General features: G+C 36.8%; 1 protein-coding gene across 5 annotated transcripts; it reads right to left on the minus strand.

Annotated features, from left to right (window-relative positions):
* Window positions 1–3,773: 3,773 nt before the first annotated feature.
* RHOT1 (ras homolog family member T1) lies at window positions 3,774–60,294 on the minus strand. Of its 5 annotated transcripts, XM_054573147.1 has the most exons (22): window positions 60,115–60,294; window positions 44,183–44,241; window positions 42,439–42,520; window positions 40,240–40,283; window positions 39,979–40,032; window positions 39,774–39,826; window positions 35,475–35,583; window positions 35,059–35,160; window positions 30,196–30,294; window positions 29,550–29,658; window positions 28,720–28,840; window positions 26,506–26,590; window positions 25,992–26,137; window positions 24,153–24,253; window positions 23,327–23,457; window positions 22,418–22,501; window positions 20,763–20,882; window positions 19,157–19,359; window positions 18,006–18,101; window positions 16,261–16,383; window positions 6,432–6,575; window positions 3,774–5,009 (listed from the first exon to the last, which is right to left on the minus strand). In XM_054573147.1, exons 1-22 carry the CDS (start codon window positions 60,188–60,190, stop codon window positions 4,892–4,894), a joined length of 2,259 nt encoding a protein of 752 aa, XP_054429122.1. In that variant the 5' UTR covers window positions 60,191–60,294; the 3' UTR covers window positions 3,774–4,891. The 5 variants fall into 5 exon arrangements, with proteins under 5 accessions (XP_054429122.1, XP_054429123.1, XP_054429125.1 ...); XM_054573148.1 differs by lacking the exon at window positions 6,432–6,575 and having other exon boundaries at window positions 60,115–60,293; XM_054573150.1 differs by lacking the exons at window positions 6,432–6,575; window positions 18,006–18,101 and having other exon boundaries at window positions 60,115–60,292.
* Between the last annotated feature and the right edge of the window lie 2,611 nt (window positions 60,295–62,905).

Consider the following 62,905-nt stretch of genomic DNA (forward strand, 5'->3'; position numbering starts at 1 on the left):
TACAAAAAACAGTTCTGTTAGTGATAAAACCTAATTCTAGGAGTTTCTCCCTCTAATTAATGCCCCTGTTCCAAGGTATTTTTCCATTTATAAATAAAAAGTGAAACAAAATTAACAATTTGAGAACAATTAAAATTCTCTTTAAAATTAACAATTTGAGAACAATTAAACAAAAATCACAGAGTGCTTTTAAGCGTAGTTACATCCCTACCTCCCTCAATTATCTGTCCCTGAAATAAACGAAACCACCAAGCCTGCCGGACTCTAAATAGACATCATCAGTTACCTGGTGACAGCTACCACCAGTGAACGCAAAAACCTCGGAGGGATTAGGCTTCCAGAAAATTTGCTTTGCCAACTTGAACCCTTCTTAGTAATAGAAATGTCAAAACTCTTTTGGTTTTTTTCTGTTATCTTATTTTTCCTTAGTCCGGCCTTTTAAACTGAACATACTGCAGATTCATAATGGTCAAAGGTCAGGTTGTGAAAGGCAGGCTCCCACAGTGGAACCTGCGCTACTGAACTGGGAGTCGGGCACGGGGCTGCCAGCCCTGGCTCAGGCACAGACTAACAGCGTAACTTTGGATAAGTCACTTCTGCTCTTTTGTGCTCAGTTATACTATAAAAGCGTGGAGTTTGACAGATGATCTTTATGACCTATTAAAGCTCTGACGTTTTAAATCTAAGGAAATAAGCAGCATTATCACAGTGTCATGTGCGTGAGTCAGGAGGAGGAGTACATTCCCAGATACCTAGAGCTCCAACTAAACATTCTTACGGGATTCTTCTTTCACCTGCCGGTATGCCGATTATACAGCTGGACACGCAGAAAACAAACCTGGATAAAGTTCTGAAAGAACAGCTGCAGATACGCGCTCAGAGAACCTGGAACTGACGCTCCCTTTACCTGCCGAGTGCCACGGCCCTCCAGGGCAGCCCCCCGCGGGCAGAGCACCAGCTCCTGGTGCGCAGTGTCAAAAGTGAAAGTGAAATGAAGCAAGCACCTTCTACAGGTCCAGTCTTAGTTTCCCTACAAATAAAACATGGCTACAGTAGTTCAAATTTTCTCCGTAGTATTATACCTATCAAATCCCAAGACAATCAGGTAAATATTTTTAACCAATAAGTAAATAAATGCTGCTATGCATTTATGACTCTACTTCCATCAGTAACTTCAAGAGTTGGTCCAATACCGCCCATGGCCTGTTTTTGTATAGCCTGTGAACTAAGAATACATTTCTACAGTTTTAAGTGGTTATAAAAATTCCAATTATTTTGTGACAAGTGAAAATTAAATGAAATTCAAATTTCAGTGCCTGTAAGTAAAGTTTTATTGGAATGCAGTCATGTCCATCTGTTTACAGATCATCCTGGCTTTCATTAGGACAGAGGTGAGTAGCCACGAAAGTTATCAAATATTTACCACCTGACCCTTTACAGAAAAAGTCTGTGACCCGTAAGTTACACAACAGCACATATAACCGTATCATTCCAGTAATAAAACGCTTCTAAAGATTATTTGATTATAAAAGACTTGTGCGTAAAGTATGGAAAGAAAAATACTGAAAGAGGAAGAAGTGTTCTTGTGGAAATTGGATTCTTCAATGTATGAATACTGGAAGTTCATCATGTGTTTGCATCAACATGCAACTTTCAAACCCAGAAGACAATCTCTCAATTTCACTGTCTGACTTCTGCAACTGTCTCTGCTAAAGGAAAAGATAAAATCTATAGACAAACCACCACCGTTGGAGAATACAGCTAGGAAACAAAATGGCACTATAAAGTCAGGAAGTGTTTCCCAAACATGTCAAAATCTCGCCTTCTAGTAAGGCGCCCATACTTTCTGAACCAAAAATAACTGGGACAAATGGTCTGACAAGTGTGAGTGTGCCATGGGAGGCAAGGGGACAGTTTCTGAACTTGGGATATGCCAAGCTCACAGCTCAGAGACTTCCACAGGGCCAAAGGCCGAACGGGTGAACAGACATTTGCTCTCATTGATGGAGACTTCTGATAAGCAGAGTTACAAGAAGACAAGAATTACTTGCAAACTTAGAGGTTTGAATAAGTGGGCTACTGGGGCTGTGAATCCGCGGCTCCCCGTTTTTGGAGTACTCACGCTACCTGTGTGGGACATTCTTATACTGTAAACATAAATAAATTTAGCACCTTGACATGTGGTATTTCTCAGAAAGTAGCCCTCAATCAGCTTCCTAGAAAGACATGGACATTAAAAATGAAATGATGATGCCAAATAAATCTTTAATGAAAACTAGGTCACATATACTTATTTTTATGATTTGCATGTATATTTAAAAGACTCCTTTATATTGACTATTACTAGTACAATTCAAACGAAAGGGGCACCAAAGCTAACACCAGTTCCATTCTGACGGCCTGTTTAGCAAAGATTTATGCTCCACCTAGCACTTGAGCGCTTACCTCTGTTTCCCCTGCTGCTCATTATTCAGTTGCCTTCCCTGAGGACAGAAAAGTTCTCATTCCGTTCAGGACTAGCTCATCAGTATCCTTCCTTTTTTGGTACCTTCCCCTGACAGGTGATGGACACAGGTACCCAGAGAAACCCAGACCCACCCCCCCACATCTTGCTTCACAGGCCATTTCAGAATGGTTGTGTGCTCCCCAAACTCCTAACATCGGAGCCTGCTCCTACTGTAGCATTTATAAGCTCTGACAACGTGGGCTACTGCTCATTTTGTTTTGTCAAACGTAAAGAGAAAGATATCTAAATGGCAAGAAGCAACAGAACTTTGATGTGCTAAGTAAGGCTAAGTTATAACATTATGCTATAGGACTACAAACCTTCAAAGCAATGTTTCTTCACTTGACTGTCTCACTATTCATTAAAACATTAGAGCAAACAGCCTCAGAATTGTCCATTTCAAAGATAATGCAGTTGGTGCAAAGTGAAAGATCTTTCAGTCTTCAGGCTTCCATTTTCCTCATTTTTCTTTACTACTCTTACAGCTTGCGTACTATGAGAAAATGTCACAGCCAGAAGTGTATTCCTGTATTTATTCACCTATCTCCCCACATTACCTAGTCTGTAAAGTGGACATGCAATGAAAAATGTCCTCAGGAGCCTGTAGGTCAGAGAGGGGACGCCAGTGAGCATTCCCTCTGCAAACCCGCCCCGCCTGGGCTGACAGTAGAGGGGGCTGCTTGCCAGGGAGACACATCAAGAGCAGGCGAGAGCTAGGCCATGCCGGCCTGCCTTCTGTGAATCGGATACTAAACTTTAAATAAAAAGATTGGAGAGAAAAATCTAAACATATAAACACTCCACTTTTCAGGTCTTGACAGATTACCCTCGTGCCTCTGTTTCTCACAAATGCAACAAAAATGAATAGAGAACATTCGTTTAAAAAGAGTATTTTAGTTTGAACAGGAAAGAACTCGGAAGGGAAGAATTAACTGTCATTGGAAGCTGTGTAACTGACAAACTTATTTGGTAAATGGAAAATAAGGAAAATGAGGAATCCTCAAATTCAGCGTAAACATGGGGGAGGGGAGACAGGGAAGTATGCAAGTAAACATGGCTCATGTTACTTAAAAGCCTGGAGCTATTAAGTTATGCTGTTAGTAGCTGTTCAAGATGTGGGACCTTATGCAAAAACATTCCTTGGAATAGCAAAGGGGGAAAAGTCTATGCTTGAGGAGAAAATAAACATGTAAATCGTAGCAGAAATCACATTAGTTAGGTATGTGCAGAGGAAAACAACTGGCCTTTTTTAAGAATAGATGTCCCCACAACTTTAAAATAGATTTCCTCTTATATACAGAGATCATGCTCATCTTCCTTCCTAACGAGTATTATCTTTTTGTGTAAAAAACACTTTTCAAGGTAAGAAAGATAGAAAGCACAGGATTTCACTCACATATGTACAGAAATATTTATGTTGTAAGACAAAAAACTCAAGATCACAGTACACAGTGATTATTTATTTAAATACTTGAAAAGGTCCATGATGGAAAAAATAGGTTTATCATGAGAGTTTATATTCATTAGATTAATTTTACCATTTAAAAAAGTGCTGCTTCTAGGTTATCCTAGCCAGATATAGAACACTTCGTGACGCATGCAGCTACTGTGAGGTACTATAACAGACGCAGCCATTCTAGAATGATTTATACTTTGGGAAGAAATTCAATAGTAGTAATGGTGACTGTTTATTTAAACTAAAAATATTGATAATATACAAATTGTTTTCTCATTTGATTGAAAGGGCTATAAAATTCAACATATCAACAAAGGAAACAACATAATCACGTAGCATCACCTCTGCTAACTGCCTTTGGCTTACCCCGTCCTAAAGGAGAGCCTTGCGCTCAGCTACACAATCGTCCAGATTGCAGGGTGGCTTCAGGGCTGGCCTACCATCAGCGACTGAGAGTTGTGCTGGTATGCTGACACTGACTTGTTTGTTTTTAAAAATGGACAGAAAATGGCAAAGATCGTTCTGAGTGAATGTGAAATAAATAAGTGATCCATGAGTAAACACAATCTCTGAGCTAACTTAAACCTAGGAGAGTGAGGCAACTGAGCACTAACAATACCATGTAGAAATGTCTAGAAATATCATTTCTAGAACTCAGTTTGGGAGACCATATCTTGCCTGAATATGTACATTATTTACAATATATTCCCTTTTGGCCTCTGGAAGTTAGCCATTTTAGTTTGGCTGTTAAGCTGTTTCTTTCCATATGCTAGCCAATACTGCAGTTATAACTATCATGAATTACAAATAATTAATAAAGTAACTCTGCATGTATAAATATGTCAATATTTCTAGCAGAATTTAAAGCATTCAGAATGTACATAAAAGTATTTGTTTTTGGTAGGGGCCGGTATTTTTTTTTTTTTTAATCACCGCTGTTTCAATAATGCTTTGTACATAGCAAAGCCCAAAACGGCAAAAACAGTAGCACCAAAACTTGCTCGAAGCCAAAACGTGGAGCTCTTGAGGTCAGCTTGTGTCACGTGCCTGTAGTCAGAAAATATAATTAATGTTTAAAACATGGTTAGTAAGAAAATACCAGTATTAACAGTCTACTTTTAGGAAGTATTAGCACACTTGTCAGGCTAATTGCATACAGTAATGCTTACCAAAAATATTGATCAATATAGCCACATGTACACTGCTTAATCAATCATTATCTTATAATGTAGCCATTAATAAAAATAAATGTCTTTATAATTAGCTACTATTTGGGAGTAAATATCTAAATTTTTATACATTTTCTTTACATGGGAAATGGAGAACTTAGACAAATCAATGTACCACTTTTTAATATCACCATGATTGTTCAAAATGAAAGGTAAGACAGGGATCTCACAATTTTGAGTCAATTTCATGGAACATAATGTGCATTCTCGACTACCTAGGAACTGAAAGCTATCTTGTAAGCAGTTAAGTGACAAGTGACAATACTTTTCTAAGAGCAATGCTTAAAGTCAACTTTGGAAATACTGAGCCCCATAAAAATTTACCAAAATAATACCAAAGGGGTTGGGGAGGATTTACCAGTTTGCATTAATGTGGTTAATGCTGATTAAAGAAAGGAAAACAAACAAACCCTGGTATTAGACAGGCAGTGACAATGGTAGCAACTAAAGAACATAATGTAACATGATGGACTGAAAAGTAAGTGACGTAAAAAAAAAAAAAAAGCCATATTATGCATGACAAGAACAGGGACAGCCTGTACCACAAACCGAGTTTGTGAGCATGCTCAGTTAATAACACTGCTAAGCACCCTCAAGAGTCTCAAGTATGACAGCTTACCATGAAGAGGATAAAGCTTTAAAGCAAAGGTTGGAACACTTCATTCAAGTATCACTGAAGTTTTAGTTAAGTGAACACAACTGAGGTGATGTAGGAAACTTACAAAATTAAGAGCTTAGAGAGACTATCTAGTTTAGGTTATTTGACAACTGAGTTAAACAGATTTGAAGAAAAAGTCAGACATCATTAAAAGAACAAGACACTGACATATGCAAAAGAGTTAAGAGCCAAGAATATAGATTGTACAAAACTACTTTGCCTCAGTAACAGTCAAAGAGTGATCAGATTAGTTATCACAAAATGCAATCTGTGCATCTCCTAGAAAAGACTCTACAACAATCCAGAGCGCCCCATGCTTATCACCCTGGCAAAACAACACACAGCACTCCAATTTCTTACCCTCCCCAGTTTCTATTAAAAAGAAATCACTCCTTACTTATTATTTTACAAAGCAAATTGGTAACACAAATTCATTCCATATTGAGAATTAGTTCTTTCAACAGGCAAAGCTTGCTTTATTTATTTATTTATTTATTTATTTATTTATTTATTCTGAGATTTTCGTTTTTCCAATTGGAAAAACTGCAACAAGGGCAACCCACTGCTTGTGGGAATTGTTACCTGGCTTCAAGAAAAAGTGGACCATGAGATGACTCCATGAAGATGGAATCTTCAACAGAGCTGACGGCGTGCACCTGGTGAGTAATACTGCCTTCGTCGTCGGCTAACAGCACGGCACCCCACTCAGCTACCCGGGCTCTTAACCTTTTATACACATGCACACAGTTTGCGGTTCACAGCAGAGCTCACACGAGAAGGGGACTGAAAATAACGTCTCTCAATTAAACAGCCCACACAGAAACTGAGTTGCCACCCTAAATGATGCATCTCACGCTTTCTATATTTAAAATAAATGTATTCTATTGCAAACCGCAGAACTTAAAAATCTATCTATACATACTCTTTAAAACACTTGAATACTAGGCAAGGCAACCTAAGGCTGTAACACGTTCTCTATATATCCCTCAAAGCTGTCTTAGTATATCTAAAACACTAAGTAAGAGAAGCTGTTGAAACAAAAAAAAAAAAAAAAAAAAAAAGAAAAAAAGAAACCAATATCCTAAGTTGTACCTGCCAATATGCGGTGACTGTAAGTATTTGCTCAAAATGAGGCTGACAATTATTGGTCATGAAGTTTATAGATGCTTCTAATTTCAGACTACCAAAAACTACAAAATACATCTATGAAAAATTTAGTCCAACATCCCGAACTCATAGACTGTTATGAACCTAGAATAAGAGTTTCAAAGTTTACAACTCCAAGTCAATACAGATGTATAGAATTTACAGTGAGAATGCAGGTTAAAAGGCATTAGAGCTCTTCCTTTCAAGTTTTGGTTTCTATGTGATTTTCGTGCATTTTCAATGATGGCGGATTTTTCTAAAACTTTTTTACATTTATTTTTTAATTTAGGGCAAGAAAGGGATTAGGATTAAAGCTAGCTGTAGTCACATTAAAATCAGTCAAAATAATTTCTCATAAATACTCAAGTATGAAATCTGTTGCACACAGCTCTCTTTGTTGTATTTTAAGAAAGTATTACCATTCAAAAAAAAATAATAATGTATTCTGACTGACTTTATTGCTTAGCTTTCTTTTGTGTTTCAAGGTAGTAATTATCTTCCCCAAGCTGTAGTATAGCCTTCAATAGGTAAAACAGCAGTTTATATTTATATATGACAAACAATATAGATACATGCTCAAGATATAGCTGGTTAAACACTTAAGGCAACTACTAACTCGTAACATATATTGTAATGATCCCATCAATGTTAGAGTAGTTGCTTCAGGCACATTTAGACATGGAAAACCACACTTTTAGACATGGAAAGCTACTTAGAGAATTACTTTATGCCTTTACCACATGCATTTAAAAGCAGCATTAACTAGGTCCTATTTATAGAAGAGAGAGCATTTACAAGGGACGGCACAGTTGTCATCACTTAGTAACTGACAACACCTTAAGAGAAATAGTGCCACCTGAGCTGTATTCCATACCTGTTAAGAACTGAGTCATTTTTGTTATTTTGGGTCTCAAGTAGAAGCAGAGTAACAGTTTCATAAATATGCTTCCCAATTTATTTCTAAATTCAAGCAAAAATAATTCTTCCATAATCCAAAAGTATAATCCTTTCAAAATGACACATAAAATATCATCTTAGAAAAAATTGTATCTTACTGCATAGTTTTTATTTCTTAAAGTTTTTTTTTTTTTTTTAGTATTAAAGGAAATACTCATATATGCTCATTGTCAGATATGTGCGAAATAAAAGTAGGAAGAAAAAAACTCACCCACAGTCCTAACCTAAAGCAACCAATTAAAATTTGGGGTATTTCTTTTTAGATGTTTTCTACATACTTCTTATACAGCTGCAAAATAATTTACGTAATTTTATATTCTTTTAAAAACTATTATATAGCCCTGACTGGTGCAGCTCAGTGCGTTGGGCACTGTCCCGCGGACGGAGAGGCGCCAGTTGGATTCCCAGTCAGGGCACACGCCTGGGTTGCAGGCCGGTTCCTGGTTGGGGGTGTGCAGGGGGGCAGCCAATCGATATTTATCTCACACATTGGTGTTTCCCTCCCCTTCTTTCTCCTTCCCTTCCCCTCTGTCTAAAAATAAATAAAAATCTTAAAAAAAAAACAAACAAAACTATTATGTAATGACTTTTCCATACACAGGTGTGGGAGCAGATCAACATACCCCTTAATAAAACCCAAGTCCAAACCTGGAAATATTTCAAAATTCAGGCAATAAAGAGTTAAAGTAAGAACTGTGTTTGTGCCCTGGCCAGACGGCTCAGTTGGCTGGAGTGTCATCCATCCTGTGCACCAAAAGGTTGCGGGATCAATCCCCAGCCAGAGTGCATACAGTAGGCAACGGATGCTTCTGTCTCTCTTTCTCTCTCAAATCAATGAACATATCCGTGGGTGAGGATTAAGAAAAGAAGAGCTGCGCCTGTGAAGTCACATCAGACATATTCCAGAGTGACGAGAATTGGCACGCACTGTTGCACAGGATGTCTTAAAGAAGGCACACGAGATGCTTTTGATTAACTCTGCAATTTATGGTGAATATAAGAACATGACCCAAAATCTTTATTGGTTCAATGTATTTAACCAATAATAAGCGAAGGGAATGTTATCAATTGCAGTATGTAGAAACACAAAATAATTAAACCCCAAAGCGTTCAACAGCCTTAAACCCATTCTAGCTATTCCCAAATAGAGTATTTTAAATGGTTTTTTAAAAATTTTGCATCCCAGAACATTATATATCTGGGATATGGAAACTGTATTAAAGAGATCTAAAAGTCTGCAAAAATTAGAATGTGAGGAAGGGGGAGAATTCAGTGAGATCCAGATGCCATTAACCTTGTCTTAGGCTGTAGGCTATTATGCAGGCGAAAAGTATAGTAGGACATACTCAAAAGCAACAGAGCCAAGACCGTAGAAACAGTACTTCTACCCATTTTTATCAGTCCTCCCATACAGCTTGTCAGAAATAAATTTGAATTTCCTATTTTTCATTTTTCTCACTCATTTTATCCTTTCCAAACAGACCTAAGAGGTGTACAAATGCACTAATATGAATAATCTTCTAATTTTACAATTCTACTCATATATGTATCTCAGTAATGGAGTTTTAAGTTAATACTCTGAAAGAGCTTATATAAAGGTAATATATGTGCCCTAAAGTTGCTAGGGCTCATAAATATCTTATATAGCTTTTTGCTATTTCAGTTACGTATCTCAAGTTGATAACTGTACTGAGGTCACCAAAACTATAGTTTTCTATTTTTAATAACTCACTTTAAAAAAAAGAAATCCTTACCCAAGGATATGTTTTTATTGATTTTAGAGAGGGGAATGGGGAGAGGGAGCGTGTAAGGGCAATGGAGAGGGACAGAGTTGGGGGCAGAGAGAAAGAGAGAGAGAGACATCGTTATGAGAGAGAAACATTGACTGGTTGCATCCTGTACAAGCCCTGACAAGGGATGGAACCTACAAACTAGGTATGTTCCTTGACTGGGCATTGAGCCCACAGCCTTGGGATGTATGGGACCATGCTCCAACCAACCGGGCCATCTCAGGGCAATATCTCACTTTTTTAAAAAAGAACTTTAAACCTCCTTTATTTTATTCCTTTCAATGCTTCTGTCTGGTGAAGTAATTTTTAAAAATTTTTAATAAAAATGTCTTTACTGCAAATAATTTTAATAATGATAATTTTCCTAACTAAACTAGTACGCATGAATATTCTATTAAGATATTTCTCAAAATAGGTTAAGAAATCAAAATATAATATCCAAGAAAGATGAATCACAACACAAAAATCATTAGAAAGCTGTTAACTGAGCATGCCTAAATAGTTACATACTTTGGAAAAGGACATAGGTATGCATCAATGTCAAAAAATGCTTTATCAAGCATTAGAAGAATCAAAATTTAGATGATTATAGATACATGGGAAATATGCCATGGGAAACACAATATCTATATGATAACTACTGATACTTAAAGATCAGAGTAGGCAAGGTCCACCTTGTGTGTCCTTTAATATACTAACCAAATGGCAAAAAATATTTTAAATTATAAGCAGCCAGAAGCTTACTTAATGAGAATCTATAATACAATCTTATATAATTTTAAACTTATGACTATGTATCCAAATTCAAAGAAGGAATACAGAAGTTCCACATGAAAGGAAAGAGAAGACAGACTTCATTACATACAGTATTTTACTAAAATATAATATCCTAAGAATTCTTACTTTCCAACAGAATTTCTGTAACATTAAGATCTATAGGAACCTATTCTCTTCATAAAGCAATCCTATGAAAAGGTAGTTCATTTTAGTATGACATCAGTAAAATCCTTTCTCAAAAAAAAAAAAAAAGGAAAAAAAAAGGTGAGGGCTCTTAGGTAACATGATTTTAAATTGTGCAAAAGAATTTAGGTGACTATTAAAGCAATATGGTCAAATTGATTAAGTTATTAACAAATGGTTTAAATGTCACACACATCCAACTTCAAAAATACATTAAAAAAATAGGGTGAAAAATGCAATGGGTACGATGACTGCCCATCACACCTTTGGGTTTCTCTAAATAGTCAGTGTGAACTATGCTGTCATTGCTAAAGTAAAATGCAGCTACCAAACGTAAGAAGTAACACGAACAAATAATTTATCTGGCTAATGCAAATAATAAAATGGGATAAAAGAAATCCTAAAACCAAAATAAACATAAAAGAAAATCATACCAAAATAACAAACTCTAAAATAAACAATTTTGATTGATTTATAAGTTAGGAGGAGTGGATTATACACAGAAAACTAGCTGATAAAGGGCTTGAGAGGAGCTTAAAAAAATGACTTAAGTGGTAGAGACAAACAAATGAAAACGAACACCTAAAGGAAGGGACAAAATGTTCACGGCACACTACATCATAGGAACATCTTCATGCAGAGTAGGAGTGTTTTCTAAAGTCAGAATAACAAATACTTAATAAACTGAAATCCTGTGTAGTTCAAACCAACAATCAAGCTCACTCCTAATCATTTTAACACTTTCACATCAAAAAGATATCTAAGAATATATTAAGGATAAAAATATAACCAAAAGGTATCTCCCCAGTACCATGATTTACCCTATTTGAAATGAAAGCACTGCCAAATATTAAAATCATCTGACGATGTTAATCATCCTCCAAATGTATTTAAATTCAAATAATTCCAGTTATTCATAAATTATTCTAAAGAAATATATAAACCTATCCAGATCTGAAGGGGGAGGCGATAATTACCAAAGTTACATGTCAGATACATAGTTTAATACTTCTTTCATATTTTGAATATATATTCAATTAAATTAGAAAAAGATTATTACTACTTTCTACTTAAAATCTGCATTGCCAGTAAGTAAACTAACAAAAAAACAAAAAACCAACCACCCCAAAACCACATAATCTTTTCTGGTAAAAGACATATAAGTTAGGGAAAAATGGACAATTTCAGAAATGAATCTATTAAAACTGCCTAAGTATAAATTAATAAGCTTAAATCTTCTCGTGGTCAGGTTATAGCACCTTTTTTAGCATGGGACCAAGATCATGGAAAATATAACCAAAGTGTAAAGAAAAATATTTTTTAACAAAATAATATCTAGAAAGTTACTTAAAGTCCATTATCTTCTTCATCCTCATATTTTTCCCAGCTCAGAGCAGACCATATCCAAAGCAGGTACTTAAGTATTTACATAAATAAATCAAGGGGTGGTGCAATAAAGGGAAAATGTGGCCTCAAATATGTATTACTTCTGGAAGTAATTTCTAGTTCAGCTATCAAAAATTTCACATGTGCACTAAAACAATGTGCTAATTTGAGACCAATATGTATGTATCAATATTTGTCTATCGATCTCTTTGCAGACATTTGATGAAACTTTCAGCTTAAATAAAAATTTTAAATCTGCTCTTTTACAGTTCTAAATCAAATACTAAGCATGGTATATTTCTAAAAACCAAAGACTTAAGGCATAGTATTGAGTGAGAATCCTCCTTACTGAATTACAGTGAAACACTCTTAAAAGAGCCCTGGCTGGTCAGGCTCTGTGGATTAAGAAGTGACCTGTGAAACAACAGGTCTCTGGTTCAATTCCCAGTCAGGACACATGCCTGGCTTTCAGGCCAAGACCTGAGTTAGGGGCGTGCAAGAGGCAACCAATCGCTGTAACTCGAGGACATCAGTGTTCCTCTCCCTCTCTTTCTCTCTCCTTTCCCCTCTCTCTAAAAATAAATAAAATCTTTTAAAACATTCTTAAATGACTTGTACTCAATCCTTTCTGCTTATGTAACATTAAGATACATTTAGCACGGTAAACCAATGGTGACCAACCACCAAAGGTTGCCAAAACCTGAGAAATACTAGGATAATATAATTGCACTCTCACCTTGTCACCCTGTAACTTTTTAAAATTTTTCACGAGAAAGGAGTAAAATGGAGAAGAGGGAGGGAGGCTAAGAGATATTTTAATTCCTTAGGTGTACTTTTGTGTGTGTGAATGCATTTTTACAACTCTAAGCTATATCTTAGGACTGAGGTTGCAAATTGGTGGCCTGTAAATACGTTTTGTTTGTTCTTATTAGTACTTTTAAAATTTAACTGCTATTATTTAAATACCAGGAAATTTCACATAAGAATCCTGATTTCTGTCTCACAGAATCAGAAGGCCTGACGACCCCAGGCCTGTCCAACAGATGGTCAGAGCTGAGTTGTGGGGCCCCTCTTGGGCAGGGCCGTCACAGTCCCCACCCTTCTTATTTTGTATACTTGGCCACCATCATTTATTTACATTATCCATCCGGATCCTATAGGTGCTTAATCTGGGCCTCTACCCTCCTCAACCCTATCTACATCCTTTGGTATACTAGAAGAAACTTCAGCATACAACTTTAAATTTCTACTGTGCTTTTATATAAATTACTGCAATGCTCCAGGGATCAGGAAGGAGTTCTTTGAAACAGGTACACTGGTTTCCTTCCTCGTCCTTATCATTCCTTCCATGCCTGATTACCGGATGCCAGGGATGTATTTTGACATGACCATTAAATTACTTCTAGTTTATAAATAGATATGACAAAATGTACTGACTTCTCTTCAAGGACCACTGTATAGAGTAACGTACTATGAGCAAGCTCATCCAATAATACACATCCAAGCAATTTCATTTGGAGGCTGGTTGAACCAATCTAAGAATAAAATTGTCATTAAGATGCAGACAACGAATCAACCTACAATTGTGGACAATCGAGAATTCTAGAAAAAAAAAAAATAGATCGTTTGTGATCAGCAATTATTAGGTGCCAAAGTGAGTTCATTAAGACTAAGACTCCAAATAGTCACTTCCTATTTACATAAAATTTCTTTGCTGGTAGATAGAAGGAATGTGGTGAAAATTATACAATTATTTAAAAAAAAAAAAAAAAGCCCTCCAAGAAGTCTCTCAGAAGATATGGACTGGATAATAAAATATTTTTAAGTTATACAGAATAATCTTTCCCCAAGAACTGTGAACCTGTATCACTGGGGAGAGTTCTCTAGTGGAGTGCAATAGGGCTTGCTTGCTTCAGCTTTCTCTCTTTCTCTCTCTCCAATCTCTGGGAATTCAACAATATTTTTTAATCAACACTGGAAACATAAAGAAGACATTCTACCAAATTTGCAGTAACACAATGCTGAGAGAGATATATAATGGGACAAATGACAAAAATAATGTTTGAAATGACTGAGCTAGAACAAATGGATCAAAAAGAATGTGACATTTAATAGAGATACATTTGTATCTGCAATTAGATTCAAAGAGTCAACTAAAAATGGCAAATATACACTTAGAGAGGAGGGGGCACTGCCTTATTAGCACTTCAACTGAAAAAAATCTGATTTCAGTTAACCCCAAAATTAATGTGCATCAACAGTGGGCTGGGGCTGCTAGAAAGTTAAGTCATGCAGTAGACAGGCGCTGCCCTAACTGTGGAACATGAGTCAGATCACACCTGGAGCACTGATCTCCATTCACAGCGGCACCTTTTAAGAGGTACTCTAAAAACCTAAGGGGCTTCTCCCTGGCTGGTATGGCTCTGTGGATTGAGCACCGGCCTGCAAACTGAAAGGCCACTGGTTTGATTCCCAGTCAGGGCACATGCCTGGGTTGCGGGCCAGGTCCCTGGCTTGGGGGGACTGCAAAAGGCAGCGGATCAGTTTTTCTCTCACACACCAATGTTTCTTTCCTTCTCTTTCTCCCTCCCTGCCCCTCTCTCTAAAAATAAATAAATAAAAATCTTAAAAAAAAAAATAAACCCTAAGGGGCTTTGAGATGAGGACAACCAGGAATGATGAAGTCACTAAACCATCTTATTTAAGAAAAGGCTGAAAGAAATGGGGATGTTCTACCTGGAGAAGAGAAAATTAGGGGAGACATGATGGCCGTCTTCAAATGTCTGAAGGATTGCTATGTTGAAGAGGGAGTAGAATAGTCGTATGTTGTTCTAAAGGGCAGAACTAAAACTAAAGGAAAGAAAGTTATAGGGAAATCATTTTAGTTTAAAAAAAAAAAAAAAGAGCAAAAACCCTCTCTAATGAGGAAAGCCATCAGCAGGTAAACAGCACTCTCTCAGGGAGGCATTCTAACAGGAAGTTAGACCAGAAGAATTCTAGAATCTCTTCCCACTCTACCATTTCCCAATCGGAGCTCCTGAATGTTGTTTGGTTTGAACTAGCATGCAGTTTTTCACAGTCATTGTGGGAGAATCTGTATTACTACTTTATGCGATGCCATTCAAAGGACAGAGGCAGAATTTTACCACCAAGTGTGGTAATGCCTTCAAAGCAGTCACTTGAGATGGCTGCATTTTTAATCCAGAGCTGCTAGTGCTCCAAACCTCACCAAAACTCTTCTAGAAAGCTTTCAAAGTCAGCTTCTGGCTCAAATGAGATACAGCCTCACTGTTTCATAGCCACACCTACTATATTAATCAAGCCCAGATGCCAATGACACTTGAATGATTTAAAAATCCTAATTCATCCTAGACACATAAAAAATTTGACGTTAGATAAAAATTACTATTACACAGGCTCTTAAATGTTCACAAAATGTAAAATCAATTTGAACAAAGGTAACATTACCAAAATTAGAATATAACCTCCCAAGTTCATTGCTTTGAGGGAATGTATATATCCTATTTTTTTCTTTCTTTTATCAAAGCATATTACTTTCTCAGCATATGTCATATTTTTTGGACTCAATTATAAGGACCTCAAAAACTAGTACTACAGATCTTTTTTTCTTTTCCACGTCTCTTTGAATTCTTAAAGTTCATTATTATCCTCATTTCCAGAAACCATGCTCTTTCAAGTAAATATTCCAGGTCCTTATAATAGATAACTTTTTCAAACCCAAGATACTGTTCACATTAGTATCATTTTAATAAACTGTATCGAGTGTAAGCTAAATAGAGTATAACATTTGGGATTAATGTGTCTTTTCCTTACTACAAATGTCCTAATCTATTTCTATAACTCTCAGCCAAAAGATTTTAATCTTCTTACACATATTATCCTCTAATATGAAAGATACTTTAACTCCCTTAATGAAAAAAAGAAAATCTAAAATCTTATAGTTCCCTAAATATATCTATTAATTCAAAAACATTATTAAGAATGATTCCAATTCTAAACATTGCCACCACAGTGAGAATTCTAATGGAAGTTAGCTGGGCATCAGTCAGCTTGTTGTCTTTGTAGTGAGTATCTATATAATAAATAGTTATCCACTGTTTTCTTTTGTATTTTAACAGAATGCCTGGTACCCAGTAAATAAAGTTAAGAACCTGTTAAGAACTGCAGTGAAGATTTTGTTCTTTATAGATTGCAGCAAGTCTGAGTTGAGGAAGTTCTGACAGATGCAAAATGTACACCTGTTGCAGGTGCACATACAGCGTAACCGGGCATGGCTGCGAAAACACACAGAAGGACAGGAGTTGAGTTCTTACTTACAAATATGGCACAAATCAGGGTGTGCCAACTTAAAAAAAAAAGATTTAGGCATAAGCAACACTAAGGAAAAGGATAGTGTGGGGCATGCTAAAGTTGTGCAGAATTCCACATATACCAAAAACATAGTCAACAGCCATAGCTCTCTCCTCCCTCCCTATAGAAAATCTAAGGACAAGGGGGGATGGAATTATTATTCCAAGAGTTATAGTGGAATAAATATGCACAGCAATAGATGGCACCCTCATCTAAAGTAATTAAAAAAAAAACAACAACAAACAACTGAGTAAGCCATACCACCCACCAAATGGGCAAAGTTTGCTAACATGTAAATAACCATCCCCTCCTCCTCCTCCTCCTCCCTCAGCATACACACATGCCTGAAAACCAGGAAGGAGAAGAGTGACAAATACACAAAAAAATCCAAAGATGGGTATATTCAACCTTGATGAGATAGGAACAACAGTGTCTTTAAATTATCAAGCACCCTGGTTTCCCAAAGGAAATCAAAGGTCTTCATCTTGAACAAAGTATAGGGTTAATTTACCTGCTACTAAAACACAGTAGCTGAGTATGATAGTATGAAACTCCGGGTAAGAATGTAAAAATCATCAATGGATCCAATTGGCGTTAGATAGGAAATTTAGGGAAGCTTTCTGACTCCTTTCTGGTTGCGTGGAGTTGCACTAGTTGGTACAGGCACATGGGCAACCCATTTCACCTCTGCCCTAACAATCAAAGTAGGGGGTCTCCAATGACTGCTCGGTGGTCAGAGCCACTCAGACGTACAAAGCCATCACACCACCCCTGAAGAGGTACTGGCACAGAACCCCCTCAGAAGAGTGCCACTTGATGTATCAATGCCATCACTTCCTGTAACACCTGAATATTTTTTAGAGGCTTCTCAGTCAAAGGACTGGCCCATTCTGACTGGCTTAGCTTGTAAGGTCTGATGAGACCACAGCGCATGGTGGCATGGTTGTGGAGATTAGCAGCATCCCAATAATGCCTAACTCCCAACATAAAAAGAAAACAAGAATTAATTTATTTAAAAAACTCATAGGCTCAAGAAATTCCTTTTTAAAACTTGACTTGTGAGGATGAACATATCACTGCTACTAAGTCACTGCCAGCTGTCATACTGGAATCCATCTGTTATTTTATAAATTGAATCTGACTCTTCAACATACACAGGCTCCACCCACCAAAAGGAGGGATGCAAAGTATGCTTAGCAACAGGGAGATGCTTCATGAGAAGGAGTTTGGGATTAACCATATAGACAAGTATCCAAGTATGTACATTTATCATATACACACACACATACATACACACACACAAATTGCAGTAAAATGTTTTAAAGATGCAGGTCTAAAAACACAGTTGCAGTTATTTACAAGATTTTGATAGTGCATTTACACAGTAAAAAAAGACACCATAATATGCAGTTAGGCAGTAAGCCTGACCAAGCAGTGCGTTTCTGGCTAATTACTAAATATTAATTATGGCAAGAAAGTAGATTTGCTCATCTATAAGAAATTGTCAACAAAATCCCACCGAAGCCATAAGGAAAAAGTAACTTACAAAGCAGTTTTTAGAAAGACCCAGATTTTTCTCAAATTCTCTATTCTATCAGTGTTGCCCATGTCTCGGGAGAGTCTGTCTCTGTAATGATCCTCTCTGTAGATAACATACATGAGAGTTTTAAAGCAAAGGTAAAACACATAATAAATAAGGCTGTTCTTATCTTATAGTAATAGAAATGACTTGTCTTCCAACATAAATAGAATTTCAAGGGATTACTGCATTTTAAAAGAAGTACTAATTAGTTAATGAAATAGCAGTAAGGTTAACTTTGACTTGAAAAATCTGTAACAAATTAACATCTTTCTGGAAAAAAACTCAGTTTATAGCAATGTATGATTACTCTATTTCATACTGCAGTTTTCATAAGAAAAATAATTTAGAGAATAACATAATCATAAATAGAATAAACTATAAAATCCTGAGAAACGCACTGCCTGAAAAACTATCTTGTAACAAAACAGAATTTATACATAGTACTTGAGGAGAATGCTATTAACAACCATGCAATTTTAAGGCAGTTAGTTAACTATGAAGATGACCACAGTTACGTGCTTGTGCATATGCATGTATAGATATACAATAAATGTACATAAAACTTGTGGCACAACACAATGTAACATTTATATAGAGGAATTCCAATTCCAACTACCTTTTATAGCACTTACAAAAGACATTATATCCTGAACTCAAACATACCCATAATTTAAATTCATAAAAGATTTTAGAATCTTTCACACACTTAAGGTCAATTAATCAACATAAAAACATAAAAATGAACTTTTAGTTCACACAAAAATGCCTTAAGAACTTAAAGCAGAATGTGCCAACCCCATTTTATTGCAGTAAGACTACTGTATTTTTTAATGCTGGGTAGGGGGGCTGAATTTTCCTGTACTATCCTATTAAAATAGTTACAGCCTGCTCAAAAATATACAAATGCTGTTGGAAGTACTGTTTGTTTAATTTTATTACAGCATCCAAACCAAACTTGCATTTACTCAAATTTGCACCTTCTCATTACAAAGTCTCTTTCTGTTGCTGAACAACTTCTATGTGACAAAGAAAGATCCCACCCTCATGGCAAATAACGGCATGCAATGTTGTTATGGACCATGCAGTGTGAGCACGATGACAGAGCGAGTACTTACGGGTACATGGCCATTGTTGTCAACTTAACGAAGATATCTTTACTGGGTGCGTCAGCAGTATTGCAGGTGAAGGCTTGAGGTGGAGGCATTTTGTGTTTCCTGCAGAAATCAGCAGGTGAAATACTGTATTCTTGTTTAACTTCATGCAGGTCTGATTTTGCAGCTATGATTAAGCAAGGTATTCTGCTGTCCATAAAGTGTTGCTAAGGAATAAAAAAGGAAATCAAAACCTGACAGTAAGTTCAAAAACTACTGAGTTTAATTAAATGTGTACTAAAAATTTTCTCTGGATAGGCAGTAAAGCATCAATAATTTCAAAGAGTAAGTGAGCTAAGAGGCAAAGGCAGGCAGTAGTTCAGGTCCGTCTCATAAATAAGACCAGGGCCACTTTTCTAATGCTGCTAACAATATAAAACTATAATGCTCTTCAGATTCAATGAAATTTGAAAAAAAAATCTTTATTAAAAAGACACAATATCTTGAAATAAAAAGAAATCCACCTAAATTTCTCTATCCTAAAGCACACTATTTTCTTTCTTTTTTTAAAAAAAAATATTTACTTATATCTAGAGAGAGGAGAAAGGAGGGAGAAAGAGAGGGAAAGAAATATCAACGTGTGGTTGCCTCTCGTGTGCCCCCAACTGGGGACCTGGCCTGCAACCCAGGCATGTGCTCTGACTGGGAATTGAACCTACAATCCTTTGGTTCACAGGCCAGCACTCAATCCACTGAGCCACACCAGCTACTATGTTCACGTTACCTTTAGCCGTTAAGTACACACATTTATATATTACATGTTTATATAGTTTCAGTCATGCTGGATATAAATATCTAAAAATATATAATACTGAATCTATCATGTTTTCAGAATTCAATACCATTATTTTTAATGGCTGCTTAATAGTTCATTGGATTATTTTTTTAAATTTATTTTTGATCTTAGAAAGAGGGAGCAAGAAAGAGAAGGAGACAGAAAAACAATGATCTGTTCACTTAGTTATGCATTCATTGGTTGCTTCTTATATGTGCCCTGACTGGAGACGGAGCCCACAACCTTGGTGTATCAGGACGATGCTATAACCAACTGAGCTACCTAGCCAGGGTGGATTATTTTATCGTAATTTGGTAAAGCATCCTTCTATTCTTAGACATTTGAATTAGTTCCCATTTTCTGCTATTAAAGACAATGCTACAATAAATTCCTTTGAACATATAGTTTTTTACTCTGATTCTTATTGATAATCTCAAAATGACTAATACTTTTTCAAGCCTCTGGTTCTTCCCCATGATCTATAATTATTCTTGATGTAAATGGCAATATATAATCCACATGCATTCCTAATAGCCAAGAAGACCTTGCTTTAGTATAGAGCTTCTTAACCAGGAATACATATTGGAGTCACATGTGGAGAAAATGTTTTTAAAAACACAAATGTCTAGGACCTTACTGCCTCAGGATAAAACTAGAACTTTTAGAAACAGGACACAGATGTATGTCTTTTTTTAAAAGCTCCATAAGTGATTTTCTTGGTTAGAAAACACCACATTACAATTCCATTAAACTCCATATAAAGTTAAACTCAGTTATAAACCAAGAGAAACAAACCTTAAAAATCCTGGCACAGTATTCAAAAGATCTGGGGTTACTGACATCATATACCAAGCATACAACATCACAGATGATCTCAGCCTCAGTTAAAAATTCTGATTCTGAAATATCGTGCATCTTATAAAAAGAAAAAGATAATGAGAAACAAGTATCATAATATCAATGTATAATTGAAGTCATGATGTTTAATTACTTGTTTAACTTGTTCCTAATTTAAAAAATACTAGTTAAGCATAAATTTTCAGACCATTTTTAGAAGTGGGAAGTGCAGATAAACATGGAGCCTCTGATCTGTGAATTAAAAAGGTGATTAAGGTCTACAAAACTTGACTAGTGAGTGACTGGAGTGTGCTAGGCAGGCCCTTTACCTGCATTCTCTACATTCTATAGATAGGAAGACAGGATAAACCAGACTAAGTCAACCGCCTAAGATAACATATCTAACAAATCACTAGACCAAAATCTGAACACACATATGATTCCAAACCCATTTTCTTTCCACATTACCTTTTCTCCCCACCTATAAAAAACAGAAAGCTAAGACCTCTTTACACTATGGTCTTCTTGTTCTACTTTACTACCTACACTTTTTCAATGTTAACTATAAAACTTCTAAAGAAGTAACTCATCTTTGATATGATAATGATCCAACAAGATGAAATTCAGCACTGAGTTATGTAAGGTAGTATATCTTTGTAGAGGAGAAGAAAGGGGAAGTGGAGCATCAGAAGTGACTCAATATATTTCAAATAAAATACAGCGTGCATATTCAGACATTAAAGATACTAGTTTACAAAGAGTAATATAAGAATAAAAAAAGGAAAGCTAACAGTCAGCAATATTTACTGAATACACACTAGTTAGAACTAGTAGGAAAAGAATAGGGAAAACTAGGTTTAATAAGAAACTGACAAAACTTTTATCATAAAGAGTAAAATATGTATAAAATTCAATCAATCATTTGTCTGGCAGAATAAATTATTTCCAAAAAAGAAAAAGAGAGGGAATGAACTTTTTCTAGTACCTGTCACTTGTTAGGAGCTTCTCTTGTTTGTTAACTCAACAAGAAACTCAGGCTCGGAGAAAGCAAGCCCCTTGCTTGAGGTAACAGAGCTAATCCACTGTGGACTAGGGCTCAAAATGAAATCTGACTGGTTAATATATGCTCTCTTCCTACTGCATTTCATAGTATCTTTTCAGTTTTATCATTCTTTCATTTTTTTTTAGGCTCACACATTTGCTACCTATATTCCTTTCCCGCTAAATAGATAAAACTCAATTCAGATCACAGATATATTATCAAGCACCTGCACTAAGGTTTTCATACTAATTTCTAATTAAGAGTAGAGGATAATTTTTTTTAAAAAGTACAAAAAAAGTAGAAAGTTGGTTTTTTTTTTTTACTTTCTTATTGTAGTATAACATACAATTAAGTACACAAATAGATACATTTTTTTACTTACAGCTATACCCATGTAATCACCAAATATATTAAGGAATTAAAATTAATTTCAATGAATAAACCAGGTGAAAAAAAAAATCACACAAAAGTTCCATGAACAGCCATTAAATTAAACCTAATTAGTTTTCAAAGAGTCTTTTAAAAATATACCAAATAATTAATAGTCTTTATATTCCAGAGAATTTCTTACCAACAAGTATTTCTCTTGCCCATATACATAGACAGTGTTAATCGCATAGTAGGATTTATGATCATCACGAATTTTCTTCTGCCTCTGAAAACAACCAAAAATTTCAGTATTTACGGTAAGATATTACAGCAACTAATTGTCATCAATACATAGACATGTGGGTCTGTCATAAACAAAAGAACATTCTTCCATATACTATTATTTATGAGTACAAAGGGGATATTGACTTTATGTTTCTTAGTTCTTAAGGTCTAAGACAAAAGATGCATTTGTTCAGCAGAGTGAAAGCAGTAGCTGAAAAGGAAGTAAACTCTATTAATGAAATTATATTCCAGAGCCACCTGCTGGCAATTCTCATTATGCTGTGATTTCATCTGATATGAGACTCATCTGGAAATACGTCAGTCTCCTTACTCAAAGCAGTAGTTAGAATAAGATTTCAGTATTCAGTCTGAAGTATTTACTGTACATTTACTTCATGCCAAGCACTGTTAGGGCTTTCACATGTGTATTCATTTAATCCTCATCTAAACACTGGCTTTAAAAAAAGGCAAATGATAGCTAACATCATCAAAAAAACAAAGATAGGATAGTGAACACATAATATATAGATGACGTGTTATAGAATTGTGCACCTGAAACCTATACAATTTTATTAACCAATGTCACCCCAATAAATTGAATTAAAAAGTATATTGAAAATAAATAAAAATAGTTAAAAAAAACAACCACCCCAAAACAAAGATAAAGCCAGTTCAATAGGATTATTGTTACACTTTAGATTTTACTAATATACACAGGTCACTGAAATCCAGTAATCATCTAAAAAGCTTAATGGCTATAAAAAATATGTAAACTTGCAAGTATAAGAATCTGTTGGATAAAACTGTATTTTCTGAGAATCCTCACCATTAAGTTTCTTCCAAGAAGAGCCTGAAGAACTCCACTTTTCCCACAGTTTTTCATCCCAATTACATTACATCTGAACACATTTCTTTGAGTCTGTTTTTTCTGAAGGTCTATCTTTTTATCTCTTGTTACTAAAAAGAAAAAAAAACAAACAAACTAATTAGGTACCACTCAAGCTCACTGAGCCTCCATTTTACCGAATTAAATACTGTCTCATTGTTTAAGTGTTAAAGGGTACTTGCTCTGTAAATTTAAAATTGGGTGTCTTCCTGTACTGAAGCTTCCTGTAAGATACAGCATTTCCCTCCCCACCCCCCACCAATTAGGATGTAAGAAACTCTGGAAATATCAGTCCCCCTAGTGTGTTATTTCCATACCCATGGATTTTCTTTAAGTGGAGGACAATGCTTCGCAAGAATTATAAGATTTGTGAAAAACTGATTCATGTGGAAAATGGTTACAAAGCTGAGATATGTACAATTAGTTCAATATGAGGATCATGTGTTACTGTCATTGTTTTTAATGTTCAAAGAAAATTAAAACACAGGACAAACCATACTTTTAATGCCCGTGCCCTCCTTGATTGTCATCAGTGGAGTAACCTCAGAGGTGAACCCAAAGTAAAACCTCTATTCTTTCTTTTTTGATAAACAATAAAACCAAGCATCTCAACTCAAAAGAAATGACCAAATCACAAGGAAAACAAGTAAAAGTGTAGATATGGATGACTAGCAAATATATGTTTATTTTCACTCTTTTTACATATAGAAGTAAAATCTTAAATTTTTTTTCTAATTTTTTTACTACTTAGTATTTGGATACTCACTTGTAATGGCTGAAGCTTGAGACTCTTGCTCAGTCAATATTGAATAGCCTAAGTAGCCCAAATACTCCAGGCACCGCTGTACATCTAAATAGGTTGTGAGCCTAGGAAACAGAAGAGTTTAAAATGTGAAAAGTTCCTCAAGGAACATTTATAGAAAAAAAATTCCAATATCTTAAATAATTTTACCACCAGACCCAGATACGTTTTGTCAGACTGCTTTAATTTCCCATTCACCCAACATGCTTTTTCCTACAATGCCATTCTTAGGACAGGGAAGGGAGCAGAATCCAGGATGCGGCGGGATTCCTGTACCTACTTCACCTGCCTAGAGAGAGCAAGGCCACATACACAAGCAGTGAGTTGCTGATGCAATCTAGAGCTGGACATTTTTTTAAAAAAGATTTTATTTATTTACTTTTAGAGAGGGGAAGGGAGGGAGAAAAAGAGGGAGAGAAACGTCAATGGGTGGTTGCCTCTTGCATGCCCCCCAACAGGGATCTGGCCGGCAGCCCAGGCATGTGCCTCGGCTGGGAATCAAATCAGCAACCCCTTGGTTAACAGGCCAGCACTCAATCCAGACCGGGCTAGAGGTGGAATTTTTTTATATAATCTGTTCCCCAAGTTAGGGCTAGCCAAAAAGTTCTTTTGGTTTTTTTCTGTAAGATGGCCCTAGTAGCACTTAGTTGTCTTTAACTCCATTCAAAACAATTTTGTTAGACTGTATTTTAACAGCTGTCATATCAGTGTCTGTTTAAAAAAAACTTATCAAATTGGTGACTTTCTGTGTAGCCATTTTAATATTAAAGATAAAGGCAATTTTCAGTATATTATGCTTTATTATTTCAAAAAGCATAAAAATGCAAACAAAAAGATTTATGCAGTATATGGAGAAAGTGCTGTAACTGATCTAAAATGTCAAAAGTGGTTTGCAAAGTTTCATGTTGGAGATTTCTCACTGGATGATGCTCCACAGTCATGTAGACCAGTTGAAATTGATAGTGATCAAATCAAAACACTAACTGAGAACAATCAACGTTATACCACACGGAAGACAGGTTGGTATGTTCAGTATACCAACATACTCAAAATATCCAAATCAATAAAGTTATTGGTGAAAAGGAAAAATGTATCTTTTATTTTACAGAAAAAGCCATACAGCCTTTCTGGCCCAACCCAATACACAGTATACTGCAACTAATGGCTAGCTGAGAACTTAATGATAGTTAAATCTAAAAAGGTTTGTGAAAGAAGCAAAAATAACTGAAAGGTACTTGAAATCAGTTAGCCTTTCTTATGATTTGAAAAAAGAATAGGTTCTGGTGTTAAAAAGTTAGTCTTACCAAGACTCACGTAATTATGTCATCATATATGACCAGAGGATTTTCTTAGTATCCTACATACAATGGCAGCTACGCTGTACCCAGGCTGTAGACAAACCCTCACTAAGAATACATTAAAAAAAACAACAACAAAAAGCTCTTAAATTAAATCTTCAGTGTCAAGTAAAATATGCTCTTCCCATATTCTGAAGATACAAGAATTGTGCAGTAGCAATGGTGTTTCCGGTTCCCTTAATCAAGAAAGTATTAAAATTTAGCTCATTTTTGATGTAAGACTTATTAGTGTTTCCCTATACATCATCCAAAAGCAAACAGATCCCTTCCTGATAAATTTCTAGAACATCTAAAGTTCATCTTAGAGATAGCAGCACTATAAATCCTGCTTATTATGATTGAAGCACATTGTAAGATCTGAGAAACTGGCAAAATGATTAATGTAATGCACCTTAATTTTAAACTGGTGGTAACGTTAAAGGAAACAGATGAGCTCTATACTCACGTCCACTGGGACAGGAATCCCTGGTAGGTTATCCAGCCTTTTTCATTGGTACAAACTGTGTTATTCACATCTGGCCCCCAAGGTATGTAAGGGAAAACTTTGAACAAATCCTTAAGCTCATCAGGTGACAAAGCACAGTCTCTATCCTGAAGAAACCCAAGGAGGAATACATAATGTTTAGACATCTAAGAAAATAATCCCCAAACTCAAGAGCCCCCTAGTCTAGTAAAGCTGTGCTTTTAAAAACTAACACACGAAAAGAAATTTTACATTTTATCAAGAAAATTTCTCACATATATATAAGAAAACTTATGCAAGAGTCTATAGAAACCAGACTTTTTCATCTTGAGAAAATAAAAGTAAATAAATAAAAGAAAGTATTTCTGCTAGTTTAACTTGAGAGTATAAGCAATTTTTGGCTCTGTGACACGAGTACCCCATGGCTAAGGGAACAGAGTTATCAAATACTTGGTGAAAAATATTTTATCATGGAAAACTGCAGCTAAAAGCTTACCAAATCATGCTTGTCAAAGGTACTTTGGAGAAACAAATATGCATGATGATTTAATTCAGTTGTGCAATCAGGGGGTATTTTTAGCCTGTTGATGAAAAAATTTAAAACAAATCATTAATCAAATATTGAAATTTAATTTAAGAAATGAATATAAAACTGCAACAAGTTTTTTGTGGGGTAACACCATTTACAAAGTATGTTTGCTGAGCCATTTAGGTTTTCCCAGGAAAAGTCACGGGAGAGGCATGGCAGCCCTCAGGGGTCGTCATGACGCTCATCCCAAGCTGACATGTAAAGTTTTCTTAAATATATGAAGGGCAGGTTGAAATAAAAATTTTACAAATAATTCTGTTTAAACCGTAATGGGTTTCTTCCTTCTATACAAATTATTAAGTCATAATAATTATGTCAACACTGTAATGAATTGAAAATGATGTAAAAAGATGTTATTTCTGCCTGATTTGACCTTTTTGACCCACCCTAATTTTAGTTCAATAAACATTTATCAAAATGCACTCAGCTAAGTACTAGGGACATAAAAACAAGACAGGCTTCCTACCTCTAAGAAACCACACTCAAGTAGGAGATGAACCACAAACAAATAACCTCACTACCTCAGCAGAATTAGAGCAGAGCGTTGAGTATGGGTCAGCTAAGATGCTTGGGGAGCCCACAGGACACGAACAGCCTGGGGGTGGAAAGGTGTCAGCACTGCTGAGAGACACTGTCACCTGAATTGAGACTTGAAAGATAAGAGGCATTAAATTGAGGGGCGGGAGGGAGAGTGAAAATACCTTGGGCAAAAGACTTGAGTGGAAAACATGATTGGTGGACTATAAATAGTTTAGTATTTACTTCTAAAATGAAGGCAGGGAGTGAGCATGAGCAGATCAGGAATGACCTTGTAGACCTTATTAAGAAGCTTGGGCTTTATACTGTCTTGAGGGGAAGTGCCACGGCCAAATCTGTATTTACGTATCCTTTAATCTAGCAACACTGAAGGACAGAAGTAGAGAGTGTAACAAGAAAGCTAGAAAGCTTCAAGTGGTGGTTCTAAGAGGCTATTCTGAAGAAAACTCAAGGCAGAGAACAGAAAGAAACTGAAAGAGATAAGAGCGTAAACCACAAAACCGTAAGAGATGGCGTTTCCTCACTGCCATACTTAACAAAGCAATAAGCAACCCCTTATAGAATTTATCTATCCATGTAAATGGCACAGAAAAGAAAACTTGACAAAAAGGTCCTGGAACACATTCATTCTTTCAATATAGATTTACTGAAAAGTCTGGAAAATTATTTAAGCCAAGATTTAATAACTTTCACAAGAGAGGTTTCAACTTAGAACTGATTAATAGACCAGATATCCAACCAGGAAGAAGAACTCTTCTTCCTCAATAATAGGGAAAGAGAAAAACAACAAAGCCTTTCTGAGGGTTTACATAGGTAGCTAGAGGTGCTATGCTAACATTAAAAAAGGACATCATGAAGATTACATGCTGCTGAAAAAGTGAAGAAGAAAGGCTGACGCCTCAAAGGCCAGATCTTGGGCAGTCACTTCCCTGTTACAGGAGTGCCATCGCCATCCCACAGCAAGGTCGTCTCCTGTTTCAGGGTGACTCTGGGTCTACTTTTAAACAAACATAACTTAAAAGTAGCATTATCTAAAGGAAAATAACCACAGACTGGTTATTTAGGAAAAATAGTTATATTATCCTGAGCTAAGAACAGGTTATAAACCTTAGGGAGGAGAAGGACTAATGAAAAAGAAAAAGAAAAGCTAATCAATATATCAATATTTCTCCTCTCGATTTCAAAAACAGTTTATAAGATGAATTTCCAAAAATACTTTTACTTTCCATAAGAAAAAGAAAAGGTTGAGCCATGCTATAAATCAGTGGTTCTCCACTGGGCACAGTTTCACTCCTGAGGGAACATTTGGCAATTTCTAGAGATGCTAGACATTTTTGGTTGTCACAACTGGGGGAGGAGGTATTACTGGCATCTAAGAATGTGCTAAACATCCTATAATGCATGGAACCAACTCTACAGGAAAGAATTACCCAGACCAAAATGTCAATAAAGCAGAGGTTGAGAAACTCTGTTATAAACCCCTCTATAAATCTAAATTATTCCTGAGTACCCTAAAGCCTTCCTATGTGCTAAATAAAACTTTGAAATATGTGGCAAGTGAAAATGCAAGCCAAAGGTACATACAAGGGGAATAAATACTCAGGTGTCAAATCCAGATCATCATCATAACCAAATCGTCGAAGCACAGTCCAAGTAGTTTCATGTCGCCCTCTCTGGATAAAAAGTGTGTGTAAAAAAAGAAAACCTGAAATAAAATGAGTTAGTAAATACAGCTGATGTGAGAAAAGCATATAACACATAATGGCAAGAGCTACATTCATAAACATATGCATATAAGTTTTGCATATTGAAGGTCACGTCAAAACAAAATCGTAAGTATCTCAATAAAAACAGAGCTGATTTCAAAATCATTTCATGTTTACACCCAGGTGAGCAAGAGATGACATCAGAAGAAAGGGCCAAAAATATATCCCAAGGAATATACTGACACTTACAAAGTTATATGATAAAAGCAAAGGAAATTGTTTTATAGATCTCTGTGTTTTATAGTAAAAAATTCTGGTTTTCATTGATTATGATTCTATCTTTTGTACTTGGCAAATATGACTAATAGACAAAATGTCTTCCCTAAAAATAATTTCTGCTTAAAGGATGCTTATGAGTTGAAAAAACTTTCAGATAAATTTGTTCCAGAAATCTCTTTTCCTCTGATGAACCTCTGCATTCCTGAGATCTAACTAATTTCCCTCCCTCTGATTTATGCTAACGGTAAGGATAATGATGCCTACTAAATAGTCTGTCTCTTCCAACTCCTACATATCCATGTTAGAGTTTAGCCATAAGAGTAAATACTAACATTTTATTAAAATATAAATAATGCTATGAAGACCTTCACCTACCAAATTTTGAAACTATGAAGTTCAAAGGGGGGGTGGGGGACACCATTCACTCACCTTTTAGAGTCAATCCACTATCAGCCACACCATCACTTATATGTTTTCTAACTACATTCTTGACATCTTCCAGAGCCTGAGGAGCTAGTGGAGTGTTGAAACAAATTCTCTAGCAAAAGTAAATAGTTTTTTTTAACATCAGCATTAAAACCACAAATAATATATAAAAATATTAATCTATAAAGTAAATCAAATCAATGAGTTGAAACCAACAGAAACAAATTCTAAATTATGATGGTCTCTGACTTGTCTTATTTATGTAAAATATGTCATACTTAGAAGGACAGAAACTGTCCCTATGCTCCCCATCACATTTCTGAAACACAGGGCTCTCTGTGAAGCTATGTTATACAAAACCAAGAAAGAAAAATAATTCGGAGTTCAGACTTCAAGTCAACCTAATATACTCATTGTGCACCATGAAATGATGCTACCAAAGAGTCTCCTCAATTCTTATGCATAAGAGAGTTTTGTACCCTAGGCAGAGTTAAAATAGCTTGATGAGAAAGATAGTTTTACATAAAAGAATCTCAAGTTTATCAACATATCATTGTTTAAGCTAATGAATGCTTACAACTTTTCTCAGCCAAAAAAAAGAAGAAAAAACCACCAAGATATGCAAACGTTAGAAAAAGAGGAGGTCTACCTGAAAGAAGTTGAGTTCCGCATCATTGAGCGTGCCATCATTATCTTGATCAGATATTTTAAATATACGAGTAAGGGCTTTTATACAGGCTGGTTTCATCTATAAATCATTGAGAAAAGAAACAATTGTTTTAATTAAAATATGATTTTAAGTAAGGCTAAGAATAATTCTGACTTTTCTCACTGTCAAATATGTAACACTAAATACAACCAACATGAAAAATGAACTAAAGAAAAGCCATTTACTTGTATACCCAAACCTTTTTGAATAAATAAGTACCAATCTTTGGAATGGTCAAACTCTCCCTTCATGACCACAGATCTTCCAAGGAGAGGCAAGAGAGGAGTTCCTCTTTAGAAAAGACTCATTCTCCCAGTCATATAAAGAAATATTTATTAATTTATGTCCTGCCTCATTTCATAAAGAATCTCAGTGGATTTATAAAAACTACTGAGGGCTTTCCTTCCCAACTTTTGATTTTTAAAAAAAATTCAGCTTTATTGAGGTACAATGAACTGCTGATTTTTGACTATCAACCTTCTGGTAGCAGAATGAAACTAAATGTTTTAATCTGTCACTTCTGCATGAGTGTTTGTTAAAGTTGGGATATAAAATGTGCTTATCTGCAAACAGGTGGCAAAACAGCACTGGTTGGTAAATGTAAAAGCTTTTCACTAACTTCCTATTATCAGATAAGAATTACTTACATTTAAAAAGAATCCCACCTTTTGTGACTCTACAAAACTTTTTAAGTAATGCTGCTGGAAGTATATTTTGACAACTTTATTAACATTTGTTTTAGGGTTTATAACGGACAGAACAAATATTTGACTATTTAAAATAAGGCCCACAAGCTTCTAATTTGTATAATTGCTATAGGATAATCACCATAAACAATTTTGAGAAAATATAACTTTCAGGAAGATCAGTGAACACTGTGTAAACCTGGAAATAGATCTCTGATGGATATATCTGAATCACAGAAATTACATGTAAGGTGAGTTAATACTTACTAACTTCAGTCATATGGCTATCTAGAAAAAAGAGTAATGATGAGTTCTGACCATGCTATCAAACTCAAATGTAGAGAAGAAATTCCTTTAAAAATAGGAAAGGAAACAGTTATTTTCCCAAACATACACAATCCCTCCTTTCTTTTAAATGGGGTCTCTAAGAGAGCAATTTGATATAATGAGAAAAAGATAAAACCTGAAATGTAAAGAGATTAGAAAGAACTGAGGGAAAAAAAGTTAAACATTTAGAGAGTACTGGATAGGGCTTCCTTTATAAAAGATTACTAAGTGGGTGAATTTTTAAAAATAAATAATGGTAAGGTATTGCTTCTATTAATGTGATTCTAATACTAGATATTCAAGATTAATGAAGATTACATTGCTATATTTTATTTACTCTCCTTTTAAAAGTTTCTTACATAATAACCTAAATGTTACAAAAAGTAGCACTAGCTAAAAAAAATACAAAACAGAATCTAAAAATAGCTTTATTTTGTGCAAGTGGTTATTCCTCATATCATAGAAACCTACATTAAAAAGGTAATTTGAAGAAAAATAAAGTGATATATTTTTCATGAAAGTTTGAAATGCATCAGAAGCTAAAGTGCTCTAAGCAATGTATTGGCTCAATGTGACAGTTAAATATTAACCACCTTAAAATATAACACCAAAATATGACTTCTTTTAAAAGTATTAAAAATTATACTTCATTAAAAGCTGCAAAGTTTTGTATAGTAATAAACTCATTTTTCACATGTATTAGTTAAACCCTCACACAGTAAACATTATTACACAAAAGTCACATATTTTTATTATTAGGTAAGCAGAGGGCTCCACGGGCCATGCAGAGTTCATCAATACTGAAAACATATTTATTTACAGTCTAGGCTTTAGTTTTTCATATGATCCTCTTAATGATTCCAAACTGCGTTACAAGGTTATTACTGTTGTCTGAATAAAAGTTTCCAATATAAGCTTAGACTCAAAGCTTGTTCTTGTGTAAAACAAGGGATAGTCTCTAAAGATGAAGATTTTACTTCAGGTTCACCTAAGAAATGAGTAACAGATGGTGGTATTTTATTCAGGGAACTGGGGAAGGGGGGGTGATTAGTAAAACTAATAATTGATCTAAGAAAAAAGTAGCAATTAAAGAATTCAGGACACAATAATAGAGGGGATTTAATGTACCACTATTTTGCCTCAGAGGTAAATCTCTATGAGACTGTTTCCCAAATTTCCTTGATTTAAGATATAGCACCTGGCTGAATCAGCCTGCATCCTGTGTTTTTAACAAGTATGCCTAGTGATTATTAAGAGGCTAATTTGGGAAATTCTGGATTAAGAGTAAATTAGAAAGAAGCATTCCAATTAAGGGACAGTAAACCAGGATTAAGGAAAAGTAAATCAGGGTTAGATTAAGGGATAACTCAGATTAATCATTTATACCAGAGGTCAGCACTTTTTTTTGTAAAGGGCTACAAAGCAAATAATCAACAGGCAAAATCAAGAATGCCATGAAGAGAGAATCAAATTTCCAGTTTTATGATAAAATTAAAAAATATAGTAACTGAGTAAAAATTTGCTATATAGGTCTACTAACTAGAAAAATAAAAATCTTTTTGGGGAGTCAACATTTTGCTAAATTGGGGTTCAAAATTAGTGTTCCCTATCATAAAAATTGATTTCAAATGTTTATCTGTTAATGCTGATCTGTAATGAGATTTTACATATATTACCTCTGAAAAAGTTATATACTGCCAATACTGATACATAGCCATAAACATATAATTTTAATTGGGCACATTCATTGCTTGGAAAGTGTTTACAAAATTACATTAGATTCTTTTCTTGACTTTAGCCTTTTAGCATGGCATTACACAAAGACTAATGAGTTCCAATTGAAGGCTGGGTGAAAGCTCCTCAGCTGCATAGCCATATGGAGTACAAAATATGGAAATTTCCTTTGCTGGAACTGTAATTTGAGCTTAGAACATACATCTGCTTTGCCAACTAAAAATCGACTCTTTTCTTGTTTTGGCATGATAGAGGTAAAGCACCGATAATAAAATAAAACATCACAGTACAGTAATACACTTGGTACTTGAAATACTGTCAAGTTATAACCACGTCAGTGCAATTAGCAGTGCACTAAGCAGCACTCAGCAGTTCAGCTGTGCACGTCAGCACTGCGGAGGGATGACAGCACCACGCACAAGCTCTGTTGCAAATACTCAACACCATCTTTGTAGCAGGAAGGCAGCCACAGACAAACACAAAGGAAACATAAAGGAGCATGGCTCTGTTGCAGTAAAATTTTATTAATGAATGATGGATTCTAAATGTCATATAATTTTCCCATATCACAAAATATTACTCCTTTTGATATTTTTCAACTATTTAAAAATGTATTCTTAGCTCATAGGCTATACAAAAAACAAATGGCAGGCCAAATTTGGCCCACAAGTCAAAGTGAGCCAACCACTCACTTATACTATAAACTTTTCCTGAAAAAAAAAAAAATCCGCATGTTTTTCCCCCCTCAAAACCTCAACAGCAAAAAGAGAACTCAAGAAATAGACAAAAGACTTAGACATTTCTCCAAAGAAGATATACAAATGGCCAATATCCACATGAGAAGCTGAACATCTTTATTAATCATCAGGGAAATGCAAATCAAAACAATAGCGAGATACCACTCAACACCTACTAGGATGACTATAATAAATAAAAAAGGGGGTGGAAGGGAAGGAATAAAAAGTGTTGGCAAAGATGTGGCGAAACTGGAACCATTATACAATTTAGTGAAGTTAAACACAGAATTACCATATGATCTAGCAATTTCACTCCTAAGTATACACTCAAAGGAATTGAAAACAGATGTTCAAACTTGTGTGTTAATGTTCATAGCAATTCTATTCACAATAGCCAAAAGTGGAAACAATCCAAAGGTCCATCAATAGATGAGTGGATAAACATAGTGTGGAACATATCCATACAATAAAGTATTATTTAGCCATCAAAAGAAATGAAATGCTGATACATGCTACAACATGTATGTACCCTGAAAACATTATTATGCCACATCAAAGAAGCCAAATACAAAGACCACATGCTGTATAATTCTGCTTGCATGAAATGTCTACAAAAGGCAAATCCATACAGACAGAAAGTAGATCACTAGTTGCCAAAGGCTGGGGGAACAGGTGTGACTACTAATGGGTAACAGGGTTTCTTTTTGGGTGATGAAATGTTCCAGAATTAGATAGTGGTGAGATCCCACAACTGTGTGAATATACTAAAAACCACTGAACTATACACTTTAAAAGGGTGAACTTTATGACATGTGAGTTATATCTTAATTTAAAAATTCATTAATTTTAAAAGTCTATGGCAAGACATTGTTAAATTTTAGATATTTCATTAAGGAATTACTGTGTTTCTTAGTTATAAAACAAAAGGGAGTATTCAAGCTGTACATGTTGGACCCATGTCAAATAACTACACAGGTTTTTCCTTTGTGTGTGTTTTTAGGTTTTGTGGACTTTATAGTAGCAAAGTAAGTAGCTCTTCAGCTAAGTCCTTGGACTTTTAGTTGTCATTATTGTTAATTCTTCTGTTTGTTTTAAGGCCATTTCAGGAAAGAATATTTGATCTGGAATACTTTTCTGAATATTTAATGTGAATATCTTTTAAGAAGAGTATCTAGAAAATATAAGCATAACAATGAATAAATTTTAGAAGCTTACGGCAATACTCAAGAGTTATTGAAAAAATCACTATCATGCTGGAGTTACTACCTACATGTCCCAGCCCCTACTAACACAAACTGGAGGTCCGGGGAGGGTGTTACCTCTTTCTCCTCTGGGCAGTATAAGGGCCCTGTAGGATGAAGAACGGCTTTCTGTGCATAATAAAAGAGCTCTGATATGTTCTTCAGGTTTTTTGCTGAACACTAAAAAAAAAAAGAAGAAGTTTAAAATTTTATACTCTGAAAGTAAATATGAGAGCTTAAAACAATTTTAAAACTATCAATATAAGGTAATAAGATTCCTTGAGGAAACTGAAAAACACATTTTTCTTACTGGATATTGCAAGATGACCATCTACAAAGAGCCCAGAGGCCAACTTCAAGTTCTCTGATTTGGTTTACATGACTTCACTAACAGCAGGAAATTTATTCCATCCCACATCTCTCATTCTCCTATTCCAGACTTCAGTTTAGTGAGACTTCACCAACAGTATATTTCAAAATCAAATAAGTCATACCTCCACACAGGTTTCGATTTCTGTGTACTGGTTCATAATAGGAAGGATGGTCTCCATACTACTATATTCCACTAGATCAGATTTGTTCCCAACCAGGATCAAAGGCAGCCTGAAATAAACAGGGCACATTGTAATAGTAAGGAAGGCAAAACCCATTAGATTTAAATTGTAATGTACCTCGTAACCCATTCTAACTAATAAGCTTTACTGAATTTCCTCAATATGAACCCTCTATTGTAGTCAGCTCAAGCCCACTAGACAGCATATTCAACAAATATTTATTGAGTACCTATTAGAAGCCAGGTACTGTTCTAGGCATTAAGGACACAGGCAAAGTCCCATCCCTGATTTTCTAGTAGTAAAAATCAGGAAATGGACAATAAGCGAATAAACAAACAAGACAATTTCCTATTCTGTAAGTGCTATGAAGAAAACAAATAGGGGGATACGGGGAAGAATAATGAAAGGGAACTACCTGCATTTTGCCATGTATAATGCACTCCCATGTTTTTGGCCCAAACTTTCAGGAAAAACATCTTTCATTTTAGTTTTTTAATTCAATTTTTTAAATTTATATTTAGAAACAAAACCAATTATCACATTCCAGGGTACTATTTTGCATACGGATACCATTACTGCTTTCTAGAATTATACTTTTAACGCATAAGCATAAATAAAAGAATTAAGAACATTTATATAGATATGGAATTAGTACTATCCATGTATAATGCGCATCCTTATTTTTCCCTCAAAAATTTGGGCGAAAAGTGTGCATTACACATGGAAAAATACAGTAATTATATGTGATAATCAGGGGAACATCTCTCTGACAAGGCAGCATTTGGGTCAAGGAGTGAAAAATGAAATGGCATTTGCCATACGAAAAGCCAGAGAAGAGCTGGCTGGGGAGAAGGGACAGCATGTACTAAGGCCCCAAACTGAAAAACATCCTTAGTCCAAAGAACAACAACAACAAAAAAGCCAGAGTGGCTGGAGGACCCTGAGCAAAATGAAAGTAGAGGAAATGGGGCTGAAGAGATGAGCAAAAACCAAACACGTCAGCACTTACAGACGTAGTGAGGAGTGTAGGTTTTATCATACGTATAAAAGGGGAAACTACTCAGGGAATGACATGATCTACTGGACCATTTAAAACGCCGTCATTTGTTATTAAAAGATAACAAATATTTATGGGATGATATGGTATATTACAGCTGGAAGATGAGATACGGAGGTTGAGGAAAAGGCAAACATAAAAAATATATATACAGGTTTTTAGCTAGACAAAATGAGTAGATTTCCTGAGACAGAAAAGATTGAGAGTTGTTTTTTTGGGGGGAGGCAGGCAGAGAATTAAAGATTTTGTTTCAGATGAGTTAAATCTGACAGGCCTATCAGAAATCTAAATGGGGAGATCAAAGAGAACTAGCCTAGCAGAGAACTGTTATTTCTGCCCCTGCAAGAGATTTTTGGAGGGAAAGAAAATCATCTTGATACAACTCTGGATTGCAATAGGAATACTTGCAAGTATTTATTTTCCCTCTTTGTGTAGTTATGCATAAAAATACTCTGATCTACTATATAACCCAAATATAGATTCCAAACAGAGCCAGAAGAGTTTCTAAAAATGCAGTGGTTTGCAACTAAAGGTGTGCTCAAAATAATTTAGTGAACTTAAAAAAAATACACATGTCCAAGCTCTACTCCAAAACTACTAATTCTAATACTCTAGGGGTGGGGCAAGGGCATCTACATTTTTATAAAGTACCTCAGATGACAGTGATGAGCACCCTCAATTAATAATCGCTAAAATAGGGGAGTAAGGGGCGGGTGAAAAAGGTGAAAGGGAATAAGAGGTACAATCTTCCAGTTCTAAAATAAACAAACCACTGAGATGTAGTGTACAGCACAGGGAATATAGTCAATAATGGTGTTAATAACTTTGCATGGTGACAGATGGTTACTAGACTTAGTGTGGTGATCACATCATGAGGTATATACATTTTTACTTTATTATTATTATTATTATTTTAATCTTCACCCAAGGCTATGTTTATTGACTTTAGAGAGAGAGGAAGGGAGAAACATCAATGTGAGAGAAAAACATTGATTGGTTGCCTCCCATATCACGTCCTGACCTGGGATTGAACCTGCAAGCTGGGCTGGTGCCCTGACCAGAGATCAAACCCACAACTTTTCAGTGTATGGGACGATGCTCCGACCAACCTGGCCAGGGCCAGTACATAAATTTTTAATCACCATGTTGTACACCTAAAAACAACTATAATATTGTAGTCCAACTATATGTTAATGAAAAAAATATTTTTTAAACAGTGTAACAATGGCCCAAGGAAGTTCTACGAAGAATACATGTATAACAAATATAAACTTAAGGGCCCTGGCTGGGTAGTTCAATTGGTCAGAGCATTGTGCCAATATGCCTAGGCTGCAGGTTTGATCCCCAGTCAAGGCACACACAAGAATCAACGAATGAATGCGTAAATAAGTGGAACAACAAACCAATATTTCTCTCTTTTCCTTCCTCTAAAATCAATAAATAAAACAATTGTTTTAATATAAACTTAAGGGAGGAAGATATTCAAAAGTATAAGGGCCATATAATACAGAGACAGACCACCTTGGGACAAACCAACCACGAGAAAAATGAGTATGCTCCTATGATTCAGGGAGGGAAAAAGCACGGCCGCACCTGGGGAAGCTCAATTAGATCCCCAAATGTTAAAAGCCACTTTCAGATGATACTAAAAGGACCACAAAACTAACCACAGTATTTTAGGAAGCTGTCACAGGAAAGCCAAATTTTAAAAATTCCATGGTCCAAGCTGATACTTGACAGATTCTGGCAAAACTGCCTTCTCTGAAGAGTCCCCCTTTGGAAACAGCTTCAGTAATTAGCAAGACAAGCAGGTGCCAGGAGCCTGCAGGTGGACGCTCTGACACAGCCTTCTACGATGCTGGAAATGTTCTTCACGTGCACCGTACATTACTGCAATCACTTAAAATGCAACTAGGTGTATTCAAGAAACTGAATTTTTAGTTTTATTTCATTTCACTTAATTTTAAATTGCTGCAAATGACTAGAGGCTATTGCTCTGGACAGTGCAGCTTCATCATACTGCTCTCCTCTCCTTGACAGTAAGTCACTATGAAATTTAAAACCAAAGAGGAGCCATCAGAGCTGCAGGCACAGCATATACAATACCATCTCAGTCGCAAGTCTCCTTCTGTAGACTTGAGAAACAAGGGTCAGTGACCAGATCTTTAGGTTTCAAGGCAGAAAAATGCCCAATTAAAAATTAAATCTAAAAAGGCAAGTAAAGGGGGGGCGTTATTAGGGGACTAAATGGTAATGGGAAAAAAATACAATAAAGATTAAATTTTAAAAAAACAAAATAAAAATAAAAAAGCAAGTAAAGGACCAGATGTGTACAATACATAGATAGATATCAGTTGTTTTCCTAACATTTAAAAAGACTCAAAGCCTTCATAAATAACATGTTCAATTATACAATGCTTCAAGAAAAATGTTTTGTGTCCATTTTGACTTAAAACTCAAAGCGTATATACTGACAACTACCATCTTGCTCAGAAAAATCCAGAATGTGTTCTCTTACTTTTTCCCTCGTGCATTTTCCAAAAAATTTCAAAGAATTCTCCCTGTATAAATTCCTAAATGAAGACGCCTAGTTTTTTCAAGAACGTATAAAGCACTCACACATGCATTATTTCACTGGATTCTTAAAATAACCACAGCAGATATTATCCTCATCTGTGCTGATGGCTGAGGAAATGGGCTCAGTGAAGTCAAAGTCTTAAAGCTCATAAGCAGCCAAAGCAGATTTCAAAGGTCATTCCAGTGCCTCAAATTCCTGTGTTCTTACGTCTACCACACTATGAGCAATAAATGACAGGGAGAAAGCCATTCCTCATCAAAAGGGAATCTCAAGACAGAGGACACATACTTTTCAAGCAGCAGTTTGAGAAAGAAAAATGTAAGATTATCAAAATATTTAATATCAAAGGTGTGAATCATTACAGTATCACAACTCTATTCTGTTCTTTGCTCTTCAAATATCTGTGCTGCCTCAAATAATTTCTCCCCCAAAAAGGAATGTGTATGCAAGCAGGGAGACAGACCTATAGATAAAGCAAATGCAGCAAAATGGTAACAACTGGTGGATTTAGTGATGGGTTTACAGGTGTTCATTATACTACTTCTTGCAACTCTTTTGTAAGCTTGACATTTTTAAATTTACAAAATTTGAGAGGAAAAAATACCTGCTGTCTTTGTCTGTTCTTTCATTTATGAGAGGAATCCATCGACTTGTTACCTAAAATGAAAATTAACATGAGCTAAGCCATATGAGGATCTCTGAGAAGTACCTGGCCTCTATACCCCTAAAATTCTAAGTTGACAATCAATTTTGAAAGTGCCCCCACTGAAATTTAACTAAATATAGTGAAAAAAGTCATATATTCATACCTTATCAATTGAATGCTTGTTGTTAACAGCATAAACTATGCAGATGACATTAGCCTACAATAAAAATTAACAAATTAATAGTATTTTTGTAATAATAAACACTTAGTATGTCTCTAAAAGGAAAGAGTTCCTAAGAACTTACAGCAAAAATACATACTCAAAATCAGCAATAACAACAAAATAAGTGAGAGAACAAAAAAAAGCAGACTTAGACTCATCACTGTTTTCCCACAAAAAATCTACAACTATTTTTTAACTCACCTGTGATATTTCTTGATGAAGTTGTTCATCACTCTGTTCTGCTTCTACAAATGACAAAGACAAAAGAGTTTAATATTTTACACATGTCCATAAAAAACTAATGGCCAAGCTAAAATCCATGCAACACTCATCTAACATCCCTCCAAACATCCCTCATTCCTCATGTCACGGTATGGTGCCAGACTCGGTGGCAAAGACAAGGGCAGGCCAGGGGAAGGACAGATTGATAAGGAAGCTGGCTGGCACTGATAGACAAGTTTACAAGAGGATAACTCAGACACAGAAGAGCAGGAGGCATTGTGTCATAAATCTAGGCCAGTATCTGACCCAGAGTTGAGAAGGGTCAGGTAGAAGAGATCAGAAACCCAAGCTAGAAGACTGGGTGCTGAAAAGTCAGAAGCCCAGACAAAGAGCCTATCCACACACAAGGTTAAAAGGCCACATGAGAATCTGGGTAATATAAGCTTAAGATCTAAACAGCAGATATGAGTAATATTAACCAGGTCCCAGAAGCAAAACTAGGGCATGAGAATGAGGAGTCAGGAATTCCCTCCCTAGAGCCTATCTCTGGCCAGAACTGGTCTCAATGAGCAGATGTACCTATCACCCCAAGTTGCATGAGGGATGCATGACATAGGTAGGATGAAGAAGCACACAAATGCAGAGCAAAACCATTATTGAGATATGAATGTAGATCATCTTACATTAAATGTTTTCCCCCAATATGCCTGTTATTTGAGATACACAAATATCATAAATGACTTCAACTGTATATTATGCTAAATAGTCATTTAAAGTATCTTTTCATATGTTGAATAATCAGTGGGTGAAGGCTCCAATTCTAATACTGAAGTGAACCTAATTATATGGCTACATATATTAAAGAATAATAATTCTATAAATAAAGCTAGATATGAGACTGTAACAGAAAGTATCCAATCCCCTCAGATTCTAACACAGTACTCTCCAACAGAAATGTAATGCAAGCATATATATGGAATTTTGAATTTTCTAGTAGTCACCTTAAGAAAAATAAAAAGGAACAGGTAAAATCACTCTTTAACCCAAAATATCAAAAATATTAAAATTCCAATATATTCTCAGAAAAATTATTAATGAGCTATTTTACACTTATGTTTCATGCTAAGTCTTCCCAATTCCCTTGCATTTTACACTTACAGCACACTTCAATTTAAGCCTAGTCACACTTTAAGTGTTGAAAGAGTACATGTTTCGGACTGCATAGCACTATTTCTGTTTTAGGCTATACAGAATACCAGTTTAGCAAAACAAAGTATTACCAATGTAGTTATATCCATTTTAAAAAATAGATTTAGGTTCATAGCAAAACTGAGTGAAGAGTACAAAAATTTCCCACATACCTCTTCCCTCCACGTAGCTTCCCCCATTATCAAAATCACCCACCCACCAGAGGGTACATGTTACAGATGACCCTTTGCAAGGAAAAAGTCCCAGGCAGCAAGCAGCAAAGGGTAAAGGGGCACAAATATACGGTAACAGAGGATGATTTGACTTTGGGTGGCGGGCACACATGCAATATATAGATTGTGTACCACAGAAATGTACACTTGAAATCTATATGATCTTATTAACCAGTGTCACCCCAATAAGTTTAATTTAAAACTAAAATAAAAAGCCCCAGAACAATTTAATGATTAAAAAGCAAGTAGTGTATTAAAAAAATTTAAATTATTAAAAGCAATATAGATGTGCTTCTATTATTGTACAATGTAAGAAAGGCTGCAACTGTTTTAACTATTATTTCATTTGGGACACAGGCTGAAAAATTAAAGAACAAATTTAGAATTCAGTGTCTTAAATTCAGAACTCTTTCCAAATCATCATAGAATGCCTGATAATAAAACATGCCAATTCAAGGGACCTAATGATTTGTCTACTTCTTGTCACTTACCATACCTCCTTCCTTTTCATTATTATGGAAAATAAAGCTTAGTAAATTAGGGTACAGAGAACTGAAAGACGGAGGCTTTAGGAGGGTCTGCGTGGGGATTAGCAAGAAGATACAAATGAGACAAGAATAGTAAATGATCATCTACTGCTGGAGAAGAAAGATCACCCCTCTTCAACATTTTTTAAAGCTCAGTAAATACCTTTTCTGAGGATGATTAAATTACCCCCCCAGCCTCCCCCCCAACAGGTCACTAGGTCGTTCATTACCTGAGTAATCTACAATGTGCGTTGGGACCCTCTCAGGGGTGACATCAGCTGGAATGGTGATTTCTTCTGCCCGGGGAGGAACCTTCATTTGAAAACAAACATAGAAAAGAAAAACCTTTGAGCATTATCAATCAAATGTGTTAACAGATTATGTAAATTTATCTATATATAAGCGCCTTTCATCCATACTTATTATTACAGGTATTTGTTGTACTTTTAAATGCTTCTTTTTGTTAAAAAAAATGCTTATTTTTGTGCTTTACCAGAAATGCAAATACATATTAATGCTATATGATAAATCACTTAAAAAAATACAGATTTCTACCTGTGTGGACATAGCACATACAAGGATACTTCAGATCTGATGCAGCCTAAAACAGTGTCTAAATTAATTTGACATTTAAATCATTAGGTTTTTAAAATATGTTGTTTTCCTTCTGTTTTGTTGAACGCTTAAGATACTCTACAAATGAGAAACTATGTTAATCTAAAATGATCCTCAAAACAAATGATCAAAATTCATTTCTTCCAGAAGATAACTGATTTGACTATATAATAAGTCTCGTGCTTAATGATTAGATTTCTTAGAAAGACGGGATGATTTTAATCAATTAAAAGTCCATTATTCACACCCAAGAGGACAATAAAATTATAAGTTAAACTACCATAGATAACTTTTAGGTATTACATCCTGAGCGATCATAATTAATGTTGCTAATTCCATAAACGACACATGAAAATACACTTCATTTCACAAATTAAGTAGTTATTTAATCATCTTATTAAAGAGGGGAAAAAAAGCAAAAGAAATAATGAATGGTCATACAGCCACTGTTGAAAATACTACCACATCATATTTCTGTCTGAATACTGAAATTATTCAGATATTCCTACCTAAACAAGTTTTAAAAAAGGACAAATATAAACTGTGGAACCAATAACACCTGCTATGTGAAGAAAGAAAATTAAAAAAACTAATTTTCATCTCATTTGCCTTGGTCCCATTCTCCACAATAATATCCTGACTTTACATAAGGCCATAAGAAGTGATCCCTCATAATGGAACTTCCAAATTGTAAATAAATATATTGCCAGTGATAATAAAATCACCTTACTTTCAGTGGCACTTCCATTATTAATCTAATCTCATTTGAGACCCACCATAATCCTCTGAGGTAGGCAAAGACAGAATGAATTAGTTTCTCCATTTGTAAAATGATGGAGGTGGATAATAATAAAGGTTTTCAAATATGTGTGTCAGAATCCTTGTGGCTCTTTCAAAGATTTAGGGGTGTCAGGTGAAAGGCAGATAGGGATCCACACCTTTCACCCTAACTTCAACTAAAGGAATACTCACCTGTTTTATTTTGGGCTTATGAATAACATTCTATTTTTAAGAAACAATTTACACTGGAAAAAAGAAAGATTACACAGACTAGAGAATCTCTAATATTCTTCTCAGCTCCCATTTTACAGATGAGACAAATATGGCACAGAGCTGACAAATATCCTAGCCAAGGTCAACAGCAGGAAATTAAAAGGATGGAGAGGAACTCAGATCTACTGTGATTCTTCCTCCTACTCTGTATATCAGAGATGTCTTATATAAAATTGTATGAGCCTTTTCAAAGTCACAACCGTCAGAAAGGAAACACATGCAAAAAAGGTAGAATTTGTTTCATTTTAACTCTTTTCTGATACATTTAAAACATTTTAAAAATAGGAAAGGAATCAAGATGTTTACCTCCTCTGGGAATTCTTCACTGACCAGAGACATAATCAGTGATGTCTTCCCAACTCTAGCTGTGAAAAGAAAAATCATTACTTTAATAAAGTGTTTAGGTACATAAACTCAAAATCAGCAACCACACAGAAAGTCTGTTGTTAGCTAAAATCAGAGGCATCAAAATCACAAAGTTTTAGTACAATACTTAAAGTACATCTTTTTTTCTTAGAAAAATTACACATACTTATTTTTAACAAAAAAAAAATTACCAAAATATATGATCCAAAGTAAAGTTCTTCCATAATGTCCCCCATTAACAGTTTAATATAGACAGTCTCCCAGATTTTTCCTACATGTAATTAACATATTATAATAATTTACCACAGTCAAATCACACTATTCATACTATTTGTCAATCTTCCTCTATCACCTAATTATGTATTTGGGCAATGTTCCATATCACCATATAAAAATCTCTGAGTGGTGGGGGGAGTTATTACTTAATGGATAAAGAGTTTTTGTTGAAGATGATTAAAAAAGTTTGTATCTAGAAAGTGGTGATGGTTACATAAAATTACAAATGTATTTAATGTCCCTGAATTATATACTTACAAATGGTTAAAATGTTAAATATTATGGTTTATATATTTCATCATGATTTTAAAAATAGCAATAATAAATCCATTTTATATTAACATTTAAAAAGCTTCCTACATTTTTTGATAGTTGTATAAGAATCCATTGTATGCTGTGTCATAATTAATATAATCTAACAACGAACATTGTTCAGGTTTTCAGTTTTACAAACAATGCTACAATGAGCATTTCTAGAGGATAAATTTCTAGAAATGGAACACAAGCTGGCATGCATAATCTTCTGTTTTTAATAGTTATTATTAAATTACCTCCAAAAAAGAATAAACCAATTTACATCCTTACCAATAGAAGGCCAGAGTGCCTATTTCTGTACATCCTTACATTCTTTGTTTTTTTAGAGTATCATATTAAAAGAGTTAGTAAGAGCAAAGAAACTTTCCTGTTACATTTCCTAATCTATCGTTTTTTTACACACAAGCTTAAAAATCTTAATTTTTATCCTGAAATGTGATTCCCATTTCCATCACTTTCTGGTCATAATAATTACTACCATCAGACATCCAACTGATTATCAACTAAATCCTTTTGTTATTCTGGAGGAAAACAGTCCACCTGCCTATTAATCTCTGCCATAATAGTAAATTACAGTTTCTAAAAGTAAAATCTAAATATAAAAGAACTGGAAACTTTTAAAGTAAAGAAAAGTCACACTTTTTAAATGACTAAAAGGGTGAACTAAAAAACACAAGTCTCAAGAAAAACAACAAAGAGCTAGAAAGGAGAGTGCTGGTCAAAACTTAGAGGGTGTGCTGAGAACAAGTGAGTACTGCTGGCGGAGGGACAGATGAGATGGTTTAGCAGATGTCTTCTAGGTCTGATTTCCACAATTCTTTTCAACTGACTTGTGTGAGAACGCTTGGGCATTCTCCATGTGTCTGAAAATAAACACTGTCACAGAGTTCCAACCATGCCAGTGAATCCAGAGGCCATCATCACAGAACTGCTAGAACCTAGTCATCGATGTCAGCTTATCCGGCTGCCGCTAAATATTTTGAGATGAAGAGCCTGGGACTCAGAGACAGTGATCTTCTCAAGATCTCACTAAAAGGTTAGTTGCACACCTAAGAGAATAACCCATCTCCTGATGGCTAAGCCATTATTTCTTTTTTCTTTCTTATATGCCAGGCTTTAAAAAATATTAATACAAGTTGAAAACTACAAAAAAGGAATGGTGACCTCTAACGTCAGCAAACACTACACACACAAATACTATTATACATAAGTTAATTAAAATAGTCACTGATTCACTGGTGACTAATTCAGCAGCTCTGGCTCAATTTTTTTAAAACAATGTATTTTGAGAAAATTTCAGACTTACAGAAAAACTGCAAAAATAATACAAAAGAGTTAGTTAGGTTTATCCCCTAACCAAATTCCACATATGTTAACATTTAATCACATTTGTATTATCACTCTCTCTGAAACAGATATGCTTTAAAAAATTTAAACCACTTGAGAGTAAGCTGCAGATATGATGACCCTATACCCCTAAGAACCTTACTATATATATCCTAAAATCAAGATCATTCTCTTACCTAACCACAGTGCATTGTCAAGACCAGGAAATTAACACCAGTAAACACTATTATCTAATCTACAGCCTTTATCACATCTCACATTTGTCCCACTATTATCTTTTATAGAAAAGTAAATGGGGGGGGGGATTTGTTTTGTTTTGTTTTTTCTGTCCAGGATCAAATACTGCATTCTGTTGTCACGTCTCTTTAGTCTCCTTTAATCTGGAAGAGTTCCTCAATCTTTTTTTTACCTTTCATGACCTTAACATTTTTGAAAAAATACAAGCCATTTAACCTGTAGAAAATTCCACAGATGGAATTTGTATGATGTCATCTCATGATTAATGGCAGATTTTGCATTTTTGGCAAGAACACCACACGAGTGATAGAGCATCCTTCTCAGCATGTCATAGCAGAAGAGAGCTACTACCAGTTTTGTCCCATTACTGGTGACGTTGGCTGTCATCACCTGGAGGAGGTGATGCCTGCCTGGTTCCTCCACTTTAAAGTTACTATTTTTCCTTTTGTAATTAATAAGTATCTTATGAGAAGATACTTTGGGACTATGTAAATATCCTGTTTCTCATCAAACTTTTGCCTACTGGCTTTAGCAGCCGTTCATGACTCTTGCCTAAAATTTTCTATCAAACCTTCAACATTACTTTGCATTCTACTGTAGGAAAAAACTTCCCTTCTGATTCATACTAACATTGTCTCATGGATTATTCTACAGTTTATAATCTGTTAGTGTCATTATTTGGAGGCTCAAATGGTTCTAATTAACTTTTTTAAAGATTATATTTATTTGTTTTTAGAGAGAGGGGAAGGGAGGGAGAAAAAGAGGAAAAGAAACATTTATGTGCAATTTATGTGCGATATATTGATCAGTTGCCTCTCGCATGCCCCCAAATGGGGACCTGGCCCGCAACCCCAACTTGTGCCCCAACTGGGAATTGAACTGGCGACCTTTCAGTTCACAGGCCAGAGCTCAATCCACTGAGCCACACCAGCCAGGGCCTAATTTATTTTCAAAATGATATTTATGCAGGTATTAATCAGCAGGTACAATACAATCCCACTTTATAAAGACACGTATTTGCAAAGGAAAAAAACCTGGGAGGATATACACACCAACAGAGATTATCTGTGAAGTAAATGGGATTGTAACTTTTTTCTTTGTGCTTTTCCATATTTTCCCAATTTTCTAAAATAAACATAACTTTGCTACTGGAAAAAGGTACTATTTTTAGTCAATTTGGTAGTAAAATCTGGCATATTCTAAATTTACAGATGATAAATGAAGTTTACCTAAAGGCTGACATGTAAAACGCACGCTGTCATCCCTTCAACAAATATTCCCTGAGTACTGGCACTTCTCTCTGCCAGGCCTATTTCGGGTGCTGGCGATACCATTCATCAAGGTCTTCCCTACTTTTTAAACTTTCATGGAGATTATATTCCAATAGACTTACAAACTTTTCACCAATAAAGAACACTCTTTCTACACATCAGGATAAAAAGCAAAAATTCAAAAACTGTAGCTATCTTAATTCATCCTTCCTCTCTACTTAGCTTTCAAATTCTGTCAAATTTTCCTTTAAATTTTTTAATACTCATTCCTTCTTCTCAGTTCTTACCTTCCTTATGGTATTTTTATTGAAACACCTCCCAGGTCCCAATTTTCTACCCCTTCTTCAATCTCTCTTCTCATTAATCTATCAACAATACAAACGCCAATCCATGTTTCTTACACATTCATTTTCTAACTCACCTGATCAAAAGCCTTCCTTGACTCTCAATTGCCTACCACATCAAGATGAAACTATTCTTCTACTGGCCTTTGAAAATCATACATAATTTAATATAGCTCATCTATTTAATCTCATTTCCAACTATTCCTTACATGCGCGATTTGCTCAAATAAGGCCCTAATGCTCTACGTAAGTACAAACAAGCCATGATAAATCCTGTCTCTTCACATGTATTTTTTTCTTCACCTGAAATGCCATTCCGTCTCTCCCCTCTACTTCTCCAAATATTAACCATCTCTCAAGGGCAGCACAAACTCTACCTCATCCCTAAAGACACCGCAGGGCTACTACCTCCCTCCCCTTCCTCCTTTGAATTGCTCCTGTGCCACATTAACTTATACCAAACTGTTAATGAACATAAGGTACACACTTACCATGTATGAATCTACATTAACACAATAACCATATATTTGAAAACACTTGGATAATAAATCGAATTTTCTTAATTTTATGACTAGGAAAAGGACCTCCAGCACATCAACCAAGACTGAATGAACTATTTCGCCTTGCCCAACACAATAAATACTATTGCTATAGCCTCAGCACTGCCATTTTGGAAATGAGTTCCACCTCCTGGAGATTCTGGAACTATCCCTTTCAATGCCTTTCTTAAGAGCAGTTGAAGAGCTGTGAATAGTAGGTACCTGCTAAGGCAATTTTTTAAAAAATTCTAAAATTACTTTGTTCAGTTTGTTTTCAATAAAAATTAATATTGCAATTTCAAATAATATTAAAGGAGGGTGCAATATAATAAAGAATACACCTGGTCTCTTCCCCAGTTCCTGGCATGTTGGGAAGTGACCTGTCTGGTTTCAGGGACTGTAGCCCCGCCAACAGGCAAGAGGGCCCCAAGGAAATAATCAAGGAGGCCTTGGGAAAACAGGCCACTGAGGAGACAAAACCTGTCCTCCTGGCAGGGCACAGCCCCTGCCTCCCTCACATCACCCTGCTTGGCCCTGTGATGGTCGGTTGTTGATGACGGGTAAGTTCTCTCGCAAGGAGAGACAGCCTAAGACAGACATCGGCCAGCATGGGCAGCAGACAAGGACTTGGAGGACACGAAAGGGCAAAAAGACCTGCACCCCTCGGCTCAGCTAGGACTGGGCCAGAGTCCTCATTCTATCTGAAAGAAGTCTCCTTATCTCTTGGCGGCTCTGCCCCACCTGCCTGGCTCAGGCTTGAAATAACACTAAAGGCAGGTACAGCCCTAAACTGGATGGGGTGGTTACAGGGACTATCAGGCCTCGAGGTAAGTTCCTCTAAGCAGGCTTTGTTCTTCCCTCAAAAGCTATGATAACTGGCTCAAACTGGGAAGGAGGTTTACATTATTCATAGACCCTGACCTGAGCCAGATCTCCTGTGTTCCTCCAATTGTTATCTATGATCTCTATTTGTTTTCTGTAAACACAGCCTTTTGACATCGATTGATGAGCTTTGCCGTATAACCCTGCGCAGTGGTTCTCAATAAAAGCTTTTGGACACAGGGCTCGAGGCCTTCTCCACTAAAGGGAAGTTGCCATGTCCCCTCTCCTGGCAAACAGAAGTTTTTGCGCTAACTCGTGTCTATTCCCCCCATTCGTGACAACCCCAGGACGGGCTCTGCGGGATTCAGAGCCCCGCTCCCTCCTCAGCTGGCTCCAGACAGTGACCCTCAGATCCAGGAGTGCCCGTGCCCCACGCTCCCTGCAACGCGTCGCCCCCCATAACGCTGGCACAGAGCTTCAAAATCCCTTGGAGCCCTGGCTGGTGTGGCTCAGTGGATTGAGCAACTGCCTGCAAACCAAAGGGTCACCAGTTGGATTCCCAGTGCAGGACACAAGCCTGGGTTGCAGGCCTGGTCCCTGGCAGGGGGTGAGCAAGATGCAACCACACACTGACATTTCTCTCCCTCTCTCCCTTCCTTCCCCTCTCTAAAAATAAATAAATAAAATCTTAAAAAAAAAAATCCCTTGGAATTTCCTAAGTTATAGTATCTTTTGTTAGTCTCTTTCAGGTATACTTGAGTTTATCCTCCTGCAGTGACTCACTGTGGGTAAGGGAGGGCCTAGATTGCTTCAGGATGGAGGCTGGTTGCCAGAAAAGCCAGCCCTGTGATTACAGGGTTGGAACTTCCAGCCCTACCCCAAAACCTCCAGGGACGGGGGGAGGTGCTGGAGATTGATTTCGATCGTGTGGTCTATGATTTAATCAATCATGCCTACATAATGAAGTCCCATATAAACAATCTGCATGTTAACACTCAGGGGAGCTTCCTACTTGGTGAATCGTGACGTGCCAGGAAGGTGGTACGCTGGGACTCCACAGGAACAAAATCTTCTGTGCTCAGGACCCTCTCAGACCTTGCCCTGTGGTGCCCTGCATACCTCATCTGGCTGCCCATTTGTGTAATCGTAAGTCTAGACCTTTCCTGAGTTCTGTGAGTCATTCCAGTGAATTATCAAACCTGAGCAGCTGATGGGAAGCCCCAAACTTGCAGTCAGCCAGGAATAAGCGTGGGCAGTCTGGAGACCCCACGTTGCAGGCTGACGTCTAAAGTTAAGGGTAATCTTGCTGACAACCTTAATGTTTAACTTGTGAGATCTGATGATAGCACAGGACAGTTAATGTCAAAACTGAATTGAATTGTAGGACACCCAGTTAGTATCTGAAAATTGTCAGAATGCATAGGGAATGAGAGTTTTGTATTTATAAAAGGAAGTGATGGCTCAAAAAACTGAGAAGCACTGTAACAGAAATTCTATCCAAGAGTGTGAGTTCCACTCAGACACATTTGCCATCTACCTGGACCACGCCTTAAGTGGGGATAATATGGAAAATGTATTTAAACAAGACAGAAAAAACTGTCACACAGACGTATGGAACAAGTGCTATGTTCAATCACTCTATTTAAAGAAAGGAAGTGGAGGCAGGAAAGCACAGGAGGAGAAGGAAGTATCTACTTCTCCTAGAAGTCTGGAAACACAGCAGGAAATAAGCTCATAAAAGAGAAAAGGCACGCGTGTTAAGACAGCACTGTGCCTGCGCAATACCTAGGCAACCTTCCAGCACGGCACCAATGGTTTCCTAAAGGACTCCCTAGCTGTCCTTGGTGAAAACCTGGTATTTTCTACCAGGTACTGGGAATCTCCAGAAAGACTACGGAACAAGTATTTCCCTATCATCCACGGGAAACTCCACAAGAGCAGGGAACATGTCTTCCTTGTTCACTGCTGAATCCCTAGCGCCTCAGCAATGCACTTAGTAAGTGGAGCTGTATGGCTCAGTGGTAAAGGGCACAGATTTGAAATTCTGTGGTTGGCTACTTTTGAGGGAAAGAGAAGAAAATGCAATGGGGAGGGGCTTCACATTATTTATGTTTTATTTCTTAAGCCAGGTGATGGGCATTTGTTATACTATTCTTTATACTCTTTAAATATTTCACACACACACACACACAAAAAAAAAGAAGAATACATCCTTTGAAATCAGTCAGAATTGGACTGAAATCTTAGCACCAGAGCCTACTAGCTGTGTTTCTTCAGGCAAGCCATCAAGCCTCAATTTGTTCATCTAAAATATGATGCTGAAAAGCTTCACTGAATTGGTTAAGAGAATTAATTAAGATGACAGGTATATAATGCTTAGGACAATATGTGACACACAATTAAATATATACATGTTATTGTAATGATGATAAGTTTGAATTAAAGGAATTAAGTGCGTACTGGAATGGGCCAGAAAATGTGGATTTGGGAATCAGCTTTGCAATTAACAGTGTGACCCAGAGTTGTCATTGACATTCTCTGGGCTTCAATTTTCTCATCAGTTTTTTTAAAAAAATGGACTAAATGATATAAATACTTATAATCTACGATTAACATAAACTATCCTATAGTACACCTACAAAACAGGCCTGTAACAGATGAAAAAATACACGTTTCATTAGATGACATACCTGAAAGTAGCCTAGAAATAGCAGACTGATCTCCAAGTTGCATGTTATCTGATGAACTGTTCATGGGAAAGTGAGCTGGCAGGAACGTTCATCACTCTACAAGAATAAGTGGGACTCGCCAAGCCAATATAGGGTCCAGGAATTTCTAAAACTTGTTGACTTATATTCAGCATTTCATAACTTTTTTCCTTAAATAACTCCTTTCACCATGGCTTTGTATGGGGACTTAGCAACCCCAAACCTTCAGCTACCTCAAGGTAGTATTCATCTGAACACCCACAGCAGTCCGTCCTAACTTCACATCATGATGCAGAATGAAGGCAAAAGTTTATGTTATGGAAAATGAGCCATGCCACTGCCCTCTTTATCCAGCACCTGGAAACCTAGAACTTGGACCTCTTGTCTATTTTTTCTTCTTGGTAAGTAATGCTGCAGAGCAAGAAGAATACATCTGGGAGAGAGCCCTAATAAGGTTCCTTGCAAAGAGCTGTGATGTCTGATTGAAGACAAATAACACACAGCAGGAGAATGATTCTGTCGATCACCAGGCAGGAGAATGCTTCTGCTCTGAATTACAAACAAGTCCACAGGGCCTGTAGTTTATACAATTCATTTGAGTATGGAGTATTAACTCCCAGGTAGTTAAAATAAACCTTTTAGAAGATCCAATGGTTGTACAATTCCTGTGACCTTTAAACTTCTGGGCCTTTCTGGGTCCCAGTAGAGATGTCTGTTTTTTCCCTAGTGTCTCCAAAATCCCAAAACTTCCAACAGCACAGATGTTCCCAGAAACTTTTCCATTTCTGAAGAAATCTTTTCAATACCTTATACATCTCTACATTCTTAACCTTATCTACTATGTTAGGAATGGGAAAAATGAATTAGATACTCAGCAACTCAGATGTTCCTTGGTAATCAAAAGGAAAACAAATCTTACTGTAGCTTGGCCCTTAAGAATTTTGTCTACCTCAATACCTTTAAGACCTTGATCGCTCTCATAACCCCCTTTTCACGTGACATTTTTAAAATTTCACATATATCCCAGCACTCCAAGGCCCTCACCAGTTTCAAAAGAAATCTACTTAACTTTTAACAGTTCACAATGTTAAACAAAATGATCAAAATTAAGTCAATCACCAATATCAAAAGGACTAGTGGTTTCCAAGAAAGTTAAGGATTTGTTCTCTTTCATCAGATTCACTGCGAATCCCTTAGCAAAATTCAGGCCTCCAGTGGGTGATCTGTGCTACCTTCAAGTCCCCTCCTTCACCATAAGCCTTACAATTCTTCCTCGTCTCTCTTGTTAAAACTCATTAAAACAACCCTTTCCTGGCCATAGTTGCTTTCTGCTTTTTCCATGGACCCCCTTCATCCCCACTGGTATTTTCAGAAGAGAAGAACAGCATTCTAGGGAAATTCAGATTTCTTCACAGCTCAGCTCGTCAAGGCAGTTCCGGCTTCCCACACACAGCAGGCGCCTGCCAAAGTACAAACCTGCCACCAGGTCCATTCCAACAGGGCCGGCCTCGGAGACGGGAAGGAAGCACCCTGGCAGGACAGGGGTGCTGTAAAGACTGCAACAATTAAAGAGCTTTACTTATGCTTGATCATAGACATACGAGACAGTGAGTGGTACCAAGAGTGGGAATATTTTTATTCAAGTTATTCATATGAATACTACCCTTTGAAGCATGAATTTATTTATCCATTCATATCTTGCCTCGTTAGAGATTATGAGGCAGCTTAACAGTCACTACAATAAAACAAGTCCATCTAGTTTCTGAGGTAATTGCATAATAAAAGGCCTTTTAAAAATCAAAGAACATAAATCTTTTCCACATGAATATCCAAGGGCAATTTCCTTTTTTAAAACAAGTTCAAAATTAGAGCAAGAGAGGCAGAGTACATGAACTTGGGAGAAAATGAGCATGTTTTCATTAGTATCATTTAGGGTTTCCTTTTGGAAGAGCAGTGAGATGACATACTTCAACAAATAAAGGGTCACACAGATGTGATTTAGTTAAGAAATGTCTAAGTGAAACTGATCCTTATGCCTACCTAACCTAACCTTAAGTGAGACCACCAAGTAATAATAATAATAAAAAATAATAATAATAATAATAAAACAGGTTTAAAATTGAAATAGGCCAGCCACTTTTAAACTAATTTTAACTGAGCACTGAATGAGTGCCTTAAAGATAAGGAAAACATTTTAGAATCTTAAAATGTTTTAAATTTTAAACAATATTTATATAATGCCCTAGCTGGTGTAGCTCAGTGGATTGAGCACCAGCCTGTGAACCAAGGGGTCCCTGGTTCAATTCCCAGTCAGGGCACACGCCTGGGTTGTGGGCCAGATCCCCAGTTGGGGGCATGTGAGAGGCAACCACACCTGATGTTTCTCTCTCTCCCTCCCTACCCCTCTGTCTAAAAATAAGTAAAATATTAAAAAATATATATATTTATAATAAGCCTATAATCAAAATGTTCCCTTAAGAGTGGCAGATGAGCATAAACACTACATACTTTTAACTGGTAAGAAAATTAAAATTATTTTCATAAAGGAATAAAACCCCAAGCTCTCCTCTAATTACGGTACCAATTAATTTTATATTTACTCTAAAATATAGTATATTTGATCTAATACTGTTTTATAATAAAAATTAATTTAACTTAAAATTGTATACAAAAAGTATACAGTATTTAATATAAATATTAATATGAAAAACAAACATATTCTTTGTTAGCCATCAATGATCTCTACTTCCTCTATTTTGCCTGAGAAATACCAAAGTAATCTATAAAAGCAAAAAGGATGGCTACAATTATTCCCAAGGACAGAAGGCCTTCTGATTCAGTTCAGCACAACATGCCACAGTTCTGTCTGAGACTCCATGCTTCTAAGTAGGTCATCCATGGGAAACATAATTCATCACTATAGAACAAATTATCTAGATTTAGCCAGGCTAAAAATTTCTTTGTCTTTCATCACATCTTTTGAACATCTAGTTCTAAATGACAGCAAATTCCTAATATTCATAAAGTAGAAATAACATTTTCTGGCTCCAATAACCACCCTACCAGCCATATTGGCTACTTTTCTTGATAACAAACTCTGGGTGCTTCAAAGGGACATACTCCTCATTTTTATTTGCTTCTTATTAAGAAGCCTTGTTGGCTCTTCCTAAGTTACTGAATCAGAATACACAGGGAGGAGAAGGGTGACTATGGAATTATATCTTAAAAGGAAAACTTTAGCATTTGGAGAAATAGCTGAGCATTGTTCCAAAGGAAAGTTTTATTGACCATGTGCAGATGAAGTGGGTCTGCAGAAGGACAAACACTGTGGTCTATCCCTCTTTCACAACAGACCCAGACCACTGCCCAACTGGTGCCAGAAAAGTAAAAAGGACAGCGGAGGAAGGATGCTTAAACATCCTTGGTCCAAAAACACACCCAGGTACTGAACACAGTAGAATTGAAACTGAACAGTTTAATCTTCAAATATCATTCTTACAAAGACCAGAATGGAAAGCTATATGGTTTTAAAAGGACCACAGAAAGTTTTTCTCTAAAATAACTACGAGTGACCTTGGTTGGGTAGCTCGGTTGGTAAGAGGATCATCCTGATACACCAAGGTTGTGGGTTCAATCCCCAGTCAGGGCACATGCAAATATCAACTAATGAATGCATAAATAAGTGGAACAACAAATAGATGTTTCTCTCTCTCCTTTCCTGTATCTCTAAAATCTATAAAAATAAATGTTTACAAAGAAAAGAAAATAACTACTTGCTTCTTCCTAAAGTCTCTCTGACTCTTATCCCTAGTCTATTCCTGAAGAATTGTTCCCCAGCCCCTTCAAATCTAAGATGACCTCCCATGTTTCAAAGAGAAGTTGACCTCTTATGGCAAGGACTATAATTCCTGGCAGCCAAGACATGGAATAGACATGACATGGTCACTCTAAGTCATAGGTCTACTTTATTGCCGGAATACAGGAATCTCCCAGACAAAATAAAGCTTAGGACATAGGACAAGGGACCAGATGACTGGTGCACCCTTCAAATTCTAACAATAACCACATCGGACTGGATTTAAGAAAGGAGAATGATCCAATTTTTATGACTGAGGAGTGGTTTGAAAAACCAAGGAAAGTCTTAAAAAAACTGAACTAGCCTGAACTCATTCATTCTTTCGGGAACTATTTGCCTTCTTTGTGCCAAATCTATTCCAGGCACTGGAGATACTGCATTAAACAAGACAAATCCTCTGCCCTCATGAAGCTCACTTTCTAGCCCAAGGAACAACAACAACAACAACAACAACAAAAGCCAAGTGATAAAATATGCAGAAGATTGGCAGTAACGCCTGGGTAAGGGCCTTCTTGCAAAGAAAGCAGTGAAGGAGAGAGTAGTATGAGTAAAGCAAAGGCCAGATTTTGAAAAACTTTCTAAGCCTCCATGAAGAAGCCAAAGAACTTATATATGCATGACCCATGGACATGAACTAAGTGGAGGAATGGATGAAGGGAATGGGGGTACCGGGAAGAGGAGGGCAAAAGGGGAAAAACTGCGACAACTGTAATAGCATAATCAATAAATATTTTTTTAAAAGTTTGGACTTTATTCTAAATGAAAGCACACATCACCAATGAATTTTAAAAATGGGCAACAGCCCTGGCTGGTGTGGCTCAGTGGACTGAGTGCCGGCCTGTTCAATTCAGTCAGGGCACATGCCTGGGTTGTGGGGGCAGGTTCCCAACTGGAGGTGAGCAAGGCAACTAACTGATGTTTCTCTCACACATCCATGTTTCTCTCTATCTCTTTTTCCCTCCCTTCCCCTCTCTCTAAAAATAAATAAATAAAATCTTAAAAAAAAAAAAAAAGGTAACAAGATCTGAGATACTTTTTACAGATGACATGCCTACTACATGGAGAATGAACAAAATTAGAAGCAGGGAGACCAGTTAAGGAGATATTACAAAAGCCTAGGTCACCTTGACTAGTTTGGCAAAGGTTCCAGTTGATAAGCCAATTGGGTAAGAGCTACCAGAAAGATTTAAAAAGAAGGTAACAGTTCCACTTTCTTAATGAATCTGACCAGTAGAAAACAACTATATCTCAATTTAATTTAAAAATAACACCTCATTAAACTAAAACTACATTATGTGCTTTTAACGTAGGTAATAAGGCTCGTGTTAATTTCACCGTAACAAGGACATTTGTTAAGCATACTAATGCAAATCTGGTTAAATACAAATTTTGGCCAACAAATTTAACCATGAAAACCTATAACCTAAAGAACTAAGTGTTGTGTGGTAGCGTTTTTAAGGATTTTTAAAATTTTATTTTGTCCAAGGATAGTAATTTCTTCTGGCCTGCATGGTATTCAATATATTCAATAATTAAGATGAGGTGCAGATGATATATAAAACACCCTGGCTTTGTCTGCAAATAAACACCTTAAAATTTATAGACAGCCCAACTTCTCTGATCTGATCACTAAATAAATATTAAGCAATTAGTTAGCAGTAAAGCCTGGATGGGCAAAAAAAAGGCCCATTTCACCTTCATAGGACAGTTAAGTTTAGCAACAGAATGTTGAAACCATTCACGACTATTTTGGGCTTTGATGAATGAAGCTGCTGTTCTGTGGTTCAGGGATAGGCACTAACAGCAATAAAATGTGCTGAAGTGATAGAGAAGAAATAGGCTTTACAACAATACCAGAAATGATGTCCCTTTTCCTTTGTTTTTTCCCATTCCCCTTAATTAACATCTTAAAACAACTGAATTACTACATTTTCCTAAAGATGTGGTTTTCCCAATAATTGCGTTATCGAGCCAGTATTATTTAAAATAGCCTTGGTCACACTTGTATTTACCTAGCATTTAAAAATGCTACAGTTATGCAAACAGCTATCAAATACAACACATCTCAAAAAGTAATGCTTCCAACATTTCCCCCCAAAATACCATCCATTAACATAACTAATTACAATGACATATTTCAAGTAAATGTAACTCTTTCTAGTAGTTTTAAATGTAAAAAAGAAATTACCTATATGGTAGCAGGCCAAAAGTTTTTGGTACCACCCTTTTTAAGAAAACTAGCCTTGGCTGGTGTGGCACAGTGGATTGAATGCCGGCCTGCGAACCAAAAGAAAACTGTCCTCCTCAAAAACTAAGGCTTTCTCTAATGTCAAGTTTCTCCCGTTGATCAAAAACTCTTGCATGTATACTTTTATCAACTTTCTTATTTGTTTTAATTTCTATAGAACATAGTGTGTAATTTTTCTAACAAATGTTTAATTCTTTTATATATTTCTAAATAAATAATACTATTAACATTTTAATTTAAATGACTTAAGGCGGACAATATATCTTATACATGTACAGCATTTTTATTAGATGTTTTACAGACAAAATGATTATACATAATTGTCTCCTATATTTAAAACTCATAAAACACTGCATTTTAGCTTTTCCGAAATCAGCATTAAAAATTACTAAACTAGGGGGAGAGGGGTATAAGGGGACTAACTGGTAATGAAAAAATATATAATAAAGATTATATATATAAAAGTTACTAAACTATAAAATCATTTTATGATAGTTAAAGACCTGTTTTTTAATCAGATCATCTACTCACTTTTCCTACTCTGCTTTTCCAAACGCATCTGTATGAATCACATGTTAAATAACACCTTCCTGAACTTTGTCAAGGAAGTCCATGCAAAATACAGATTAAGATACAGTTATAAGGAAAGACTAAAATTCACAATTGCAAACGAAAAAGCAAACTGGCTAAGTTTACTTCTAACTCCTGATTCTACAGGAAGATTTCTTCAAAGAGTAGGCAAACAGAGATTTCAATAACTATCAAAAAACACTACAGGAAAGGGCTAAATATGAGTTAGCTTTCTTCCTTGGGAGTGGATCACAGTAACCTGGAGGGTTTGCTCGAGAATGGAATGGGGTTTAAAATAGAATGCTTCAAAACAGCAATGTCACAGCATTAATTAATGTACTTGAAAACAAAAAATCCTGTCCTGCCAGCCCACTTTATTATTTTAGTCCTACCAATTGAGTCATGTAACTTGCACAGTGATACCCAGAAATCTGTTCCGTCCCCAAGGCAGTGAACAGAAGACATTCCTCCTTTATTATATTTTCAAAAGGTGAAATCTGAGACTCTCTAAGGGGTCTTGTGTGTCTGTGTGTATGCTGGGTCTCATGTGTGCCTGTTGTTATTTATAAATTAATCATCAAGGAGCTGTGAAATAAATAATGCTTAAAAAGAGGGGGGAAGAGTAGGTTTTAGGATAACAATTCTCTCAACTGAAGGACCCTCGCCATATAATTATTCATTCATTGAGTACTTTTATAACCTGAAGTTGAGAGTAAATTATTGAGGAATTATCGAGTGTACCAGGAGTTATTTCAATGCAAAGTACAAGTTACCACTAAAAACGCTGCATATCTTCATGTCAATACTAAGGGAGCGCTCAAAAAAAAGAGCGAAAAAAAAAAAGGCAGAAACCTGACCTTGCCCACAAGTCGACAGTCCTGCACCCCTCCCCCTAGCTCTCCCGGGAGCCGGTTCACGCCATCCCATTGGTCAGTGTGCCCGTTCCGGCACCTGCCTTTGCAGTGACAAGGGAATCTCCAAGGAAGGCGAGAGGGTCCGAAAGAAGGTGGCCTCGGAGACGCTGAGGCCCAGAAGGATTCGAAGAGGAAAAGGAGAGGACCTCAGAAGGGATGAGAAGGCCGGGCGAGCAGAGACTAAGGGGGACACGGCTTGGGAGGCCGACAGGGGGAGAGGAGAGGGAGATCTTAGGAGGGGCCCAGGTGAGGTAGGAGGCTGAGGGCCGCCTGCAGACGTCCGAAAGGGAAGAGTTAAGGGGCTTGGCGCATTGAGGGCGTGGATGGAGGAGAGTGGGGCGACAGGGAACGACGAGGCCCAGGGCAGCAAGAGCAGGACGGCAAGGGCTGCGGTGGCCGCCGTCAGCCCCGGTGGGCGGACTCACGTTCTCCCACCAGCAGGATCCGCACGTCTTTCTTCATGTCGGCGGCTCGTCTGGGCCGGGCTCGGCCCGCATGCATGGAGCGGACTCCTATCGCTGGGAGCGCCCTCGCCAAGGCACCGCTCTCCCCGCGCTGCCGGCACTGCCTGACAGCCTCCCCCGCCGCCCCGCCCGAGCCACGGCCAACCCGGGCAGCAGCGCTGCCTTCTCGGTTGCAAACCCACTCGGAGCCGGGACTGAGCCAGCTCCGCCTCCTCCGGCTCCTCGAGCGGCGGCGGCGGCGTCGACGGGGCGCCGCGAGGGACAAGGGCTTTCAGAACGAGAACGCCCTTCCGACTTCAGCAGCGCCCCTGCAGTCAGGCTCGCGCAGCGCAGAGTCCAGGAGCCTCACTTCCCCTCCTCTGGGCACAATTGCTAGCGTGACATTTTGAGATGAGAATTTGAGACAATGAAGTCATATTCCAGGATGGATGCAAATAACTTAGATGAATATGAAATTCAAGAGGCTTGATGACATGGTTTTTCAGGGAAAAGTATTCCTCCAAATTTTAGTATTATAAAATGTTTGAGCTGGAACGACCCTTACAGAGCACCTATTCCAAACCCACTACGATGTAAATAAGAAAAGCAAAGCCCAGAATGGTACTAAAGCCCAAAGGCAGTACAACTTAGATGGAGCCCCGGCTCCGTCATTCCCAGTGCGTGACTCTGGGCAGGTCACACCACCTCTGCGTGCCTCAGTTTCCTCTCTACCAAATGAAATCTTTAATCTCTTCCTAGCCTCCTACCTCAATGAAGTTCATTGGAGGATCCTGCGAAATAATGTATGTGAAAAGCTTTTACTTAAAAAAAAATCACACAAAAATCAGCTCACAAAAGACAAAGGTGTTTTACAGTGGGGCAAACTCTTTAGGGCCCTATTCAATCCAAGCCATACTTTGCAGAGAATCTGGACCCCATGAGCTTTGCATCAGCATTGCCATAAGATGACAATGTTAATTACTTGGGGCTTCTCCATGAGTGTGAAAAGAAGCAGGCCTTGGTGGTGTTATACATGTGTGCTGGGCAAAGGCTTTGGCATGGAGAAATATCTCAAAGACAGGGGACTAGTAAATTAGAAAAAAGAGTTTATTTGGAGGGAGCATCTCAGAGGTAGTATTGTGAACTCCTCTGTAAATAAAACTTACTTAAAAATCCAGACTCAAGGGCTGCAGAAAGAAAAGAGCAAGCCCTTGCAGCAGGCAACAGCTAATGGTTTGGTACAAACAGAGGCCAACATTCACTAGAGTGGGAGGGTGGCGTCCAACACACCAGAGTGCACCTCCCTGGCAATGTAAGGTGTTTTTACAGCCCCTCTCCATCCCCTGACCGGCTATATTTCTTAAGCTGTAACCTCTTGTCTCTCTTTGAGCTTTATGTCTTTCTCATATGATAACAGACATCCATCAGGGGTGACTATGACGTTTTCCTGGAGATAGCCTAGCTCGGTGGTTAAGAGCAAGATCTCTGTAGTCAGCCTGCCTAGGTCTGAAGAAGCTCAGCTTTGCCAATTACAAGCTGTGTATCATCAGTCAAATTATTGAACTTCTCTGTAGCCTCAGCTGCCAAATGGGAAAAATACCTCATGGAATCGTTATGAAGATTGAATCAGTTAATATAACAAGAAACCATATAATAGGAAAGAGTGCCTAGTACATGGCCAGTGATTATATAAAAGTTGGGTAAATATAATGTGAGGAAAGAGATTTCCGTACACCTCTCTGAGCCTAAGAATAGAGCCACATGATGACACACGCTGCAGCAAAACATAAGCCAGAGAACTGAGTCACTGGCAGTGGAATTTACTGTTGGGATATTACAGGTTGATTTCTGTATATTAAGTCCATTGGATAAAGCCAAGAGGACAGATTGGTATCTAAAAGGCACCGATGGAATTTCCCTCTAGGATACTGCTGGGATGGAGCTCTATCATCGCAAGGTAGGCTTCAGGCCTCTTCAGCTATGCAGGGGACACAGGGAGGTCTGAACAAAGTACTTTTGCCAGCAGATAAGAGGATCAGTCCTTTATGCCTGTCAAAGGAAGAACTTGCAACACAGCCACTCCCTGAGTCTCAGGACAGTGGAGAACACCCAGGGCCAGTGGGCAGGCATGCTGGGTAAAAGATACTGTATATTAAGTGACTGACACTGGGAGGAACAAGAGGCTGGCCTCTGATTGGTGAGCCAGACACAGTCCTGGGAAGGAGGCCAAATTAGCCTCGGGTTGGCATCAATCCCACCTGTCAGATCCCTCTATCTTTGGTCTCTCAAGTTAAACTGAAAGCAACATCCATCACCTGCCCATTCTTCACTTTTATCCTCCAGTTCTTCCAGGAAGACTTTCTTTTCCTGCCAAGCCCGCTCTGGTGGAGTAGTTCAGTGCTTTGCTCCAGGGTAAGTATTTTATCTTGCCTTTTAATGCATTTGTTCTTGGGTTGTTGTTCAAACATCCTTGTCCTCTGGATTAAGTCACAGGGATTAGCCTCTAGAGGACACAGGTTCAGTTTGCTTGATTGGCTGGAAGGTACAACGTTCAGCACAATTACTTATTAAAAGGCATTTGATTATAGCTCACCATGCTGAAAGGAAATTTTTCCAGACACGATCCACATCTATTGATGAGATCGTATCCAGTTTTGTTTTTTGTTTTCTCAAGCTCCTTTCAGATATAGGTTGTAAAACAAATACCCTCAATTAGGAGATAATAATTGATATTGAGAAGACTCTCAGGCTGTCTTCCCCCCAAGTGGCCTGA

The sequence above is a fragment of the Pteronotus mesoamericanus genome, unplaced genomic scaffold (genome assembly GCF_021234165.1).
Source record: "Pteronotus mesoamericanus isolate MK-2021 breed Mesoamerican mustached bat unplaced genomic scaffold, CSHL_Meso_final contig_246, whole genome shotgun sequence".
Classification (NCBI taxonomy): domain Eukaryota; kingdom Metazoa; phylum Chordata; class Mammalia; order Chiroptera; family Mormoopidae; genus Pteronotus; species Pteronotus mesoamericanus.

Excerpts from the sequence above, each read along its gene's own strand:
- RHOT1 (XM_054573147.1), bottom strand. The coding sequence starts at position 60,190 with ATGCATGCGGGCCGAGCCCGGCCCAGACGAGCCGCCGACATGAAGAAA. Across the intron at positions 30,295-35,058 it reads ACTGCCCAGAGGAGAAAGAG|ATGAAACCAGCCTGTATAAA; the intron begins GTAACACCCTCC and ends AATGATTTATAG. Across the intron at positions 5,010-6,431 it reads CCACTTTTTCTTGAAGCCAG|GCACGTGACACAAGCTGACC; the intron begins GTAACAATTCCC and ends TTCTGACTACAG.